Here is a 72,089-nt window from a genome sequence, read left to right as displayed (position 1 = left end):
AACAAAGTTTAGCTCAAAATTGGGGATGAAGAAGCATGATGTTGAGAGGGAGTTTGATGACTAAGCAACATCTAATTCCATCTTTACTACCACATGACCTGGACTGGTTCAATTCTTTGGCTCAAGCTTCCGTACTTTTAGTCTTTCTTTTGTAGGAGTAGTGGCCTTAGTGTCCGGTCCGTTATTTCCTATTATTATGCATTTAGTTGAGATAGTGGATAGGTTGTTATTTTCTTTCAGTCATGTGTTTAGCTTAAATAGTCTGTTCTATTCTTGTTTTTAAGAGTGTGAAATAAACAATCATTAAGCATCAATCCTTGTCTCTCTTTATTCTCAAATACATGCGATATTCTTGCTAAATCTCCACTTAAAAGTTAACAGTTATTATGAAAATGTTAAACAAGAGTTCATTTGCATCATTTAATTAAATTTTATGATGGTTAATTGATTTACTTTCACATTTTTTTGGTTATATAATTTATATCTTATCATTTTTTTCGTAAATATCAAGGTTGTAAAAATCGCTCGACATTAGCTAGTCGATGGACTGGGGTCGAGGGATTAATCGGCTAGGCGGATATTAATCGGAGGATTAATCGGGTACCATTAATTGCTAATTTGTTGTATTTTAAGAAATTAAATATGACTAATATCATATCAAAGTTCGTAAATACCACTAATATAATAACAAAATAGGTTAATATGATTAATACAACACTAATCATGTCTCAAATAGTTTCCATTGAGATAAAACTTCTTTAAAATGTTAAAATTCCATCGTTTTATAATGTTTCACTCATTATGTATGCAAGGATTAATCGCTAGGTCCTTTCTAATCGGTTGATATCTTCAATACAGTGGTAAATATGCCTATGACATATCTTAAATGTGTACTTGAAATTATTTTGTATATAATAATACATCTTGCCTACATCCTATGATCTTATTGTTATATACTTTTATAGTTTTATTTAAAGTAAAATGTAGATCATACTATTTGATAATTTATACAAAAAGCCTAACTTCTAGCTAGTTGAACTATTGCACCCTTAGTTCTCTTTTATAATATAAGCAAATACTTATGGATTTTGAGCAAACAAAATGGTAAAAAAAACATGTTTCATGGTATCATTGGGCCTTGATTTTTTTTTTTGAGCAAACATCGAGCATGGGCCTTATATTGTATGCTTGTAGGCCTATAGCCTGTTCGCCAATAGCAAAAACATTGGTGACTTTCTTACTGTCCAGCAACTGATCGTTTGCTGGTTTGGATCTGAAGATGAAAACTACACAGATGACAGAACAACTTTGAATTCAGCCGGCGATGGTGATGGTGAAGCAGTACTAGCAGCAGGCAAAATAGAAATCGGCAATAAAAATCCCCAATTCAAGCCCAGTATTGAAGATATCAACCTTTGTCTACTAGATCCGGTAACCACTTTCTCAAACTTACAATAATTTTTTTTCTTGTAAGCTTAATCCGTTTTCCGAAATTCTATGAAGTTTAACCTGTGTACATTGGTTAATTGATGCTAATTGCTATGTTAGACTCTCAGTTTGATTTTTCTGTTTATTTTTTAATTTCCGTAGTGTAATTTTAATAGGTCTCATCGTTTCCGTTAATATTCAGTTAGCTATAAATGAATGAATCAAAAGTAGTTGTTGTTTTGTCCTTATGTTTCTCTTAGATTTTTGATATCAGATCCAAAAATCAAGAAGGATGATTCTTATGATATAAAAAAAGAAGTTGCACTGTTGTCAAAATCGGTCTAGAGCATTTCTTACGGTATAAAAAAGAAAGAAGTCTCAGTCGCCCTTTAGTCGTTTAGGGCCACCATTGTCAATTAGGATTGTCCCTCTTTTTATCTTATTGACTCAACATTATATCTTTTTACATTATTGAGTCAATCAGTGCATTCTTTTTACATTATTGAGTCACATTGCATTCTTTTTACGTATTCTAAAATGATAATATTATAATAATTTTTTTGTTGTAATTTTACGAACTATCTAAATGTGAAACTAAAAAAAAAAACCTTGTACATATATTTTTATTAAATAATATAACTCTTCTTTTGGTTAATAAGTAAAAAATAATTATTGTAATTGTTGATTTGTGAAGTATTTTTTTCATGGATCTTGAGTTGGGGTGTGATGGTTGATGGAGGGACTTGGAGGGATGGAGACCCTTGTGTTCTTTATTATTATTGCATCAGTTACATGTCTGTGTGTGTGTTGATCGTAATCATAAACATTAATTTACATGACCTATAATTATACAAAAGATGTTTCGAAAAATAAATTTATTAGGTTTAGATGAAATATTTTCTTCTGAAATTTGTATTTTTTGCGATGGTTATTTTGATGGATTTGATTTTGTTATAATGAAAATGACTTAAAGAGGGAGTGGATGAGAAATTGGTGATAGTTGTAGAATGCTTTACATAGTCATTACATTCTTAGTCCCAAATTGTCATATCTGTATTTCATGGATGGTTACTCTATTTGATTCCATCATTTTGCTTTTTTAAAATTATACTGATGACCAAAAAATATCACAATATTGGAAAAGATATTAATATTAAATACAAATTTTCAAGACTTGCAAGTCTTTGAAGGACTACTTTGGGACAATTTAAATTTCATGGAAAGTAAGTGTTGTATGCCCCATGCAAATAGGCCACCAATTTGAGTACATACATACACTTTAATAATTCATTTTCACAGTTATCACTATATAAACCTTAATCTTCACAGGGACATCTTGATACATACATCAACACAAACAAAAATCTGTATTTACATGATGCATCCTTGTGTTTTTATAGTTTTCTCACTTGTCTTGCTACTCCTTCAGAATACAACTACCAACCAATTCGTAGCAGTGGAAGGAGGAGGAGGAGATGATAATGGTGTTATCAGAAAGAAGTGTTTGGTGTTGAACACGACTCTTTTATATGGGAAACAACAAAATTTTTATTAAGACACTTAAGGAGAACTTAAACTTTGTGAGACTACTACACACTTTGCTTTCTTTGAGGCTTTCTTGGATGGTTTGGAGCAAATGAGCTTCATACCTATTTATAAGCCTCTTAGGAAGGTTCTAGATACTAGCATACACTTACTACATACTAGATAACTCTAGAACTATCTAACATACTCTACATGCTTCCATATGTTTCTAGAACGTTCTACCATGTTCTGGAGAAGTCTAGGTTGCTCCAGTGTCTTCTAGAATGATCCATAACCTTCCAGGGTCTTCCATGTCGTTCTAGAGTATTCTAGACTCTTCCGGTATATTCCAGAGTCTTCCATAGTCTTCCATAACGTTCTAGAATCTTCTAGAGCATTATAGAACAAGCTAAAGTCTTCTAAATAATATTTGTTCTATTTGGCTAGTGATGATCTTTAACACTCCCCCTCAGCACTAGCCCTCATTCTTCGTACCATGTTAAGCTGACAGCGAAAACCTTCACATTTTCCAGTACTCAGCCCTTTGGTGAACAAGTCTGCTATTTGGTCATCGGTCTTGATCTGTCGCATCTCAATTTCTTCCATCAAGACTTTCTCTCTGATAAAGTGATAATGCACTTCCACATGCTTTGTTCTAGCATGAAATACTGGATTTTCTGCCAGCCGAATTGCAGATTGGTTGTCACAGTGAAGTGGTACTGCATAGTCAACTTTTTGATGTAAGTCCTTCATTAGGAGTACCAACCATGTACTTTCTTGAGCTGCTACGGCCGCTGCTTTGTACTCCGCTTCCGTGGTTGACAATGATACTGTTGGTTGTCTTTTACTACACCATGATATTGGTCCTGACCCAAGCTTGAACACATACCCAGTGGTTGATCTTCGGGTATCATGGTCTCCTACATAGTCAGCATCACAATATCCAACCAACTTGCAGTCTTCTCCTCTTTTATACAAGAGACCATAGTCAATTTTACCTTTGACATATCTCAAGATCCGTCGGGCAACATCCAAATGAGGTTTCTTCGGATTTTGCATGTATCGACTCATAACTCCAACACCATAAGCAATGTCAGGCCGAGATAAAGTTAGGTAGATAAGACTACCTACTAGTTGTCGATACATCATTCCATCGTCCAACTCTTTTCCTTCATGAGCACATATCTTGGCATTTTGCTCTATTGGTGTTGATACTGGCTTACACTCCAACATGCCAAACTTTTGAAGTATATCTCTTGTATACTTTTGTTGGCAGAGGAACAACCCTTCCTTTGTACGATCAACTTCTAGCCCCAAGAAGTGTTTAAGCTCCCCCAGCTCTTTCATTTGGAATCGCACCGATAGATTTTCTCTTGTTTGATGGATTTCTCTTTCGTCATCCCCGTTGATGATCAAGTCATCCACATAAACCAACACAATTGCCAACTTCCCTTCTTTTTCTTTGACGAACAGGCTTGAGTCTGCATGTGCAACCGAATAACCACTTCGGGTAAGAAATTCAGCAATCTTACCATACCAGGCTCTTGGTGCCTACTTCAATCCGTAAAGAGCTTTTCTCAGCTTGCACACATGATTGGGATTAACTTCATCCTCAAATCCCTTTGGTTGGTTCATGTAGATCTCTCGGTCTAATTCTCCATGCAAGAAAGCATTCTTCACATCCATCTGCCATAATTTCCAGTCTTTACTAGCTGCAAGAGCTAACAGCACCCATATAGTAGTTATCTTCGCCACTGGACTAAATGTTTCATCATAGTCCAATCCATATTGTTGTGAGAACCCTCGAGCCACCAGAAGAGCCTTGTATCTCTCAATTGATCCATCTGGGCGACGCTTTATTTTATAAACCCACTTGCAGGAAATGGGTTTTAAATCTCTTGGTCTTGGTACTAGTTCCCAAGTTTGATTCTGCTCTAAGGCTGTAACTTCTTCTTCCATTGCCTTCTGCCAAGCTTTATTCTTAATTGCTTCTTCACATGTCTCCGGCTCTTTAACACCATCTTCTAAAATGGCCGCATTAGCATACTTGGGATTAGAATTTCAAATTCTTTCCGTCCTTCGAAGTTGTGGAGGCGGCGTCTCCCTTTCACCGACATCACTTGTTTGAGTTACTTCTTGCTCAATGACATCAGTGTCACTCGGATCTTCAGGTGTGTCGACACTTGACCAAATATGTGCAGTTTGTTCCCCATCTTTTGTTTTAAAATTTCTTCAATATTTTCCGAGTCTGGTAATACTTTCTTCTTTGAGGACCACCATGAAGATGCTTCATCAAACACTACATCTCTTGAAGTGTAGCATCTTCCATTTGTTGGATCACAACATCTCCACCATTTTCTTTGATTGTCGTATCCAACAAATATACACCTGACTGCTTTCTTGTCAAACTTGCTACGTAAATGGCTAGGCACAAATATGTAGCAGACGCAGCCAAATACTCGAAAGTAGTTAACAGTAGGTTTCATGTTCCATAGTGTTTCAAATGGTGAGATGAAACCTAACCTTGGTTGGGGAAGTTTATTGATCACATGGGCAGCAGTTCGCATTGCTTCAGCCCAACATCTTCCTGGGACATTCTTCGCGTGTAGCATTCTTCGACAAATTTATGCAAGATGTCGATTTTTTCTCTCAGCTACACCATTTTGTTGAGGTGTGTTGGCACATGTGAATTGATGACGTATACCACATTCTTTCAGATAGCGATTGAATTCTTCCGAGGTGTATTCTCCTCCATTGTCTGAGCATAGACACTGAATCTTCTTTCTCACTTCTCCTTTGACCGTTGTCTTGAATTCTAGAAACTTTGAGAATGTTTCAGATTTTTCTTTCATGAAGAAAACCCACACATATCTCGAATAATCATCAATGAACGTCACCATGTACCGCATCCCGCTAACTGACTGGACCGAACACATCCGAGTGGATTAACTCCAGTGGCTTCTTTGCTCTAAAAATTGACTCCTTGTATGGTAATTGATGAGCTTTACCATACTGGCATCCAGCACAAACAATATCTGTTTTGACTTCAAGTTGAGGTAAGCCTTTAAGCATGAATTTCTCCATTATTACCTTTAACTTGTGATAGCCAACATGTCCCAATCGTGCATGCCATAGATCAGATGTCTCGTTCTTTCGAGTCTTGTCTACATATGTAGACTTCGCTGAGAGCACATAGACGGACTCCACTCTCCGTCCTTCCATTGTTGGCTTTTCTGATATTTTAAGATCTCGATAGACCTTCACATCTTGTGGGCCAAACAAGACGTAGTTGCCTGACAATGTTAGTTGCGATACCGACAACAAGTTCTTCTTCATACCTGGCATGTGATAGATATTATGTAGTGACACCATGTCAGATTTATTACCAGGCATGATCGTTGTTTTTCCAATCTGAGCAATTGGAAGTCGTGCATTGTTGGTTGTAAGTACCATGCGACTCCCTTTGTACTCCTTCACGTCTTGTAGTTTGTTCTGATCACCAGTCATGTGATTGGAGCATCCTGAATCAATGATCCAGTCATTCTCATAGTTGATACACTCTCCCATCATTGCCATGAGTGTCAACTCGTTTTCTTCTATGGCACATAATGCCTTAGCATCCCATTCATCCTCTATTTCCTTTTTGGAGGTTACGACATTACTTTCCACAAACTTTTTCTTTGACCAACAATCCTTGGACATGTGGCCCCACTTTCCATAGTTGTTGCAGTTGCCTTCGAACCTCCTCCCCCGAGAACTCTTATTGTCGGTCTTTTGAGATCTCCATGGTTGTGAGGTTCCTGACTGACTCTTCCCTTTGTCAGCATTTTTGTATCCTTCTTTAGAAGGTGGCTTGAAATTCCTCCGACTTTTACTTGTGTAGAGTGCTTCTTCTTCACTCTTCAGCGTGATGCCTCCCATTTGCTTAGCCATAGCTTCTTGGCTGGACAACAAATTCTCAAACTCTACAAGTGATGGTTGAGCGGGTCATCCTTGTACAGCAGTAACAAAGCTTCTATATTCCGGCCTCAGTCTGTGGATAATGATCCTCTTCATTCGAGGTTCTGCAATGACGGATTGCGGATCTAGTTCAGTAATCTCCCGACATATCAACTTGACCTTGTGGAAATATTAAGCAATCGTCATGTCACGTTTTGAGATTGATAATAGCTTGTTCTCCAAAAGTTGTAGTGTTGTATCATTCTTCTTTGAGAAAAGCATCACAAACATGTCCCAAGCTTCTTTCGGGGTGTTCTCGTCCCGAATATGCTCCAACATCTCTTCTTCGATTGTGGTCTTCAAGGCAAACATTGCTTTGCCTGCTTTGATTTTCCATTTGCACAAGGCGCCATTAACGTCTTCCTCTGGTGGCGTAGTTTCGCTTCCACCAACGATCTCCCATAGATCTTGTCCTTGTAAGTAGGACTTCATACATGTTTCCGACGTTTTGTAGTTGTTGTTGTTGAGTTTCTTGATTCCTCCGACGACTTGGAGATCACCCATCGTGTTGGCAGTACCTCGGTAATACCAAACAAGCTAGTTTTGATACTAAACTTGCAGAGTTACAAACTACTCACGATACAACGAGAATCACTCGTTCTCACTATCAAGAAACCTTGCTCTGATACCAGATTGTTGAACACGACTCTTTTATATGGGAAACAACAAGATTCTTATTAAGACACTTAAGGAGAACTTACACTTTGTGAGACTACTACACACTTTGCTTTCTTTGAGGCTTTCTTGGATGGTTTGGAGCAAATGAGCTCCATACCTATTTACAGGCCTCTTAGGAAGGTTCTAGATACTAGCATACACTTACTACATACTAGATAACTCTAGAACTATCTAACATACTCTACATGCTTCCATATGTTTCTAGAACGTTCTACCATGTTCTGGAGAAGTCTAGGTTGCTCCAGTGTCTTCTAGAATGATCCATAACCTTCCAGGGTCTTCCATGTCGTTCTAGAGTATTCTAGACTCTTCCGGTATATTCCAGAGTCTTCCATAGTCTTCCATAATGTTCTAGAATCTTCTAGAGCATTATAGAACAAGCTAAAGTCTTCTAAATAATATTTGTTCTATTAGGATAGTGATGATCTTTAACATTTGGATAAGGAGAGAGATGCTCTCCTTCAATTCAAAGCAAACCTTCAAGACCCTTATGGTAGTCTCTCTACATGGAGACCTGAAGATGATGACTGTTGTCAATGGATAGGAGTCACGTGCGACAACCAAACAGGTCATCATGTCACAGTTCTTAATTTGTACGACGCTGGTCTTGTAGGTGAGATTAGCCATTCATTGGCTAACTTAAGCTACTTGAGTTATCTTGATCTTTCCTCCAATTCTTTTCATGGAATCATTCCTACCTTCATTGGTTCCTTGACTGAATTAACCGACCTTCACCTTTCCCACAACTCTTTTCATGGAACCATTCCCACCTTCATTGGTTCCTTGACTGAATTAACCGACCTTCGCCTTTCCCACAACTCTTTTCATGGAACCATTCCCAGGTCCATTGGTTCCTTGACTGAACTAAGGTTCCTTGACCTTTCAAATAACTCTCTTTATGGAACCATTCCTCCAGAGTTTGGAAACCTCACCAACTTGCAATACCTTTCCCTTAGATACGTTGGAAGATGTAGTGTTGAACATATGGAGTGGTTGTCTCATCTTTCTCACTTGAAGGTGCTTAGAATGGATGGGATTTCCCTTGCCAAACAAAATCATTGGGTAGATGTAATTTTGAGTCTCCGGAACCTATCATATTTAAGTTTAGATGGATGTGAGCTGTCACAGGTCATATATCCATATTCTTCTTCATTTCTCAACTCTTCTTCTTCATCTATTGAATACCTTTCTCTCCAAAACAACAATCTGACCTCATCCATGTATGGTTGGTTGTACCCATTAACCGGCAATAAGCTTCGTCATCTTGATCTCTCTAGCAACATGTTAGATGGGATACCCAAATATCTTGGTAACCTCTCTAGTTTATATAATTTGTACTTCAATAACAACTCTGATGTTGTCAACTTTCCTTCTTTTCTGTACAACTTGTCGTTTGGATGCGCATCACTTACATTACGATCCTTGTATGCTGAAAGAAGCCAATTTACAGGGTCTTTGTCCGATGACATCCAAAAGTTTAGTTCCCTAATAAGATTGAACCTATCAGATAATCACATTAATGGAACCATAAGTGAGAAATTGTGGGAACTATCCAGCCTTAAACATATTGACCTTTCTCACAATCATCTTAGTGGTGCCATCTCTGAAAACATTGGAAATTCGAAGGCTTCTATTATAAATCTTTCAAAAAACCCACTGCAAGGAGTTCCTTCCACAGATCACATGTCAAACCAGTCTTCTGTAACGTATATTGATCTGAACTCTTGTAAGCTAGGGCCTCACTTCCCCAAATGGATTCAAATGCTGAAAAAACTTAACGAGCTTGATATTTCCAATACTAGTATTTCAGACACCGTTCCTCCAGAATTTTGGAACATACATTTAAGCTCTTTGAATCTCTCTTCCAACAACATCAGTGGGGAAGTACCAGATTTATCATCAAGAGATTTTTCCAAAACGATAGATTTGAGTTCCAACAGTTTTAGATGTCCAATACCGCATCTTCCTCCCCATTTGGCATCATTAAATCTTTCAAGAAACAAATTCTCTGGAGGAATCTCCTTCATATGCCAATTTGTTGATGGGTTTTTACAATTTCTTGACCTCTCCCATAACTTTCTAAGCGGACAGCTTCCTGACTGTTTGTGGCATTTCAAAGAACTGAAAGTTCTTAATCTAGGACACAACAGTCTATCTGGAAGACTTCCTCCCTCTATTGGATCTTTGATCAATCTTGAGGTGTTGTATTTATACAAGAACGACTTATCTGGACAACTGCCTTTGTCTCTAAAGAATTGCACGAGTTTGAGTTTTTTGAATTTGGGGGCCAACAGATTTTCTGGTAACATGCCTGCTTCGATTGGGGAAAACTTATCGGGGTTGTATGGTCTTATCCTAAGATCAAACAACTTCTTCGGAACCATCCCTTTACATTTATGTCAATTACCGAATCTTCAAATTTTAGACTTTTCAAGGAACAATTTCCATGGAAGCATCCCCTCATGTTTGAATAATCTTACAAGAATGGTTCAAGAAGGATTCTTACTGCCACCAAATGTGCATCCATTTACAACTCGATGGTCTTCTTGTGGGTGTCTAGATTATTTAGTTGGTTTATTTGGGAACCGAAATGAGGAGCGCGATGATCAGGAATATGTTGCCCATGCAATGATCGAGTGGCAAGGAAGTGAGTGTGAATTCACCAGTAATCTGGGATTGTTGAAGGCCATTGACCTGTCAAGCAACAATTTAACAGGACATATCCCACATGAACTCACCAACCTTCATGAACTGCTTGCCCTCAACTTGTCAAATAACGCTCTACTTGGAGAGATTCCACAGCAAGTTGGTGAGATGAAAAATCTTGTAGCTTTGGATTTATCTAGAAACAGTCTATCAGGAGGGATACCATCAAGCATGTCTCAGATGAATTTTTTGGGTTACCTAGACGTGTCGTGTAATAACTTGTCAGGGAGAATCCCATCCAGCACTCAACTCCAATCCTTTCAACCTTCAAGCTACAATGGAAATGCAGGACTGTGTGGACTTCTCCTTACCACAAAATGTCTTGGAGATGAAGATCCAAAAATACCACCTCCTGTTGGTGAGAGTGACACAGATGAAGATTGGGGATGGTTCTGTATTGGTGGGGGCACTGGTTTTGTGACAGGATTTTGGATAGCATGTGGCGCTCTACTTCTCAACCGTCGTGGGCGGCATGCATTTTTTCACCTTTATGATAACTTCAAAGATTGGGTTTATGTGAAGGTGGTGGTGTTCATTGCAAAATTACGGAGGATTGCACATAAGTAGCTGTCTGTATTTAATTATTTTTTTCTGTTTTGTATGTTGCTTCATAAACCTATTACTGTTCTTACTTTAGAACAAGAGGTATAGTAATGTCAGACCATGTTTCACTTGTATTTGGCAGGGTTTTTAAGTCCCCTAATCAATAAACATGCCATCAACACCATGGGTGGCCATTTTCCGGAGTTGCATGAGTAAGGCGCCCTAGAAACGTTTTTTTTCTTCTAAAATGTATTTAATATTCAAATTGTTACCAATTCATTAATGTAGATTATCTTAAAAATTAGTGCTGGAAGGATGATTCAACCTTATATACTCGTTACTTGTGGGTTACCTAGTCTATGCTAACATGAAACTGATGAATTCTAAATTTTGGGTTTACAATTGAGATCTTTTCTATAATAGCAAAATAATGGTGTTATACAAGAATAATGATTGTTGCGTTTATGTCTTTTGAATTGCGTTTAATTGATATGGAAGGTATCCGAACCTTTAACTTTTTAAGACTTGTGATGCCTTAGAAAGTTGTAAAGTTATATATTCCTCCTGGGACTCTAGGTCTCTTGAAGCACAATGGATTGATTGAAGAAAATGAAGGAGCTCATCGTGATCTTTATTGAACGAAAAAAGATACCTCTTATTGCTGTGTTTCTTTAAATAAACTCTAATTTGATCAATATATATCTTTATTAGTCTTCGGGGCATTTTTGTCTTCTTACAATGGACAGGCTTTGTACACTATTTTTCTAAATATATAGGTATCAACTGAATGTGGAAAAAGCTGAGTGGATAATATACATCATTGATATAGGCCAGCAAGATCACTTTGAAATGTTTTTCACAGTAAGTCACTTCTATACAGGGGTAAAAAGGTCCAAGAACATTGGTGAGTTATATATTGATTTTGTTGTTTCAGGCTGCTAAACATGCAGGGTGGTTACTAAGTAGCGAGAGTAAATGCCAAAAGCAAGTCATGTTGTGTTCAGTCTTGTTCTTGGTTAATTTGCTTGACTAATCTAAAACTCGGTGTAAAGAAGGTAATAAAGAACTAGAACAATCTTGCATTAAGAGAGGTATACCATACATTGTTTAAAATATAGTTATATTTTTCCTGTGTTTGTTACAATGGATGAGGAGGGCATTTAAGTCTTTTGCAAAGATGAGAGATTAAATACCTTATTTTCTGTTTTATCAGGCATGATTGTTGACTGGACTGATGAGGAGCATGATAATACTGCTGAAGAAGTTGGATATGGTGATGTTAAGCAAGATTGTGATAAATATTTTGATTACTGTATATACAATAAATGGGTGTTTCTTTTTAATTTAATGCAGAAAATTTGACTTAATACAAAAAGTCCGGTCAAACAGTCTTTCCATGTTAATATCTAACATTTTGTAAATTTGCCCTCATTTATTTTTTCAATTTGTCAAACATATTTATTTTTAAATATCATTTATCCATACAACATTTTTTTAGATAAAAAAGAGACTCGACGAAATTCATGTTGTTTTAAACAGTTATTTTTCATAATGATATGAGATTTCTTGTATCTTATTTTGAGACAACTAGCCTTATATTATATGTTTACAGTAAAATATTAATAATATTTTTGCCACTTTATATAAAACCCCTAATTTTCAATTACTTGAATTATTTGGTTCTGAATTTTTCAAATATAATAAACTTTTTTTTTATCAAATTTAGGAAAAACAAAATATGAAAAGAAAATGTCTTATTACTATTGTGTTTTGTGCTGTTTGTTCACTTGTTGAGCAAATATTCGGCCTAGTAACTTGGTTTGTTAATAGTATGGGCCACAAAAAAGTAGACAGTAAAACGTTACTGGAATGTGGCACTGTGTCTTATCGTTGAGTGACTTGAGTTGGAGATGAAAACTGCGGATTAATTCCTGCTACAGAGGCACCAGTGATGGTGAAGGTGAAACAGAAGCTGCAAGAGGCAAGAGGCAAAAGAGAACTCAGCACTAAAATCACCAATTCAAGCCTGATTATTGATGATAGCAAACCCCTTCTCCAAGATCCGTTATCCTCTTCCTCAAACTTTATTTTTTGTGAAATTAGAGTCTGTTTTCCAAAATATATGAAGAATAACGCGTGTACATTAGTTAATTGATGATACGTGAGTCGTGAGACACGTAGTTTAATTTTTCTCTTAATTTTTTATTTTCAGCTGTATAACTCTTATAAGTCTCATCGTTTCCCATTATGTCTAATCTAGTTGTGGTTTTTTCTTTGATGTTTCCTTTAGAATTTTTTTAAATCGAATCCAATAATTGAGGAGGATGATTTCTTGTTTCAAGATCGTTTCTTACAGTATGAAAAACAAAGACGTCTAACTCACGCTGTTATAATTAGAAGTCGCTCCTAATGCATTATTGGATCAATATTGTTTTTATGTTACATTATGATCAGTCTAACACTGCATTCCTTCTATGAAATACACCCTGTCACTTGTCAGGGGCTTTCCATATTCTATCAAGACAATGATATAACTAAATATTTTATATGGTTGTAATTGTATCAACTACTTATTTTTAGAAGGATAAAAATGTAAAATCATCCTGTAGTTTTCTTATTTAGCCTATGTGACAGGAAAGCGCCTCAGTCAGTTCTCACAATAATATTTTCTTGGGAAAATGACTTAAGAGCCCAACGAAGTTTTCAAACCGTTCAAAAAAGTCCAATCATGTTTTGTTTGTTCAAAAAAACCCAACAAACTTAACATTTTGTCTAAAAAGCCCAACTAAGTTACACTTTCCTGAAAGTCAAATAAGAGAAACAGATGACGTGGCTTATATACCGTATCGGGAAAATGACTTGTTAGACCAACGAAGTTTCCAAAACGTTTAAAAAACTCCAATCATGTTTTGACTGTTTAAAAAAAAACCTCAACAAACTTAAACAAAACAAAACTGGGATTTTTTGAACGGGGTGGAATTTTGTTGGACTTTTTAGACAAAATGTTAAATTTGTTGAGTTTTCTTGAACAGACAAAACATGATTGGGGTTTTTTGAATGGTTTGAAAACTTTGTTGGGCCTTTAAATCATTTTCCCTATTTTCTTTGAAAAAAAAAACATTTTGATATTGTTATCATCTCAATTACATAGCAATGTATTGCACTCATTGCTAATGGATGGGACTTCCCTAGCCAAAGCAAATCATTGCGTAGATGCAATTTTGAGTCTCCCAAAACTAACATTTTTAAATTTAGAGGGATGTGAGCTCTGTATCCATATTCTTCATATTTCAAATCTTCTTCATCTATTCAATTCCTTTCTCTTGGAAACAACAATCTCACCTCACCCATGTATCGTTGGTTGTTCCGAATCGGCAATAAGCTTTGTGATCTTGATCTCTCTAGCAACATTGTAAAAATTGGATGCTTCTTTTAACTTTGTCACTGTATAGAAACTCTGCTGCTGTCATGTTTCCTGATTTTTTGAAAAACTTGTCTGGATGCACATCACTTATTGTAAAAACTGGATGCTTCTTTTAACCAATTTACAGGGTTATTGTCCGATCATATCAAAAAGTTCTCATCCCTAGAATCTCTATACCTATCTGATAATTACTTAAATGGAATTATATGTGAGAAGTTGTGGGAAATACCAAGGCTTCAAAAGCTTGACATTTCTTTTAATTATCTTAGAGGTGCTGTCTCTGAAAACATTGGAAAGTCGAAGGCTATTGAAATAAATCTTTCAAAAAACTCACTTAAAGGTGCTCCATCCACAGATCACATGTCAAACCTATCTTATATAGTGTCTATTGATATGAGCTCTTGCAAGCTAGGGACTAACTTCCCCAAATGGAATTAAGCACTGAAAATCCAATTCCAAAATCCAGTAGCAGCAAAACAAGTCGTGGGGCTGCTCCCTTCCAACTCCTCTGAATATCCATTTCTTACAATCTGTTCCCCTGTTTTTGGGGTTCTGCTGTCTGTTTTTAATAAAAAAAAGAAGACACTTTAATATATGTTACAAAATTTAGCATATGTTTATTTCATACATTTTAGCATGGGAAGAGTTTTAATACTTTCAAGTTGAAGGACCTTCATGATTGATTGATTGATTGGTACAGTCGTGCAAAATCTCCATCATCCTAGACTCCAATTTTGATTGTCCTAAAATTTTGCTGTTTTCTATATCATAATTATCCAAATCATTTAAAATCAAAGATTTAAGGTAATCACACATTATCATTAATAATTTCAGTTATTTCGGCATAATTTGAAATTTTGCTTAAAACCTGCCAGAGGTAGCAAACTAATACGATCTATACCTAGAAACCAATTCAAAATATAATATTTTTTTTTCTCTGTAAAGTGTGTGTTACAAATAATGTGCTTCTGTACTGCATCAAAAAACCATAAAGGCGTGCATTTAGCATCTGAGTTCCTACAAGATAGGCACAAAGATTCGCATCAAAAGAATTGTGAACAAAAGTTTTATGATGTATCGCCTAAAACATATTTCAAAACTCCATTTTGTGCTGGCAACAAAGTTGCTCAGAACAGAGTTAATATACAGTAATTAAGGAGGAAAATCTCTAATTACAATGATGTCAAAATACACCTAACAAGGAGGATTAAAGCCCTCCCTAACAGATGGTGACCTTAAACTCATGCTGCCAGATCTGGTTGTAGACGGCAATGGTGGTTTCTGGAACATCTTTTAGTTCATGCATTTTCTCAAACTGCTAGTATGCATGCCAAGTTATCATATACAAATGTTCAATCACACACAATAAATAAACCTAGAGAAAAAAAATCGTTAAATGAAGATAATGACTAACTACCATAAACCCATCCCAATACAAGGAATCTGAAAAATAAATAAAGATATATGGAAGCACAATAAAAAAATACCTATAACTTTTAGATGTTGCATAGATATAATAGTTTCCAAATCAGCTAATCGCACTGATTTTCAGATGTTATATAGCTTCCTTTAAATCGTAGAAAATAAACAAAAGGAAAATATAGATGATGATTAACTCAACAATGTATGAAATATGCAGATTTATTAAAGACTATTCAGTACATAGTGATCGTGGGAGTGCGGAATCTTGAAACATAGAGCTTGTTGTATATTTTCGGATTAGTGGATGCAAAGTTGCAAACGATTAGACTTGGTGTGGAGAAGAAGATGGAATCAAAGTGGACTAATTAATTAAGAATAAATTACCGAAATCGTCCCTGTGGTTTGGTCAAAAAATTATACTTTCAGTCCCTAATGTTTTTTTTGCACTCGGATCGCCCTCATAGTTTGATTTTATTGCGTTCTTTGCCCCTCCCCAACATGAAAAGACTATATTGCCCTTTTTATTTTCTTTTTCAAATTTTTAATTATTTGTTTATCATTTATTATTTAAAGAAAATCAATTACATGATTTATAGACGTATGGGACCCACCCATACTTGCAATACAACCACCGCCAGACACCAACAACCACCACGGGCCACCGATAACCACTGATTTCAACATCAACACCATCATCTATTTCGGTTCCACTACATACCATATCATCGATTTCATCAGGTCACATCCTCCCAGAAATCAAACTTGAATACAGAAATCAAAACTATCCTAAGATCAAATTCTGAAATAAAAAACATAACCAAAGTCAAATCCCGAAATCATAACCTGTGACGACTGTAAAAATTCCGTCATCTTTGTATAACATCATTCGTTCTGAAAATGCATTTAAAAGATCTAATAATTATAATTCCCTCCGGTTCTCCGGTCGCATGCCCTCAACCTAGGCATCTTTGATCAATCCCACAAGCGGAGAATCGACAGATATCCTCATACATGTTGCTAGGGTGGAATGCCCAGCTGACTTGCGGCTCAAAGCATCTGCAACCACATTCGCTTTACCGAGGTGGTAAAGGATCTCGCAATCGTAGTCCTTAACTACATCTAGCCACATGCGCTGCCTCATATTCAGATTCGACTGGTCCATGATGTGTATCAAGCTCTTGTGGTCCGTATATATGGTACAGCGGACCCCATACAGGTAATGACTCCAAATTTTGAGAGCGAAAACCACCGCTCCCAACTCTAGAGCATGTGTATTGTATCTCGTCTCATGCGGCTTCAGCTGCCGCGATGCATAAGCTATCACTCATCCTCTCTGCATGAGTACCGCCCCCAACCCTGTGATGGATGCATCATAGAATACTACCAAATCCTCAACTCCCTTGGGAAGTGTCAAAACTAGAGCCTCGCACAAACATTGTCGAAGGGTCTCGAACGCCTTCTGCTGCTCAGGGCCCCACCGAAAATCCACTCCTTTCCTCATCTGACGAGTGAGGGGTACTGCAATCTTGGAGAAGTCTCGAATGAACCTCCGGTAGTACCATGCTAACCCCAGAAAAACTCCTGATATCCGAAAGGGACCTCGGAACCTCCCACTGCATAACTGCCTCAATTTTGGCCGAATCAACCCAAATCCCCTCCTGGTTAATAAGATGTCTGAGGAATTGGACCTATCGTAACCAAAACTCACACTTCGAGAACTTGGCATACAGTCGTTCTCGTCTCAGAACTTCCAACAACTCGCTGAGGTGCTCCTCGTGCTGCTCTCTGGTCTTGGAATACACCAAGATATCATCTATAAACACTATGATTGAGCGACCAAGCATCGGTCTGCAGACCCGATTCATCAGATCCATGAACACTGCTGGCGTGTTGGTGAGCCCAAACGGCATCACTACGAACTCGTAATGACCATAACAAGTTCGAAACACAGTCTTCTCCACGTCCTTGTCTCTAACACGGACCTGATGATACCCCAACCTCAAGTCAATCTTGGAGAACCAAGATGCACCCTGCAACTGATCAAAGAGATCGTCTAACCTCGGAAGTGGGTAACGGTTCTTTACCGTCAACTTGTTCAACTCCCTATAGTCAATGCACATTCGGTGCGATCTGTCCTTTTTCCTGACGAAGACAATCGGTGCTCCCCATGGAGAACTGCTAGGTCGAATGAACTGCTTGCCTAGCAGTTCCTGCAGCTATGACGACAACTCCTGCATCTCAGGCGGTGCCAACCAGTATGGCGCCTTGGCGATAGGGGCCGCACCAGGTACCAGGTCGATCCTAAACTCGACCTGCCTCTCCGGAGGTATTCCTGGCAACTCCTCTGGAAACACGTCTGCAAACTCCCTGACTATTGGAACCTCGGAAACTGAAACATGGTCCCTGGCTCGCGTATCAACCACACACGCCAGAAAGCCAGCACACCCGTGCTGAATATACTGTCGAGCCCTGGCAGCCGAACAGAATCCAGAACCCACTCTGGTGCCTTCCCTATATACAATCATTTCTCCCCCACTTGGGGTTCGAACTACCACCCTCTGGCCCTCGCAATCTATCATAGCACCAAAACGACTAAGACAGTCCATCGCCACAATCACACATACTTCCCTCATGGGAATCCGAATCAAATCTATCAGGAAGGACACTTCGAAGATCTCCATCTTACATCCTCGGAAAACTGAAGAAGCAAAAACCATGTGTTCGTTGGCAATAGAGACTCACAACGGACACTCCAGCTCACCTACTAGCGCACTAAACTCCCTACTAAAAGCCTGGGATACGAAAGACCTACTCGCTCCCGAGTCAAAAAAGAACCAAAGCGGGCAATGAATTCACTAAGAATGTACCTAACACAAGTACAACAGATAAGCGTAATACATGCATGATAAATAAGGCAAAGGATAGAAACATACCAACAACCACATATGGTGTTGCCTTGGCCTCCATGGACGTAAGATGAAATGCACGGCCCTGAGCCTTCTGAGGCTCCGCCTTCACTGGCCTCCCATCTGTGATCCTTAAAGTGGCCGGCGTCGGAGTCTGCGCTGGCTTGACGGCTAATAAAGGACACTGGGCCTTCATATGGCCCACCTGCTCACAATGGTAACAAAGCCTGACCCCGGAAGCTGGTGTCTACTGTCTGCAATCCCTAGCCAAATAGCCCTGCTTTCCACATTGGGGGCACCCACTCCCTAATCGACACACCCCTGAATGAACCTTTTCGCACTTTTCAAAAGTACGGCCTGGCTATCCTCCAAACCTAGTATTGAAGGTCTTGGACCGCTTTGGCGTCGGCTGCAATTGTGTCGGGGTCTGCCGCTGTTCCTTCAACTGCAGCTCGATCTCCAACTCACGCCGCCTCGCGACCTCCTGTAACTCAAAAGGATTACCACATCGCTGGTAGACACAAATTGTCGGATATCGGTCTTGAGCATGCTCAGATAACGAGTTATCTGAGCCTGCTTGGAAGCATACTCTGGGCAGAACATCACCCTCTCAGTAAACATGTGGGTGATCTCCATCACCGATTCTCCATCCTGCCTCAAACTCAAAAACTCCCGAGCTAATCGTTCCCTCTCGAACTGAGGAGCGTAATGAGCTCATAACATATCTCTGAACTGCTCCCAAGTAATAGCAGCTCTCTGGTTATCAGTGTACAACCTATTCGTCAATTTCCACCAATCCTTGGCCCCAGACCTCAGCATATTCAGGGCACACTTGACCTTCTGGTCAATAGGGCATGAACAAGCGAAAAAGCACCCCTTTACATCAGTGATCCACCTCATGGCCTTGATGGGGTCCTTAGTCCCATCAAAAGTAGGGGGCTTCGTGTTATCAAAGTCCCTGTACTGGAAGCCCCGACCCACTCCTACTCCTCCTCATGTCGCTGATGCAGCTGCCGCGACAGCCGTCTCAGCAAGGGCTACATATCTGTCGTCAAAGTACTCTATCATAGCGGATTTAATAGTCCCAAACAGTTACGGAATCTGGCTCCAGACAATCTCGACCACCTCATCTCGGATGATCTCTGTGACCCGATCCTCTATCATCACTGTCTGTCCCTGGACGATAACCTCGGGTGCCACTAGGGCATCCTGATCACTCTCGCTTGATCTTGATCCGGATCCAGTCACAAAGCGCCTAGTAACCACCATACTAAAAATACAACAGGAAAATATCAGAAAATCCGCAAAAATGACTGGGAACCAACTCCTTACAAAACCCTAGGGGTTGTGACTTCCTTGCTACATGTATGGGTCCTGTGCTTTCAGTAGTACGGGCCCATACTACCTTCCACACCTACCCATATTTGTCTCAAGTATTACCACAACGCCCTAACACTAGACATACACCTGGCGGTCGCTCAACCTCAACCTCACCCCTAGAGGAAGGCTAATTGTCTCATAACTGACCTACTGGTCTCACGCAATCACCCGACCATGAAACTTCCACCAACCCTGTAGCACTAATGTATGCTAGCCATACATAATGCTGGACCCTATAGACTTTCGAATATCCAATCCTACCCTAGTCCCTAATCACTAAGAAAAGAACATAAGGCCAGATCAAACATTCTCAGGCTATAAGATCTTAATTATATATGATTGTGATGCATACACAAGTAACTATAGTAATGATGTCAATCTTATATAAAGAAAGCGCTAGGCTAGCAGACATCATGATATCAGGCAATCCTATCATGCAATTCCTGAAGATCCCTAGCCTAGTACTAGCACACTGTGCCAACTTATCACATAATCAATTAACGGGTATGGTATTTTGGGGTTTACTTACTGGCTCTGGCTGATCGTACACTCCGCCTCCTCCTTAGATATTTTGAAAATCGTTCAGAATTTAATTTTGAAAATCTTTCCTTGATTTGAGACTGGAATCACATGAGTGTTCCTCCAATTCGCTCAAACCAAGGCTCAGATACCAACTTATAACACCTATAAAATTTAAGTCAAATTTTAAACTTTCCAAAAACATTTAAAAACTAATAGTTACTACAAGTTTGTTCCAAAATAGTCTTTATCAGAGTTTCCTAGAATACATTTCAAAATGTGAGGAGCGGTACGATCACGCCTTTTCCTTGCCTCGATCCCCTGATGTACCTGAAAAAATAAACTGAAACTATAAGCCCGAAAGCTTAGTGAGTTCCCCCAAAATACCCATACTCACAAATATACATATTATCATAAACACAGTATACAATGGGTCCAGTCAACCATCGGGTTGGAATACCCCAGGCCCTCAACCAGCAGGTTGGAATGCCAACACACTATGGGTCCAATCATCCTCGGGATGGAATGCCCCGGTCTATTAGTCTCCACACGAAGCATATAAACCTCAACCACCAAACAGACATGTGCACATATAACAGATAATCACATAAAAGTTGACAGACAAAATTGATATAGCAGATCAAACCACATAGCTCATCATATCATCCTATCTACCAGGATACTGATCTAACAATTCATACTACGTATCATATAACATTATCCTACCCTCTAGGATACCGATCTAACAGATCATACTAGCATAAAATAACCAGATACATTCCAAAGGGCCGACCTTGGTGCCTTAGACCCTTTAGTATACTAAGGATAACTCACCTTGCAATGCCGGCTTGCAGGAATAAGCTCCAACTCTCGGATCACTAACAGGAGCACCACCACCTATATTTATTACAAACCATACTTGTAAATATCCAATCTTTCCAAAACTGTCTTCAAAAGTCAACGGGTCAACTCATGGTCAAAGTCAAAGTCATCAGTCAAGGTCAACAGTCCATGTTCACCTTAACTCGTTGAGTACCCTAAGCTGCTCGACGAGTTTCTTAATACTCGCCCACTCACGCGAGTCACCAGAGTGACTTGTCAAGTTCCTAAGGCTCGCGATCGAAGCTCTGAGACCACTCATCGAGGTTTCCCGCGTGCAAATCCACAAGTTTATACACACCTGACGATTGGAAAAACCCTAACCGACTCGCCGAGCCACTCTACAGGCTCGCCGAGTCTAAGGCAATCTTCATCAGACATGCCGAGTTGTTCATCCAACCCGTCAAATCCATGACCATTTTCAAATGACTCGCCGAGTACCTTAAATCATTCATCCATACAGAAGCTTTTTAAGTCATGAAAAGGCTCCAAACTGCAGATCTAAGCTTCTAGGGCATGATTATCACGTAAAGTTTCAAACTTTATGTGCATGCAAGATGATATGACCCAAAACAAGCTCAAAGGAGTCGCTTGAGGCAATGGGATAGGTCATAAATTGGCAATTACTGAACTTTATGATAAAGGGAGGCTAAAGTGGCTAAGATCTAAGGTTACAACCCCAGATCTTGACCCAACACAGGGAATCATCACAAACCCTAAAAAGGGCTCTAAACCCAACCATGAGGGGTTCTAATCAAAGGAGAATCAAGGTAACAACTTGTTACCTTCAAAATGATGCCAAGGCAAAGAAGAATCCGGATCTACAACAGCCACTAGCTCTAACTTCTTGAACTCCAAGCTCTTAACTCCAAAGGATCTTCTTTCAAGGTAAAAAGCACACAAAAAAAGGGTAAACACGAATTAGGGTTTCTGGATACAAGAAAGGCGGTGAGAGAGGCTAAGGGGAATATGTGACCCTTAAATAGGGTGCCAAAACCCCAGGATTTAGGGTTTCATCTGCCAGCTCCTACTCGTCGAGTCCCTATTTGGACTCGTCGAGTAGATCACTAAACACGCGAGCCAATCCGCTACTACTCGAAGAGTAAGGCTACCAACTCATCGAGTAGACCTTGAAATCAAGAAAGTTCTTACGTAATTCGATTACCTGAAGATCGTGGCATTACACCAGTGGAAAGGTACACCCTTCTGGGTGAGAGTGGTGAGACGCTTGGTAATTTTGGAAAATTTTTGGATGAACCTTCGGGAATAACCTGCAAGGCCTAGAAATTGTCGAATTGTTGTTGGGGTTCTTGGGGTTGCCCATCCCTTAATAGCCTTGATATTGGTAGGGTCCACATGTATTCTCTCTTTACTGAATACATGACCCAAAAATTCCACTCTACGAATCCAAAATTCGCATTTTGAGAACTTTGCGTAAAGCTTCTCTGCTCTCAGTGTTCCCAAAATATGTCGTAAGTGTTGGTTGTGCTCCTCCTTACTCTTAGAGTAAATGATTATATCATCGATGAAAACAATTACGAAGTTGTCGAGAAACGCCCGACAGACTCTGTTCATCAGGTCAATGAAGGATGCGGGTGCATTTGTGAGACCTAAAGGCATGACTATGAATTCGAAATGCCCATAACAGGTTCGGAAAGCAGTCTTTGGAATATCCTCCTCTTGGACCCTTAGTTGGTGATATTCGGACCTCAGATCTATCTTGGAGAAGTAGCTGGCTCCTTGGAGCTGGTCGAATAGATCATCGATTCGAGGGAGTGGGTATTGATTCTTGACAGTGAGCTTGTTTAACTCCCGATAATCGATGCACATTCTAAAAGATTCGTCTTTCATTTTGACAAACAGAACCGGAGCTCCCCAAGCTGAAAAGCTCGGCCTGATGAATCCTTTTTGGAGTGGCTCCAGGTACAAGATCGATTCGGAACTCGAACTGGCGCTCGGGAGGGACTCCTGGCAAATCTTCGGGAAATATGTCAGGGAAGTCACGTACTTCGGGAATATCGTTAATGTTTTTCTCCTCCTTTGTTTTATCCATGGAATAAGCGAGAAAGGCGTGATTCTTTTTATGCAAGCACTTTTGTGCTTGGATGCAAGAAATGATTCGTAGGTTTGAGCTGGGTTTATCACCATAGACTATTAGGGTTTCGTCGTTGGGTAGGTGAAGGCAAACGACCTTCTCATGACATATAATTTCAGCATGGTGGGGGCTTAACCAATCCATGCCAACAATCACATCAAAGCTCCTCATATTAACAAACATAAAACTGATTGGGAAAGAGTGATTATTTAACATCAGTGTGCACCCTACGTAGATATCGTTGGTTGATTCTGATTTACTATTAGCCATTTCGACCGTATAAGTTTCGTTCAATTTGTGAGGATTTTGATTTAGTAGGTGTTTAAATCCGTGACTTACGAAGCTTCGCTCAGTACCACTATCAAATAAAAGGCACGCATAAGAGTTGTTGAGGGGAAACGTTACCAGTCACCACTGTTGGATCTTGCAACGCCTCTCCTTGCCCCATGGTTAAGCCCCTTCCTGCGTTCTAATTGTTGTTCATGGGGCAGTTTTGTTTAAAATGGATGGTTTCCCTGCATCCGTAACATGCACGACTGGCTCCGGCGTTGTTATCATTGGGCTGCTTGTTTTGTTGTGGGGGCATCTTGCAATGCCGGACTGTAACACCATAAAAATTCAAAAAAAATTTCACAAATTCATTCATAATCACTTTCAAGAAAACAATGTATCAACATTATCTCATTACAAATCCCCAAGATCATAACATATCAATAAAACTTCGTGCGTATGTGTACTGATCATGTCGGCGCCTTCCCGCGATCCTCACTAGAACTTGAAACACATAACACAAAACACTGTAAGCACGAAGCTTAGTGAGTTCCCCAATATACCGCACATAACACATACTAGCCACTAGAGGCTATAACTTTGCGGGCCCTTAGGCCCTAACTCTGTGGACCCTCTGGTCCTAGCTCTGTGAACCCTCCGGTTCTAACTCTGGTATACTCTTATATACACACGGCGTAAATCACATAGAAATAATGCAGTGCAACACATCATATAAATAGCATACAATAACTCTGTCACATAACTCTAATTACCACTCAAGGTAAAGTATAGTAAGAAGACTCACCTCGGATGTCTCGGTAATATCTCGCTTGCGTAACACTGATCTAGCCTCTGCCTAAACACATAAATGATCATTTTACCCTTCAAACAGTTCACAAGTCCAATTGTTGACCATACCCTAAAAGTCAACAAAAGTCAACAGTCAACTCTTTGACCAGACTCGCCGAGTGCACAATTGTGACTTGGCTAGTTCAGTCGTGAACTCACGTCCTCAAAATCCCCAATGACTCACTAAGTAACTTCCCCAACTCAGCGAGTTACCATCTGTGTGATTCATGGGGAAAAACTATCCTACTCGCCGAGTCTATTCTTTGACTCGGTGAGTTCATGCCATGCTCAAACTCAAATGACCTCCTGAGGTCAGATTCGTTCCTCTAACCCGTAGATATGGCCTCCTTAAGCAAGATAAACACGTAAAGTTTGGATCTTGATGCCCATGCAAAGACCTAATGGCTCTATTTGAAGAAATGGCCTCAATATGCCATCCTAAGCTCATATCTCCCAATGACACCCATAAAGATCGAGGAGTTAAGGTCTCTGGACCTCTTTGGATCCAGATCCAAAGTCTCAACACAAGAAGGGACCAATTGCACCACAAATCATAGTCTAAAGGGGCTAGAAACCCTAACTCTCAAAGATTAACACCAAACTGAAGAAGGATCGAAATATATACCTTAGTATGAAGTCCCTAGACTCTAAAATCCACTGAATAACACCCTCTTTAGTTCCCTCTTGCCTTGGCCACCTTCTTCTTGCAAAAACCCCCACACAACGATCAAAAATGACCTCTTCTTCCTCACAAACGCTCTAGATCTCTTAGGGTTCCTCTCAGACCCTGGTAGCCGCAAATGGTGGCTATAAGCCCCTTTAAATAGGTCCCAAACCTCGGGAATTAGGGTTTCATTAAACAGCATGGACTCGCCGAGTCCATGAATGGACTCGCCGAGTCCGTCATTAAATCAGTCCGACCATCCGCAATCCTACTCGGCGAGTCTGAGCGCCTACTCGTTGAGTCTCTCTCCAAAAACTCAATATAAATGCATAAAATAAGATACCTGGGAATCCGGATGTTACAATTCTCCCACACTAGAATCAGACTTCTTCCTCGAAGTCTCATTCCGCAAACAACTCTGGATGTTGCTCACGCATCTCTCGCTCCGGCTCCCAAGTCAGCTCGGACCATCTCCGATGTTGCCACTGGACTTGCACCTGGGGAACTTCTTTGTTCCTCAAAACCTTGATCTTCCGATCCATAATCGCAACCGGTTTCTCAACGTAGTTCAGGCTTGCATCCACCTGGATATCCTCTAATGGTACCACCGCCGACTCATCGACCACACACTTCCTCAACTGCGATACGTGGAAGGTGTCATGAATCTGACCTAACTCCGCAGGTAGCTCCAACCTGTAAGCTACTCTACCCACTCTTGCGATCACCCTGAATGGCTCAATCTATCGGGGCCATAACCTGCCCCTCCTCCTGAATCGGATCACTCCTTTCCAAGGAGATACCTTCAGGAGTACAAAGTCATCGACCTGGAACTCGAGCTCTAACCGTCGTCTATCCGCATAACTCTTATGTCGGCTCTGGGCCATCAGTAATTTCTACCTGACTTGCTGAATTTGCTCGGTCGTCTGAAGCACAATCTCTATGCTACCCATCACACGTTGCCCTACCTCTCCCCAACAAATGGGAGTCCGACACCTCTTCCCATACAACAGCTCAAAGGGTGGCATACCAATGCTCGAATGATGGCTGTTGTTATAGGAAAACTCTGCCAAGGGTAAGTACGTGTCCCAACTCCCTCCAAAGTCCAATACACATGCCCGAAGCATGTCCTCGAGCGTTTGAATCGTCCGCTCGCTCTGTCCGTCAGTTTGTGGGTGGTAGGCGGTACTAAAATGCAACCTCGTGCCCAACTCCTCATGGAATTTCTTCTAGAATCTGGAAGTGAAGCATACATCTCGATCTGAGATAATCGAGATCGGTACTCCGTGCCGCGATACCACCTCCCTTACATACAACTCTGCCAGCCTCTCCGCAGAAGAGCTCTCACTGATGGCAACGAAATGAGCGCCCTTAGTCAAACTGTCCACAATCACCCAAATTGCATCGACACCCCTAGCAGTCCTCGGAAATTTGGTGATAAAATCCATGGTAATCTGTTCCCACATCCACTCGGGAATCTCTAACGGCTGCAACTTACCATGCCGACACTGGTACTCGGCCTTAACCTTGCGACAGGTCAAGCACCTCTCTACGAACCATGCAACATCTCTCTTCATACAGGGCCACCAATACTCCTTCTTCAAGTCCAAATACATCTTAGTGCCCACGGGATGGATCGAGAACCTCGATCGATGTGCCTCCTCTATCAAAATGGTACACGTTCCTCCCACAAACGGTACCCAAATCCGACCCAAAAATGTCATAAGCCCTCGAATATCTGTAACGAACTCCAATACCTGCCCGATAACCCGCTCTCTCTTACGGTTTTCTGGTCTCACGGCCTCATCCTGGGACCCACGAATGGTGTCCAACACTGGTGTCATCACTGTCAATCTCAAGCAAACGTCTCGCATCGGGGCGCCCTCCGCCCTACGGCTCAGGGCATCGGCTACAAACTTAGCTTTGCCCGGGTGGTACAAAATCTCGCAGTCATAATCCTTTACCACATCCAACCATCTCCTATGGCGCATATTCAGGTTGGGCTGATCCATCAGGTACTTCAAGCTCTTATGGTCCGTGTATATGGTACACCGAACCCCATATCGATAGTGACGCCAGATCTTGAGGGCGAACACCACTGCCCCCAACTCCAGATCGTGGGTGGGATACCTCGACTAATGAGGTTTCAGCTGCCTCGATGCATATGCTATCACATGCCCCTGTGTATAAGAATCGCTCCTAACCCTGATATCGACGCGTCACATTACACTACGAAGTCCTCCATCCCCTCCGGAAGGGCTAACACCGGGGCTTCGCATAGACTTTGGCGAAGTGTCTCGAAGGAGGCCTATTGCTCTGGGCCCCATGAAAAAGCAACACCCTTCCGGGTCAACTTGGTGAGTGGCACAACGATCTTGGGGAAATCCCTGATAAATCTCCTATTATAGCCAGCCAACCCTAGGAAACTCCTGATCTCGGTGGGGGATCTCGGCACCTCCCAACTCATCACTGCCTCTATTTTGGCCGGATCGACCAATATCCCATTCTAGTTAACGAGGTGCCCTAGGAACTGGACCTCTCGTAACCAGAAGTCACACTTGGAGAATTTGGCATAAAGCCTCTCTGATCTCAAAACTCCGAGAATCTCTTTCAAATGCTCCTCATGCTACTTTCTGGATCTCGAATACACCAATATGTCGATGAACACGATCACCGAGCGATCCAACATCGACCTGTACACTCTGTTCATGAGATCCAAGAACACCGCTGGTGTATTGGTGAGCCCAAAAGGCATCACCACGAACTCGTAATGTCCGTAACGAGTCCTGGACGTTGTCTTCTGGATATCCTCATCTCGCACCCTCACCTGATGATATCCAGACCTCAAATCGGTCTTGGAGAACCAAGATGCTCCCTGTAACTGATCGAACAAATCGTCGATCCTCGATAACGGGTAACGGTTCTTGACCGTCAACTTGTTCAACTCCCGGTAATCAATGTACATCCGGTGCGAACCATCCTTTTTCTTGACAAAAAGGATAGGCGCTCCCCACGGCAAGCTTCTCGGCCGAATAACCCCTTCCCCAGCAGCTCCTGAAGCTATGAGGATAACTCCTGCAACTCTGGGAGAGCAAGACGATAGGGCGCCTTGGCGATAAGCGCAGCCCCCGGAGCCAAATCGATACGAAACTTGCCTCTCGGGAGGCACACCCGGCAACTCCTCCGGAAATACATCCGGGAACTAACGCACTATGTCACACCCCCGAACCAAGGATGGCGGAAACGTCCGGGGGTGGAGGACTTCATGTGTAGTATCATAACAACAATGGTGATAGTGATGAAAGTAAACACAACCAACATATATATAATTGAAAAAGTTACATCATTGTATGAATTACATGTTTCAAATTCAATTACAATATGTTGACAAAATATGATAAGTTTGACGCCTCAACGTCCCATCCTCAAAAGTACTTTGTTACTGTTTAGCGATTTCCTGAGAATACAAGCAGTTTGAAAAAGTGTCAACACAATGGTTGGTGAGTTCATAAGTTTTTGTATATAATTATGAAAAGCTTGACAATAAATTGTATAATTATTCCAGGAAATCCGATATTTTCTTACAAAGTTATGTAGTCCTAAATACTAGGACATAAGGTATACAATAAAGTATGTAATTGTTGATGTAAAAGGTGGTTTTTAGAATCGACATAAAACCATTTTTGATATGAAGGCGTATAAGTATTTTTCCATACTTAAAGTAATTTCAGTGAGTTAAATGAACATGACTCGTTAATTTAAAGTTAGAACCCGTAAATCTTATGATTGTTAATACCACATGTGAGCTATTATAACCATACTTGACTTGGGAGGCCTCGTAATGCGACGTTCTTCAGGCGTCGCCGTTAAATGACACTTGCCACCACAGACCTGCCGGTCTAGCTGTAGCGAGCAGCTCTGGTGTGGGTTTGTCAAACCCAATATAGATCTATACACAACTATCACGTTCTCCTTACAAGAGATTCTGGTTACAATTTACAGGACTTTTTGGCTTTGTTACTTTGGAAGTAACCCGAAGGGAATGACTCACAAATTTATTCATTAACAGATTTACGTGAACTAAACGGAAAACCTTCGATAAATAAGTTTGAGAAGTAATGATACATAAACTATACCTATTATAGTTTATCCAAAACGTTTGTAATGTGTGAGAATTTTTTTATAAATGCTTTAATGTGATAAATTCATAAACTATGCTCATTGTAGTTTAATATTCTTGTTCCAAATAAATGGATAATCTTATCACATATGCCTATACTCCAGTTATGATGATAACTAACAAGGTAACACATTCAATATGTAGAACTTGACATTATACACTTTGCTCAGCATAATACAAAGTGTTATAAAAATTATAAGTTGTTAACAAGTTTTCAGCCTTTCTACACTGTTTTTGAAAATTCATAGAAAAATCATACGAAGTCGAAAACTAAATCCGTAAATTCTGAGAGTTCCCAAAATGTGTCTAGTTTACTCATAATTTTTATCATGATTTTTAATGACCTGAAACTTAGGTGGAAAAGTCCATAATCACAGACTGGTCCGGATTGGTGTTTGAAATGATAGGCAGTTTTGTAAAAATCACCATAAATTGTAGAAAAATCGTATGGAGGTGTGAAAGTAATCATTTTAAAGATAAGAAGTGGAACTACATGCACCTAAAACAGTTTTGAAAACTAAAATGTTTAAGAGGTCCAAAACAGTCCGTGAATGGAGTCCAACTTTTCTGATGAAAGCTGTTAGAAGAATTTAGTTATGTTCTTGGTGTTTTAACTTGTATTCCCCCCCTAAAAACTTGAGAAAACATGAAAATGTAGGGGTATGAACTCACCTTATGTGTTTTCAGTAGATGATTGTTGAAGAATGGAGGTGCTTAACTCGAGGACACTTGGAAATGTCTTGAAGATTTTGAGAATCTAGCATGATAGTTATGGAGTTTGTATGAGCTATCAATGATTTGAGTAGGATGAAGTGTAAGAATCACAAGGAGGGTGGATTACACTTACCAAGAGTGGAAGAACACTTGATGATCAGCCTTGAGATCGTGAGTTAGAGAGAGAAGTTGGAGAGAAAAAGTTGGAGTTCAATCTTGGTGTAATTTGAGAGTGTTTGAAGAGAATGAGGAGAGAGGGTGTATGATCAGCCCTTAGATTGTGGGGTGACTTGTGAAAAGGAGTAAAAGGTACAAGGTATGGTGGGGAGGAGTGTGGGTTGTCATGGAGTGGGTGTGGGGGTTGCTTGCGTCATAAACTAAGGTAAGGTCAACACTCTTCTTTTGTACTTTACCAACTCCTTTTTAGATAAGGTTTTATCCTTAGAATGTGATTAAATCATTAATTTAGGGGTCTTATAATTAAAAATAAAGTTTTGGGTGAAAATCCTATGTTAAAATAATTAAAAATGGGTTTAAAACGCAAAAATACGCAAAAACGGGTGAAAAATGAACTTTCCCAGCGAGACTCCTCGGATCTCGGCCGAGGCTCGGTCTCTGGGCCGAAGTTCGGTCAGGTGATGCACGGTTCGGACGCGAGTGGCTGAATCCGGAGGCGGGACGCGAAGCGAAGGCTCGGTCCGATGAGAAGCAGTCCGGAGCGAAGGCGAGGGTTCGGTCCGAAGTGAGGCTAGAACCGAAGGGACTGTTGTGAACAGTAATGAACAGTACTTTCGGTTCGGATTTTCCCTTCTATGCTGAGTTCGGTTCGGACCTTCCTTCAATGCTGGGTTCGGTTCGGATGAACAGTGACCTCGGTTCGGTTCATGGGTCAGCAGCTTCGGTTCGGCTCATGAACAGTACCCTCGGTTCGGTTGGTGAATAGTACTTTCGGTTCGGAGGGTTCGTTTCCTTAAGTCCGTTTTTCGCGTAGACTTCCGTTTTTGGGCTATTTTTCGCCAAATTCGAGGGTCGGGATGCCCCGAGTAATTATAGAAAGTTGGGAGAGATTTCGAGAGAGATTTGAGAGAGATTCCTTGTTCTCAGAGAGATTTGGGAGAGATTTGACGCACTTGGAGAGATTTCACATACAGAGAGATATTTGGGAGAGATTTCACATACTTAGAGAGATTTGGGAGAGATTTGACATACTTGGGGAGATTTCACATACAAAGAGATATGTGGGAGAGATTTCACATACTTAGAGAGATTTGGGAGAGATTTCACATACAGGGAGATAGAGTGAAAACGATTGAGAGTGTTTTCGTGTGTGATGAATGAGAGTGTCCGGCTTCGCAATGCAAGGTCCTTAGACCCCGTTGTGCCATGTTTTAGGATCTTACACACTCCCTATGAGTATGCAACATTGTTTTATTGTTTTTGTTCGTTGTTTAGCACTAATGCTAAGGAAATTTAAACACATGAACTTTCCAAGTGGTGTTTTCTCATTAAAATAGTGGGTTATACAGTAATTACATAATATAAACCCTATCATACAAGGTTTTAATTGAGTTGACCGGTTTGACTCGTTGACCGTGTCCGGCTTAGACTTGACCCGAATTTGACTATTGTCACACACTATCGGAACCTAATCAATTGACCTTGGTCTCTCTGTATCAACCCTCGTATACATCACATACGCCACAAACCCTTTACAGCCCTGCCGTAAACTCTGTCTCGCTCTAGCGGCCAAACAAAATCCCGACCCAGAACGTGTACCCTCGTCGTACACCGTAAGAACTCCCCCACTAGGGTTTCATATGGTCACCAGCTATCGCTCGCAGTCAATAACTGCTCCGAATCTGCTCAACCAATCCATGCCCACGATAACACAGACGTCCCCCATCGCAATCGGAACCAAATCAATAGGAAACACAATGCCAAAGATCTCGAGTACACATCCTCGAATCACCTCAGTGGCATACACTGCCCTCTCATCAGCTATGGAAACTCTCAGAGGTCGACTCAACGCCTCTCGACTAATACTGATGTGTTGACTAAAGGCTAAAGATACAAAAGTTCGACTCGCACCCGAGTCAAATAACACCAAAGCAGGCACAGAACATACAAGAAATGTACCTACGCATATCATAATATAAGAATATCATCAAAAACTCAAAATAAACAAGAGAAAGAATTCATACCAGCCACAACATCGGGCGCAGCGCGGACCTCCTCCGCGGTCAACTGGAAGGCTCTCCCTCGTGCCTTCGGTGTCTCGGCTTTCACCAGCCAGCTCTCTATATCTATGCTAGCAGTAGGGGTAGATCCCTGAGATGCTCCCTGCGCCGACCCTCGCAACTGTGGGCACTCTGCCTTCCGGTATCCGGTCTGGTTGCAGTGGAAACAGACTGCAAACCCCTTGGGGCAATCCTTGGCCATATGCCCCTCCTTGCCACATTTGTAGCAAGACCCTGCTCTGCACACCCCGTCATGACTCTTGCCGCACTTGCCACAAGTGCGACCCTTCTGATTCCCTGTCCTTAAATTGGCAGGCTTGGCCCGCTTGGCTGCCGGCTGAGACTGTGTCGGTCGCTTGTCCCTCCCCTGAGACTCCGCCTCCTCCTTAGCCTGAGTCTCCAGCTCTATCTCCCTCTTCCGAGCATTTGCCTGAATCTCGAAAAATGTCTAGTACGTAGAGTTCGCCACGAACTCTCATATATCCCTCCTCAACACACTCAAATTTCGACTCATACATGTCTGCTCGGAGGACACGTGCTCTGGGCAAAACATCGCCCTCTCATGGAACATCCGAGTAATCACTGTAACAGACTCGGTACCCTGCTTGAGGGTCAGAAACTCCTATGCTAACCGCTCTTTCTCCACCTTGGGAACGTACTCATCTCGGAACATAGTAGTAAACCTCTCCCAGGACACTGCAGAAAGCTCAGCAGGCATGTAGTGTGCCGTCAAAAACTTCCACCAGTCCTTCACTCCCAAGCGAAGATGGTTCAACGCAAACCGGACTCTCAAATGCTCTGGAGATGAGCAAGTAAAGAAACACCCCTCTATGTCTGATATCCACCTCATCGCTGCAATCAGATCCTGGGTCCCATCAAACTCTGGTGGTTTTGTGTTGCTGAACTCTTGGAACAGCAACGCATCATCACCCTGCGGCCTAGTTGCAACTATAGCTGCAGTGGCCGCAGCAACCGCAGCCTCAGAAAGAGCAGCGTATTTCTCGTCAAATGTCTCTATCAGTGTGGTCTTGATAGACCCGAACATCTCTGGTATCTCTACCCGGATGGTCGCATCCACCTCCTCATGGATGATCCTACGGATCTCAGCATCACTCGTACTGCTGCTCTCTGGTGTGTGGCGTGTCCCAACCATGATCTCCTTCTGAAATACAACATAAGAATATTAGGGACTCGCTCGAGTATACCCATACTCGATAACTCCACCGTACTTGTTCCTTAGTACTCTAAGGATTCTTACTTGGACCGCGCACTGACCCAATGTCAACAATAGTACGGGCCCAATACTACCGTCCACACCGCATCAGCATTCATCCCAAGTCCTCCTCCCAGAGTCCCAAATCCCAAGTACTCTACTCTCTTTCATCATATGTTACTCGCTAGCAGATCTCTCATAGGCTCCTCACTGCTATCTAAACATTCTCAAACATCTCTAGCAACAAAACTCCTAGACTAAGGCATCATATATCAGGCCACTCTAGTCCTAATAAGAATACCTAGTATACTCTAGTCATAACATAATATATCTCATAACACTTATTACAGGGGTATTTTGGGAAATCACCGTTCGGGCGCTAGCTGATCGTACACACGGCTCTGCTCTGTTTGTCCCAAAACTCTTGTTACCTTTTTTTTTCAAAAAAAAAATTGTTTTGTTATCAAATTTTTTCTCAAATCCTCAGTTTGAGTTCAGATACGCCTGAATATGCATCCGAATCACTCAAACCAAGGCTCTGATACCAACTTGTAACACCGTAAAAATTCAAACAATTTTTCACTTTTTAAAACCATATAAATTCATTCATAATCACTTTCAAGAAAACAATGTATCAACATTATCTCATTACAAATCCCCAAGATCATAACATATCAATAAAACTCTGCGCGTATGTGTACTGATCATGCCGGCGCCTTCCTGCGATCCTCACTAGAACCTGAAACACATAACACAAAACACTCTAAGCACGAAGCTTAGTGAGTTCCCTAATATACCGCACATAACACATACTAGCCACTAGAGGCTATAACTTTGTGGGCCCTTGGGCCCTAACTCTGTAGACCCTCTGGTCCTAGCTCTGTGAACCCTCCCGTTCTAACTCTGGTATACTCTAATATACACACGGCGTAAATCATATAAAAATAATGCAGTGCAACACATCATATAAATAGCATACAATAACTCTATCACATAACTCTAATTACCACTCAAGGTAAAGTATAGTGAGAAGACTCACCTCGGATGTCTTGGTAATATCTCGCTTGCGTAACACTGATCTAGCCTCTGCCTAAACATATAAACGATCATTCCAATTAATAACGGCTCTCCAGGCTAGACTATATCCTCACACGTCTTCTAAGAAGGCTAAAAGACCATTTTACCCTTCAAACAGTTCACAAGTCCAATTGTTGACCATACCCTAAAAGTCAACAAAAGTCAACGGTCAACTCTTTGACCAGACTCGCCGAGTGCACAATTGTGACTCGGCGAGTTCAGTCATGAACTCACATCCTCAAAATCCCCAATCACTCACCGAGTAACTTCCCCAACTCAGCGAGTTACCATCTGTGTGATTCATGGGAAAAAACTATCCTACTCGCCGAGTCTGTTCTTGGACTCAGCGAGTTCATGCCATGCTCAAAATCAAATGACCTCCTGAGGTCAGATCCGTTCCTCTAACCCATAGATCTGGCCTCCTTAAGCAAGATAAACACGTAAAGTTTGGATCTTGATGCCCATGCAAAGACCTAATGGCTCTATTTGAAGAAATGGCCTCAATATGCCATTCTAAGCTCATATCTCCTAATGACACCCATAAAGATCGAGGAGTTAAGGTCTCTGGACCTCTTTGGATCCATATCCAAAGTCTCAACACAAGAAGGGACCACAATCCATATTCTAAAGGGGCTAGAAACCCTAACTCTCAAAGATTAACACCAAACTGAAGAAGGATCGAAATATATACCTTAGTATGAAGTCCCTAGACTCTGAAATCCACAGAATAGCACCCTATTTAGTTCCCTCTTGCCTTGGCCACCTTCTTCTTGCAAAAACCCCCACACAAGGATCAAAAATGACCTCTTCTTCCTCACAAACGCTCTAGATCTCATAGGGTTCCTCTCAAGGGTCTGGTAGCCGCAAATGGTGGCTATAAGCCCCTTTAAATAGGTCCCAAATCCCAGGAAGTAGGGTTTCATTAAACAGCGTGGACTCGCCGAGTCCATGAATGGACTCTCCGAGTCCGTCATTAAATCAGTCCGACCATCCACGATCCTACTCGGCGAGTCTGAGCGCCTACTCGCCGAGTCTCTCTCCAAAAACTCAATATAAATGCATAAAATAAGATACATGGGAATCCAGATGTTACACGGACAATGTGTCCTTTTCGATTGCAGTTGTTGCATTGGAAATCCTTGCATGCCTCGTAGTAGTGATAGTTACACTTGTCACACTTGGGATTGGATCCTACGTATGGTTTTGTTGGCGCGTTTATGGTTGAGGCTGGGGCGGTTAGGGCTGGTGTGGCTGGAGCGGTAGCAAAATCGACTGCTACTGTCTGTGGTTTCTTGGATGGCCCTGAATTTTGTCGTCCTTTTCGTTTGTTCTCCCAGTTCTTCTTGTTCTCCCTTTCTTGTTTACTCTCTCCCTCGGTTGTTTTGGTACTTTTCTTGTCACTGTGATCATAAAGTTTCTTGGCCAGGTGCTTTGCACTATCATAGCTCTCGGGTTTTGAGGCAATTACGTTACCCTGAATAGGAGACGTCAACCCCCAGATGAATCGCTCGACTTTTTTTCCTTCGGATGTAATCATACCAGGACACACAAGGGATAGTTCGTTAAACCTTGAGATGTACGTGTCAATGTCCGAGTTCTGCACCATAAGGTTCCACAGTTCTTGCTCGAGCTTTTGTACCTCCCCTCAAGGACAATACTCAGCGATTAACATTTCCTTGAGTTCTTCCCACGACATGGCGTTTGCAACGGGGAGTGTCATGGCCTTAATGTGACCGTTCCACCATGACAATGCTTGGTCAATGAAGGTGCAGGCCACGAACTTGACTTTACTCCCTTTCGGACATTCACATATCTCGAACACCAAATCTACATTCTCAATCCATCTTTTCAAAGCTATGACTCCTCCAGTCCCGCTGAAAGTGCGGGGTCTTGCATTGGAAAAGTCCTTATATGTACATGCCCTTGATTCATTCCTTGATGGAGCTTCCAGTGCCTTGGCCATTTCCACCACCATTATTTCCGTTTTTGAATGTGGGCTAACGTTGTTGTTACTGCTGGCGAAAACCGAATGAAAAACCTTGATATATGAAACAAAATTGTATAAAATAAATGCTAACCGTTTGAGTTTGTATAATTGTATAATTATAGCAAAATATACGAAATGAGTATTGAGAATATATACCAAAATCCAAGTTGTATGAAACGACAAATAATATATAAATAATAGTTGTTTGAAAATGAGTATAATTATAATATACACAATATAATTGTACGAATCAAAATACCGGTAATGTATAACCAAATTCGAGTTATATGAGACGACCAATAATTTAGTATGTAAATTATTATTAGTTGTATAAGTTGTATAATTATAATATACACAATATAATTGTACGAGTCAAATACCGGTAATGTATAACCATATCTGAGTTATATGAGACGACAAATAATTTAATATATAAATTATTATTAGTCGTATAAGTTGTATAATTATAACATACACAATATAATTGCACGACTCAAAATCTGGTAACGTATAACCAAATCCGAGTTATATGAGACGACGAATAATTTGATATATAAATTATTATTAGTCGTATAAGTTGAATAATTATAATGAATACAATATAATTATACCATGCGAATATATAGCGAGTACGACGAAATACAAGTCATATGTATATAGGAATAAGAGTATTATAAAATAATAATAATTTATTATAATAAATAAAGGTTTTTTTGCCACATGTCCTCTTCTCCTTCATTTGGACACATGTCATTTTCTAACATTTTTAAATTTTTTATTTTCCACTTGTCATTTTATTGTATTTTTTATTTTATTAAATTAAAATTCCACATTTAATATGTAAGGTAATATATATTTAAGATATTCATTAGAAATGGTTTATATATATAATGTATCTAATACATTAAAGCCTCTTTAATTTTAATAATTCAAAAGATTCCTCATTTTTCTTGTAAATTCAAATTTTTCAAATTGTTAATATTTCATATTTAATTTTTTTTAAATAAACTCAAAAGATTCCTCACGCCTAGTTTTTATAATAGTTTTGATCTATCAGTTAAATAGATTGCGTATAAACAATACTAACGATTTCGGTTTGTATAAATCATTAAAAGATATAGTTTATAGAATTTGACATAACAATTAAATAGTTTTCAGTTTATATAAATCTTTAAAATAATTTGATATAGCCTGACATGTAGTCCCTCTTGAAAACAATAAAAGAGTTAAAAGGGAGTCGTGTAACTCACTTGGTTTGCAGAAACAATAAACACAAACAATTGAACCGTGTATGCTTCTTGGCTTAATCATCAGACGACTTCTAGGGATTTAGCTTCTAGCTTATATGTTGCAACGAGAACTCAACCATAGGTTATACTACTAGAAATTTGTGAGTGTTGAGAGAGTTTTTGGTGTAGAAAATGAGTAACTTAAGCCTTGTATTTATATCAGTAAGAATTACTATTTATATATAATTTTTTAATAATAAGAACTAAATGTTGACATTCTCAATATAACAAGTTAGGTATATGAAATATTCATGTTGTAATGATGACGTATGTTTCAAAAATATAGTTAAGAGTAATTGGTAAAAAGTAAATAGTAAATAGTAAATATAAAAATCATTATTTTTATAAAATTATTTACTGAATATATATCAAAATAAATCATAGATCTCACTAACAAATTGTGTATAATTCAAAGAAAACTTTTATTTGATCATTGCTAGGGTCGGAAAGGTGGCTTATAAGTTAGAGCTACCGGAGGAGCTCAGTCGGGTACATAGCACTTTCCACATCTCGCAGCTGCGAATGTGCATCATGGATCAAGAGGCGGTGGTGTCATTGGATGATATCCAGGTTAATGAGCATTTAAATTATGTGGAGAGGCCGGTGGCCATTCTGGAAAGGAAGAAGAAAGTATTGCAGGACAAGGAGATACCATTGGTGAAGGTGCAATGGGAGCATCAAAGAGGATCCGAGTGGACGTGGGAGCCGGAGGTCGAGATGCGGGAGCATTACCCGACATTGTTTGCCTCAGCGGACTTTGAGGACGAAGTCTAGTTCAAGTGGGGGAGAATTGTAACGCCTCGATCTTCATGTAATTGAATTACATAAGAATTTTCTTGATTTCAAGATCTACTCGACGAGTTGGTAGCCCTACTCGTCGAGTAGCAGTGGATTGGCTCGCGTGTTTAGTGATCTACTCGACGAGTCCAAATAGGGAACCCTATTTAAGGGTCACATATTCCCCTTAGCCTCTCTCACTACCTCTCTTGGATCCAGAAACCCTAATTCGTGTTTACCCTTATTTGTGTGTGCTTTTTACCTTGAAAGAAGATCCTTTGGAGTTAAGAGCTTGGAGTTCATGAAGTTGGAGCTAGTTGTTGTTGTAGATCCGGATTCTTCTTTGCCTTGGAATCATTTTGAAGGTAACAAGTTGTTACCTTGATTCTCCTTTGATTAGAACCCCTCATGGTTGGGTTTAGAGCCCTTTTTAGGTTTTTGTGGTGATTCTCTGTGTTGGGTCATGATCTGGGGTTGCAACCTCAGATCTGAGCTCCTTTAGCCTCCTTTTATCATAAAGTTTAGTAATTTCCAACTGATGACCTATCCCAATGCCTTAAGCCACTCCTTTTAGCTTGTTTTGGGTCATATCATCTTGCATGCACGTAAAGTTTGCAATTGTACGTGATAATCATGCCCTAGAAGCTTAGATCTGCAGTTTGGAGCCTTTGTTTGACTTAAAAAGCTTCTGTATGGATGAAGGATTTAAGGTACTCGGCAAGTCGCATGGTCGACTCGGCGAGTCATTTGAAGATGGTCATGGACTCGATGAATTGGATCAACAACTCGGCGAGTCTGGTGAAGATTGCCTTAGACTCGGCGAGCCTGTAGAGTGGCTCGACGAGTCGGTTAAGGTTTTCCCAATCGTCAGGTGTGTATAAACTTGTCGAGTTGCACCCGAGAAACCTCGACGAATGGTCTCAGATCCTCGATCGCGAGCCTTAGGAACTCGACGAGTCACTCTGGTGACTCGGCGAGTGGGCGAGTATTAAGAAACTCGACGAGCAGCTGAGGATACTCGACGAGTTAAGGTCAACATGGACTGTTGACCTTAACTGATGACTTTGACTTTGACCATGAGTTGACCTGTTGACTTTTGAGGAAAGTTTTGGAAAGATTGGAGATTTACGAGTATGGTTTGTAATAAATATAGGTGGTGGTGTTCATGTTAGTGATCCGAGAGTTGGAGCTTATTCCTGCGAGCCGACATTGCAAGGTGAGTTATCCTTACTATACTCAAGGGTCTAAGGCACCAAGGCAGGCCCTTTGGAATGTATCTGGTTATGTTATGCTAGTATGATCTATTACATCGGTATCCTAGAGGGTAGGATAATGTTATATGATGCGTAGTATGAATTGTTAGATCGGTATCCTGGTAGATAAGATGATATGATGAGCTATGTGGTATGATCTGTTATTCTGGAATTTGTGAAGTGGCTCCGGAACTGCTTTTTGGCTCCTGATTTTAGACCATTTCGGACCTTTTCTTCATTTTAGGAGATTTTTACGTCGGGAATTCCTTCAAACTCATGATTTTCATAACTTAGACCCCTTAAACCCTATTTTATGCCAAATTTAATTATTTTAAACATAATTACATAAAATAAATCCAAAATCTATAAAGGAATCCTAAGGCAGGGAAGAGGGTTTGACTTTATGATGGGATGTAATTCCCATTTCCCATGCAATTCTCAATCACTCATGATTTACCCACCAAATATCAATGCTTTAACCTCCAGATTACCAAGGCAAGCACCAATTCATTTCACCCTTCCAACTTAGACACGTCCACTTTAAAACACCCCACCATCTCTTCATTTTATACATATAACTTGTAACATCCATAAATTTTACGCCACATTTAAACTTTTTCAATCATAAATAAAAACCAAATATCATTGTTTACAAAATATTTTCAAATCGTTTTCCATCAGAGTGTCCCAAAAATCATAACATAAACTGAAAATACCATCGGGCTGACTGGAAACAATAAACTGAAAACTATAAGCCCGAGGGCTTAGTGAGCTACCCCCAAAATACCAATACCACACTGACAATACCATATCAGTAATAATCCATCAATCATCATACATACTGGGCCATCGGGCTGACTGGACCGCCCTGCCGGGCCTACAGTCTGTCTGAATCTATCCCGGGCCTTCGGCATGACTGGTCTGCCATGTGGTGCCTACAGTCTCCTCGGACCGCTCATCAGGTATATTGGCCTTCAGCACAAAGCAGGACCGCCTCAACCCAACCACCAGCAAATAACCATGTGCGCATACTATCATATACATGCATATACAAACATCAAACATATTTGTCACACTGATCATCAATCATAGAATTCTCCTGTAACTAGAGTACCGACCTAGCAGGTCACTAACATACCAATCCCTACGGATCATAAGAGCATAACATACTGTCTACCCCGATTCCGATCTAACAAATCATAACCACATGTAGCATACCATAACAATAACAACTAAAGGGCCAGCCTTGGTGTCGTAGATCCTATCGATATAGTGGGGATAACTCACCTCGCAGATGTTGACACGAACGGTAGACTCCAACTCTCGGATCATTTGACGTAGATTCCACCACCTATCATCATAGTACATCATACTCATAAGTCCTTAACCTTATAAGGTACTCCATCACCCACTAGTCAACCCCTGGTCAAGGTCAACAATCCATGTTGACTTTAACTCGACGAGTACCCTTGGCTACTTGCCGAGTTCCCTGAAGTACATTTCAACTCGCCGAGTCATCGAAGTGACTCGTCGAGTTCCTTTGATTCTTGATCAACTTAAGGTCACCCGTTGAGTTCCCTCCTTGAAACTCGACGGATACACACTCGTACATAACCTAGAGGAAACTCATCCGACTCGTCGAGTCTTATGGCGATCTTCATCGGACTCGCCGAGTTGTTCATCCAACTCCTCGATTTCACGACCATCTTCATGTGACTCGCCGAGTCCATTGAGTCCTCTTCCTCCATACAGACATATTTTGAGCCATGCAACGGTTCCCACTCATAGATCCAAGCTTCTAGGGCATGCTTATCATGTAAAGTTGCAAACTTTACGTGCATGCATGACTCTAAAGGCTCTAAATGTCTATTCTAAGTTCTTAATGGAACTTCATGCTCAAGAGGGACCTTAATCACAACCAAGATTGTGACTTTATGCTTCTAGAATCCAAGGAAGGTCCAGATCTGAAGTTACAACTTCAGATCTAGCCATAGCTCATCATACCAACTTGAAAATCCATAAAAAGCCCTAAAAACTCAACAAAAGGGAAAAAGGGAAGTAATAATGGCACTTTGATACCTCCAAAGGATGCTAGCTAAGGAAATTCATGCTTCCCACTCCTTCCTTGCTTCAATTTCCATTGCACTCTTAGCTTCTTCCTCCAAGAACCTCTTTTCCAAGCTTCAAACACCACACCAAGGCACACACACACGAATTAGGGTTTTAAGAGGCTCTCAAAGACTGTAAAGACGCCAAAGGAGGCTAAGGGTCCTTTAAATAGAAGTGCAAACCCCAGGATTTAGGGTTTTGCTGCCAGCTCCTACTCGTCGAGTCCAACATGGACTCATCGAATAGGTCACTTAACACGCGATCCCACTTTGCTACTACTCGACGAGTAGGTCAACCAACTCGTCGAGTAGAGCTTAACTCAATGAATATTATTTAAGCAATACCTGAGAATCGGGGCGTTACAACTCTCCCCCACTTGAACTAGACTTCATCCTCGAAGTCCGCTGGAGTTAACAATGTCAGGTAATGCTCGCGCATCTCCGCCTCCGGCTCCCATGTCCACGCGGATCCCTTTCAGTGTTCCCACTGTACCCTTACTAAAGGTATTTCCTTATTTTGCAGAATCTTCTTCTTCCTTTCTAAAATAGCCACAGGCCTCTCCACATAGTTCAGGCGCTTATCGACCTGAATGTCATCCAACGATACCACTGCCTCCTAGTCCATAATACATTTTCGTAATTGCGAAAAATGAAATGTACTGTGGATCCGGCTAAGCTCCTCCAGAAGCTCTAGCCTATAAGCTACCCTGCCAACCTTGGCAATAATCCTGAACGACCCTATATAATGGGGACCCAATTTCCCCCTCTTCCTGAAGCGGATCACACCCTTCCAGAGTGAGACCTTCAGGAGGACCATGTCACCCACTTGAAATTCCAGCTCAGATCGGCGATGGTCTGCATAACTTTTCTGCCGACTCTAAGCGGTTTGCAGCCGCTGTCTAATTTGCTGTATCATCCCGGTAGTTTGAAGAACTACCTTTGTCCGACCCATCACTTTGTGCCAAACCTCGCCCCAGCAGACTGGGGTCCTACACTTCCGCCCGTACAACAGCTCGAAAGGCGGGACGCCAACATGTAGCATCCCGATTTTCAAGATAATTTGTTTTCATTTTTATTTATTCAAATATATGAGTATAATTACATTATGTGGAAAAGTACTTGAAAACATTTATAATCATCTGGGTAAGCATGAAGCTTAGTGAGTTCCCAAAATACCATATACTACAATACACATACATGCATATATCGAGTATCTAGGTTTATATTCACTTAATTAGGCTCACTATTGCTTAAATTGCTATGGTCATCACTCAACTTTTGAGTAACTAGTCTCACAATCACTTAATTTGTTATTTCCATTAAGCTCACAGTCGCTTAAGTTGTTATTGCCATTAACTCACCCTTGGCTTTCAGCATAAAGGTGATCCGCCCGTGTCTTGGCCTTCCACAGAAGGCGGGAATGCCTCAACCCCTAACATATCATATAACAGATATCATTAAAGGCATTGGCCTAACAAATCTACTAGAATTATAGCAATTCACGGCCTAATAGCATACTACATCCTAACCACATCCAAAAAGCTAGCTTAAGTAGCTTTTAAAAAAAAGCTAGCTTATAAGCTACTTTTTGTCTTACCAAACATGAAAACTTAAAAAGCTCGAAAAATAAGCTAACTATGGCTTGTCACACATAATCTAACATGTTCTATTTTATTTGGTTTCTCATGAGTTTTACCGAAAAAATGGTGATGGTGTCATCGATGCTAACAGTAGATCATGGTCATTAAGTAAGAAGAATGGCGATGGTGCAATTAATTAGATGAAGTCCATGGAAGACATGGAGAGGACAAAATACCCTAAATTTATCAAATTTGAAATTATTATATATAATTAGGTTTAAGACAAATATTGATGTCATCAAACTAATGCTCCATTTGCAAATAAATGAGGAAATATAGAAATTTGATGTAGATAAGAAGTAATGGGTACCATCGGGTGAAGAAGAAGAAGAAGCAGATGGCGGTGGTGGGATGTTAACTAGTGAAGTGAAAACAAAGGAAGAGTAAAGGTAAACGTGTTGTGTAAGTGGGACCAAAAAATACATTAGACATAATAAAAAACAAAAAAAAATGCATAAATAAGGGTGAAATAGTAATTTGCTAACGACTTAACAGATTTTAGTTAGATGTGTTAAGTTTTGGGACCAAATCCATTATGAAACCTCAAAGGATCATTTTTGCAAAAGATTCTTTTTTGGACCTTGGTTACAAAAAACTGCAAATTATAGGAACCATTTTTGTAGTTTTTTCAAATAAAAACCATGAATATATTGTATAATGATTGTGTATTTAATATTAGAAGTTGAAGAAAATGAAATGTTATTCAATATTTAATAAAATAGAGCAACTAGTGAAATAATAATAGATTAACTAGAACCCTAGCGTTAAAAGTTGTCACAACATCATCTAAATGCTACTACGACGCAATTATGATCTCAACTTCAACATTGAAAATAAACCCTATTTTACCTAAGCTAATGACATAACAAAGATATCAATTAAAATCTCTATCTTGAAATATGTAATCTATAAACAAAGACGAGCTTATAGCATGTCATCTTGTTACAATTTGCTAAAATTTCAAGTTGTTATTATGAAAATGTTATACAAGAGTTCATTATCTATCATTTAATTAAAGTTTTATGATGGTTAAATGAATTACGTTTACATTTTTTTGTTATATAATTTATATCTTATCATTTTTTTTCTTAAATATGCTTATGAAATATCTTAAATATGTACTTGAATTTATTTTGTATATAATAATACATCTTGCCCACGTCCTTTCATCATATTGTTATATATTTTTACAGTATTATTTAAAGTAAAATGTAGAATTATTGCACTCTTAGTTCTCTTTTATAATATAAACAAATACTTATGGATTTTAAGAAAATAAAATGGTAAAAAAAAAAAAAATACATGTTTCATGGTATCATTGGGCCTAGATTTTTTTTTTTTTTTTGAGCAAACATCGAGGATGGGCCTTTTATTGTATGGCTGAAGGCCTGTAGTCTGTTTACCAATAGACAATAGCAAAAACATTGGTGCCTTTCTTACTGTCCAGCAACTAATGGTTTGCTGGTTTGGAAGGATCGGAAGATGAAAACTACACAGATGACTGAACAACTATTAATTCAGCCGGTGATGGTGATGGTGAAGCAGTAGCAGGGCAAAACAGAAATCAGCAATAAAAATCCCCAATTCAAGCCGAGGATATCAAACTCCGTCTCCGAGATCCGGTAACCACTTTCTTAAACTTGCACTAATTTTTTTCTTGTAAGCTTAGTCCGTTTTCCGAAATTCTACGAAGTTTAACCTGTGTACATTGGTTGATTGATGCTAATTGCTATGTGAGACTCTTAGTTTGATTTTCTCTTTATATTTTATTTTCCACAGTATAGTTTTAATAGACCCCATCGTTTCCGATAATATTCAGTTAGCTATAAATGAATGAATCAAAACTAGTTGTTTTGTCTTTATGTTTCTCTTAGATTTTAAAATCAGATCCAATAATCGAGAAGGATGATTCTTACGATATTTTTTATTTTTTATTTTTTATTTTTTATTTATTTATTTATTTTTTTGTGTTGTCTCAATGTGTTTAGAGCATTTCTTACGGTATAGAAAAGAAAGACGTCTCACTCGTCCTTTAGTACTCCTTTAGGGCCACCATGGTCAATTAGAAGTCGTGTCCCTCTTTTTATCTTATTGGTTGCATCTTTTTACATTATTGAGTCATATTGTTTTCTTTTTACATTATTGTTTCAATCAGTGCATTATTTTCTACATAATACCTTTTTCATTTCCCATTGGATTTCAATATCCTAAAATGATAATATTATAATTAAATGTTTTTTTTTTTTTTTTTTTTTTTTTTGTTGTGATTTTACAAACTTTCTAAATGTGAAACTAAAAAAAACCGTTCTACAAATATTTTATTAAATAAAATAACTCCACTTTTGGTTAATAAGTAAAAAATAATTATTGTAACTTCTGAGTTGTGGAGTCTTTTTTTCTGGCTCTTGAGTTGGGGTGTGATGGTTGTTGGAGGGACATGGAGGGATGGAGAGCCTGGAATGTAAGATGACCTGATCGTATGAACCATGTAACACCTTTGTTCTTTATTTTTCTTGCATCAGATAAATGTATGTGTGTGTGTGTGTCGATCGTAATCATAAACATTGATGTATGTGTGTAAACTGATCGTATTCGTAAAAATTAATGTATGTAAACTATAAATATGCAAAGGAGGTTTTGAAAAATAAATCTACTAGGTTTAGATGAAATATTTTCTTCTCAATTAAATTTGTATTTTTTGCGATGGTTATTTTGATGGATTTGATTTTGTTATAATGAAAATGACTTAAAGAGGGTGTGGATGAGAAATTGGTGATGGTTGCAAAATGCTTTAATTACATTCTTAGACCCAAATCGTCATATATGTATTTCATGGATGGTTGCTCTATTTGATTCCATCATTTTGTTTTTTTTAGAATTATATCACATAATTTGATGACCAAAAAATATCACAATATTGGAAAAGATATCAATATTAAATACAAATTTTCAAGACTTGCAAGTCTTTGAAGGTCTACTTTGGGCCAATTTAAATTTCATGGAAAGTAAGTGTTGTATGCCCCATGCAAATAGGCCACCAATTTGAGTACATACATACACTTTAATAATTCATTTTCACAGTTATCACTATATAAACCTTAACCTTCACAGGGACATCTTGATACATACATCAACACAAACAAAAATCTGTATTTACATGATGCATCCTTGTGTTTTTATAGTTTTCTCACTTGTCTTGCTACTCCTTCAGAATACAACTGCCAACCAATTGGTAGCAGTGGAAGGAGGAGGAGGAGATGATAATGGTGTTATCAGAAACAAGTGTTTGGATAAGGAGAGAGATGCTCTCCTTCAATTCAAAGCAAACCTTCATGACCCTAATGGTAGTCTCTCTACATGGAGACCTGAAGATGATGACTGCTGTCAATGGAGAGGAGTCACGTGCGACAACAAAACAGGTTATCATGTCACACTTCTTATTTTGTTCAACGATGGTCTTGTAGGTGAGATTAGCTATTCATTAGTTAACTTAACCTACTTGAATCGTCTTGATCTTTCCGGAAATTCTTTTCATGGAACCATTCCCACCTTCATTGGTTCCTTGACTGAATTAACCGACCTTCGCCTTTCCCACAACTCTTTTCATGGAACCATTCCTCCAGAGTTTGGAAACCTCACCAACTTGGAAGTTCTTGACCTTTCCAATGCTGGAAGATGTAGAGTTGAAAACATAGAGTGGTTGTCCCATCTTTCTCATTTGGAGGAACTTGCTATGGGTGGGATTTCCCTTGCCAAAGCAAACCAATGGGTAAATGAGATTTCGAGTCTCCCAAAACTATCATTGTTAACTTTAGGGGGATGTGAGCTTTCACAGGTCATGTATCCATATTCTTCTTCATTTCTCAACTCTTCTTCTTCATCTATTCATACCCTTTCTCTCAGAAACAACAATCTCACCTCATCCATGTATCGCTGGTTGTTTCCCTTAACAAGTAATAAGCTTCGTTTTCTTTCTCTCTCTGGGAACATGTTAGATGGGTTACCCAAATATCTTGGTAACCTCTGTAGTTTGGAATGGTTGATCTTTGATAGCAACTCTGCTGCTGTCAACTTTCCTTTTTTTCTGTACAACTTGTCTGGATGCACATCACTTACATTACAAAGCTTGTATGCTGAAAGAAGCCAATTTACAGGGTCTTTCTCTGATGACATCCAAAAGTTTAGTTCCCTTATAAGATTGAACCTAGCAGATAATCACATAAATGGAACCATAAGCAAGAAATTTTGGGAACTATCCAGCCTTAAACATATTGACCTTTCTCAAAATCATCTTAGTGGTGCCATCTCTGAAAACATTGGAAATTCGATGGCTTCTATTATAAATCTTTCAAAAAACCCACTCCAAGGAGTTCCTTCCACAGATCATATGTCAAACCTTTCTTCTGTAGAGCAGCTTGATCTGAGCTCTTGCAACCTAGGGCCCCACTTCCCCAACTGGATTCAAAAACTGGAAAGACTTACCCTTCTTGACATTTCCAATTCAAGTATTTCAGACACAGCTCCTCCGTAATTTTGGAACATGCAGTTAATCTATTTGAATCTCTCTTCCAACAACATCAGTGGGGAAGTACCAGATTTATCATCAAGTTTTTCCGGCACTGAAATGATAGATTTGAGTTCTAACAGCTTTTACGGTCCAATACCGCATCTTCCTCCCGGTTTGGCATCATTAAATCTTTCAAGAAACAAATTCTCTGGAGGAATCTCCTTCATATGCCAATTTGTCGATGGGCTTTTACAATTTCTTGACCTCTCCCATAACTCTCTAACCGGACAAATTCCAGACTGTTTGTGGCATGTCAAAGAACTAAAAGTTCTCAATCTAGGTCACAACAGTCTATCCGGAAGGCTTCCTCCCTCTATTGGATCTTTGATAGAACTCGAGGTGTTGTATTTATACAAGAACAGCTTCTCTGGACAATTGCCTTTGTCTTTAAAGAATTGCACGCGTTTAAGTTTTTTGGATTTGGGGGTCAACAGATTCTCTGGCAACGTGCCTGCTTGGGTTGGGGAAAACTTATTGGGGTTGTATGCTCTTATCCTAAGATCAAACAACTTCTTTGGAACCATCCCTTTAGAATTATGTCAGTTAGCAAACCTTCAAATTTTAGACTTTTCAAGGAACAATCTCCATGGAAGCATCCCCTCGTGTTTGAGTAATCTTACAAGAATGGCTCAAGAAGGACTCTTACCACCAGCAAACGTGCATCCCTATACAGCTCCATCATTTTCACATCAATATCTTTCATATACACCTAAAAGTTATAGCAAACGTCAGACCATGTTTCACTTGTATTTGGCAGGGTTTTTAAGTCCCTTTTTTTCAATAAAAACACCACCAACACCATGGGTGGCAATTTCTGGTTGTGTGGAATGAGACATTTTGAAAAGTTCATTATTTCAGTATGTAGTTATTATTTTATTAATTTATTTTATCTTTTAACCAATTTTCAATGTAACTTATTTGCAAAATTAGCACTTGAAAGATGATCAGTCCATATATTCAGGCGTCTTTTTATAGGTTATTTACAACAAAATTGGAGAAGTTCCTTTGACACATTATGTAGCCTAATTAAGGATAAGATGCAATCTATGAGCTCTAAATTTGGGGGTTTCAACTAAGATTTCTTGTTGCGCAATTTGCAAACTACAATAACTGACTCTAAATTAGATTTATATAAACACAACTCAAAAGTTGAGTGATAACGTGTTTGTAGTGCCCTCTGTTTGTTCTATCTTACAAAAACCCTTTTATAATTATAGTAGGCTGTCTTAGACCTATTTATCGATTTGGATCAATTGCAATAGTCATTAGCGTAGATATTGTTTGTGACTTCTATTTTCTGATTATGAATAAATCAGAAAATCAACTCCTATCTTCTTTTTTCTTTTTTGCAGATTTTCAAATATATTGTATGCGATTCTTGAGCTTGTGGCCTTGGCTGCAACTTTCATTTCGAAAGGTAATAAATTTAAGTTGTACAAGCAATCTTATTTCTTTGAGTACAACCGATTGGTTGACAATTCATGCTTTGTATTATATCAGTCTGTTTAATACTATGCAATTCATAGACTAATGGAATTATGTTATTATTTCGTCGAAGCCCTTCTTTATTGAAAATGATGTTATCTCTTGTCTTTTAATCTCAGTTGATTAGTGATCAGGTGCTCTGCTAGGCAAATGTGAGGCATGTATACTTCAACATACCAATGGAATCAGGTTCCTTGGTTTCTCTTTAATTAAAAATTGCTTTATTTGCATTTATTTATAAAAAAATTAACATGGTCCCGTGGTGTGCATTTTTCCGGGTTTTCCTCCAAACCCGAAAAAAAAGGCCCTGTTAGAATTTGATATCGAATTATTATGATAGCCTAGAGCGTAGTTGTTGGTCCATTTTGCAATAGTATTTGTATTATAAATTAAGAACGCTCCACCTATCTTTTAAAATTATAATTTGTGACAAAACTGGAAAAATGATCCTGTGGTATGCATTTTTTTCCTGGTTTTCATCCAAACCTCGAATTTTTTGACTTCATAGTCCTCTTAGCCATGTTTTTATGTGGAAATGGTCCCTCCGAAAATTAAAATGACTATTATACCCTTCTATTCTTATTTTTACATTTTTTAATATCTATTTTAATATTTTAATAGTTAAAACAATAGAAGGGGCCCCACACACATCCTCTCTCTCCCTCTCTCTCTCTCTCTCTCTCTCTCTCTCCAAAATCAATCAATCAATCCACCCCCCAAAACAGAAATTTTGAATCTTCCCAACTATGGATTTGGTGTAAGGATCCAATTCATATGATCCTGGAGAACTTGCAGGTCCATTGTAGCGTGGTGGTGCATTTGAGCTACCCAAACCCAATGGCGTCGTGTTCTTGTCTACTAAAACAAGCTAGGGGGAGCCTCGAAGCACCCATCAGCTGGCTAACGACAGCGTACGAGGAGAACGGCGGCCATCAGAGTCAAACTCGTTTGGTGTGAGAGCTGTGAGGATATATTTGATGGAGGTGAAAGATAGTCAAGCCAAGGCTAGAGGTATTCCATATGATTTCTTATGCGCGTGAGAGTGTGTGTGCTCATCTGATTTCATGTGTGTGTGTGTGTGTGTGTTTGAATCTGAAACCCTAAACATGTATGGGTGTGTGAAGTCGATTATGGAAAACAAACATATAGGTTTGCATTTCAAGAACATGTTTATGCCAAGGTATTCTTGGGTGGATCTGAGATCTCTTTCTTCTCTTTCCTCTCTTTAGGAACAAAATCAAAATTAAACAAGTGAGTTTGTGAATGAAGGGGTTGTTTTGATTTCATGTGTGTGTGTGTTTGAGAGAGAGAGAGAGAGAGAGAGAGAGAGAGAGAGAGAGAGAGAGAGAGAGAGGTTTGAATATGTACAACTAGGTTATAACCCGTGTACTACACGGAACCAACGTAAAATCATTTTAGAAGTTAATAGACGTTATAATTAATAATACATTTGCAAACAAATATTTTTTAGAAGCTTAAAGGTTTTGTCCGTAACTATAAAATTGTTAGTTTAAACCCGTAGAAATTATGGCTGTGTAAGATTAAAACTATTAATTTACAAAGATTTATTAATTTATTAATTTACAAAGATTAAAGCTTTGTCAGTAATTTTATAATTTTATTTTTAAATTAATATATACAATGTTATAAATATCCAATTTACTTATAATTGTCTTTTAAAATAAATACATACACTATTATGAATATCTGATTTACTTTTTGTATATTTAGATATTTGATAAAATCGCAAAGTTGCATGATACAATATAAAATTTGAGTACAGTTAATGGTCAACTTACCAATTATACCCTCCTAGATTCAAAAAGAAAGAAAGAAAGTGGTTAATGATTCAAAAAGAAAGAAAGAAAGTGGTTATTAACGTACATATTAAATCAAAAGTAGTAATAAGTAATTTAAAGGTTGTTTAAATTTCTGTAATTTAAAGGTTGTTCAAGTTTATGCGGAAGCAAATGACATGCCAATTGACTAAATATGGATATCTTGCAAGTTTGGATGCGGAATTTACCAAGATGAGGCTTTTCATGAGACCATATTCCTAATTTTGCCAAAAATAAATTGTGTATTAGGTCCAGAAGGGTAATGATTGCTTGAAGTATTGAATGTATTTTTGACAATATTTTAAGCATTTATCTTAATGACATCTGAAAAATTATTAGACATTTATATTTGTACTTCAAAAAGGTCAACTAAATAAGTAAATACCAACTTTGAAAGAGAGTAATTCAACCTCTAAATTTCTGATCATTTACTACCCAAAAACATCACCAGGAAGAATCTGTTTTGTAGGAAAATAAAATGATAACATATAAAAACATATATATGAAAAATGTATGTACAATGCATAATTCTAAGTCTTATTCTTTACACCATTTTAATTGTAATTTAAGAATTTTTATATTCACATGTAAAAAAATTAAAAGACAACAGAGGCTCATTAAAACCCAATTAAGTGATAAAAAGATAATTTTGTGATGTTAAAATTCCACAAACAAAATTGGGTTAGAATGCAATTTTTCTGTTCCATTACATGATAAATGAAGAAAAAAAGGAACGGAAATTAACAAATGGAGTGAATCACCTTCCTTCGGCAGTAGTTTATTCCATTGCTTCCTTCTCTGATCCATTATACTAAACACTACCTTATTCTTTTCAGTAATGATGTGTTAGCACATACCCCAATATGAGCTCATTTAAGCTTTGTGCATACCTTAAATAAATAGGTAGAAGTTTGTAATTATCACTAATTATTTCTACTTTTTCTTCACAACTCCAAATCCAACTTAATGATTGACAGGAGAAAGCAAATTATATGAAATAGTAAATCACCTTTATATTTTTTTATCATCTTTAAACTTTATGCAGTAAGGAAAAACATTTGTAAATTGAAGAATTATCAAATGAGCGTTGCATTACCTCGACAAATCGAGGTTGATTCACCGATTGTTTTCCATGTTTCTTGAATAACAAGTCTTATCATACCCCCAAGAAACTATGATAGAAAAAGGTTGTAGGCTCCCAAGAGAGAATCTCGGTCTATTGATCTCCTCTTTTTCTATCTCATCACCATCACCACTGCATTCCACACAAATCAAGTTCAATTATCAAATTAAAAGGGATATAAATAACAATACCAATTACAAAACTATCTACTTTTAAAGTAAAGAAGCAAAATATACTTCTGTTGTACACTTTTATATATATATATATATATATATATATATATATATATATATATATATATATATATATATATATATATATATATATATAAACTGACTGAACTAAAAAATGAGTGATTACAAATTGGAATCCTAGCTTTCAAGAGGCTAGTTCTCTCCTTGAGCTTTAACTTTAACAAAAATAGATCCAAGAGGATGACCGACTGAATCTAAACTCCCACTTAAAGATAAACAACATCGACATATCCTAATTGACTAAAAGACCTTATTGCCCCCACCATCTTTACTTAAGCCACACTTAAAGAACCACAACCGAATGCGCATGGTTGTTTATAATATTATAGTCACATGAGAAGATAAGATGCAATTAAGAAACTGAATAAACCTAAGCACCATGGAAATAATGATGCATTTGGAGAATCTTTGTGTGTGTGTATATATATATATATATATATATATATATATATATATATATATAGGGTTAGGTTATTTTGTTTTCACTATCTATTGTGTGCATGTATGACTGATTCTGGACCAATCATTTTAGTTATTTTAAGAAAGTAATTAATGCATATTACATCTTGAAGATATAATAGGTATTAATTATATCTTCAGCATTTAATATGCATTAATTATTTTCTTAAAATAACTAAAATGATTGGTCCAGAATCAATCATACAGGCACACAATAGATAGTGAAAACATTTAAACCTAACTCTCTCTCTCTCTCTCTCTATATATATATATATATATATATATATCACATTAGTTGTTGTAATTCTCCTATAAGTGCTTCTGTGCTTGAATCATACCAATCATAGATTAAAAGATAACTTTCCTTGTGAACTCAAATACCATTTTTCCTTTTTTTTTTTTTTTTTTTTTTTTTGCAGTGCTTTTATATACTCGAAAGGGATATTGAAAGTGCACATCTCTAACTACCACAAATTTCCATATACAAATGCATAAAGTTCCCCTACTGTGGGCTATCAACCACACTTATGATCGACATCTTAGCTTTTCTCATTGCAATCTCAAAAAGCCACAAACTTTGTGTCTTAGTATAATGTTTACTATATACACTGGCAGTTGTATAGAAAATACGCACCTTGAATCTTGATGGCAGACCTTGTACATTTCAAAGTTCAAAGTAGAACTTTCCTAAGATAAGAGTAATATGAAGGTTTGGAATTCATAAAAAAATGAAAATGAGACTTCAAATTTGGGATGTTTTTGGTGTTCTTCATCAGATCCAATTTACTCAAGGATAAAAAAAAAAAGACAACGTACCTCCCTTTCCAGCAAACTACATCCAAATCTTTAACCCCATATCAATAATAATGATGTCGTCAATTTGATGTTATTCACGGTGAGGATTATGGTTCGATTAAAAACCCTAGAAAATTCAAAATACCAAAGAAAATTAAGAATCAAGAGTGATTTAGAAGAGAAGAAGGGTGGTTATAGGCATCCTTTCTCTTGTATGGAAGATTCATGATAATCAACTCTCAAAATCGATGGCAGAATTACAGTGAGGAAATGCGTTTCAATTATGTTTATTAGAGTTATTTTTGGTATCAGATAATATTTAAAACTGAATTGCTGATATTAAGGGATGTGATATATTACCCTAAATAACAATTGAGCGGGAATTTGAGTAAAAAGACATCCGGGTAAGGACACGTGGCAAGTGGGAGGTGCAAAAGAGGGACACGTGGCTTGCAAAGTACTCTTTTATTAAGAATAGATACACAAATGACAATTATTTAAAAAGTTATAATAATAATAAATAATAAAAATGAAAACTATAAAAAAAACAAATTATATAACTGATCAAATGCTTAACTTTAAAATATAATAAATGATCAAAATTGCAACTTATAAGGTACCAATACTTTAACTTTGGAATTATGAAGAATAAAAACGATTAAACCAAAATTGGTTTAGGGATAAAAATGTTTAAGAAGTGAAATTTAGGAGGTGCAAATGGAAAATGAAATGAAGAGTGCCCATGTGATTTTTAATTAATATATATATATATATATATATATATATATATATATATATATATATATATATACACGAAATCTACATAAATTTAAGCACGAAAATGTAAAAAAAAATACATCAAAACGTAGACAAATTCGAATTTAAACGACACGTAAATTAAAAAACAAGTAAATTTTTGAAAAAGAAATTAATGAAACGGAAGGTTTAAATTCCCATTGAAACATAGATCATCATGAATTTAAACTGAAACATATATAAAAATAAACATGTAAAAAATAGGTTTTTCAAGTTAATGAACCAAAATTATTAAAAAAATCAAATTATATAAAGTTTAAGGGTAAAAACGAAAGTTTAGAAAATAAATAAACCAAAATAACATTTTATAAAGATCAAAATGAAATCATCAAAGGGACATTTTAAAAAAAGTAAAGGGTGGAAAAGCCACAAAAAATTACATGTATCACAAACTCAATCACTGAATGACCAAATTACCCTCACTGATTAAAACTAATGGTATTAGTAAAAATGATCATTCATGCAAGTTTTGAAACACCAGAGGGACTATATTTTTCAAAAAAATCAAGAATGACTAAATTTGTCACTCTTGGTAAACTATATGGATCATTTATATAATTTTGTCTAAAAAAAACAGCTATTATTGGTATTCTGTAAACAGGTCGTTTGGTTCGTTATTTTTAATATTTCAATCGATCAGATTTAGGTGATCGCTGAATGAAACATTTGACGCCTGCTTCCTTCTTTTACCATCTGAGCGACACCCATCTCCTGGCGACTGTTCCTTCCATCGGAGCCCCTCCTCCTGCACCGACCTTCCCATCGGAGTTCCTCTCCGGCGGCACAACAATCGCTCCCCTTCCTCCTCGTATTTCTGAATAGCGCCTCTTCATTCGTTGCCATCTCGTCTCTGCATCTCTGTGGTACCAATTCGACTTCGACATCAATTTTTGATTTGTGTTATTTTGTGTTAAGCTTTAATTGTAGTGATATTGGGAGGCATTCGTGTTATCTTTGAATGATTTTATGATGTAATACTTGCAAAAAAACATGAAAGTGAACCAAAAGGTCAAGCATTCGTGATATTTTCGTTGGCTACTGCATCCTAATTCATCTTAAATTCCTTCCTTTTTTGTGTATTTCTTGATTGATGTTGAAAATTAACAAATTCTTCTATGATTTGAAATATGAGGATGTCAAGTTTCTGATGCTATCCATGTTATGTTTGGATTTAGGAAGTAAGAGGATGTTTCAAAATGATTAATTTTTTCAGTTATGTTTTGTACTTTTACATGCATATGAAGTGTTTGATATAATGCTTGAATGAAATCAATGTTTTTTTTTTTTTTTTTTAATCTCACAAGACGAGTAAGAAACAAACAAATTAGTCCCTGTGACATTTGAAAGACCAACTGCAGTTATGCAGACATATGACAATCACCTTTGTGTATTTGTGATTACAATCTATCATTTTGTAGCTATATTACACTTTTAGTTTGGAACCTCATGGTATTCATTGTTCCATTGTATTAGAAGCTTTTGCAGGATGATAGTTAATGGCTTGGTGTTGTTTCTAATTGTAATTGTTTTTGAATCCTCAATGATGTCTTGGTGTAGTTGGGATAGTCAAAATTACCTATATGTTGTAGTTTTAATGAAAAATATGAATAGAAAAAGGAAGAACATATTATTTGGCTTTCTAGAATACTTCTTTCTAATTCCCTTAATTTTGGTAAGTTGCTATCTAAATTTTTATGGAGATAATGAGTTATGTTTGGCTTAAGGTTCTTAGGCATTTTATTGGCCATTTCACGGATAAAATCTTGACATTCCACTCACATCTATAGTTTGCAAATGGGTTTCATAACATTATAGATGGATATAAGAATTAAAAAAAAAAAAAGTTAATCAATGATAAAAAAAAAGTTATTTTGTCACTTTGTTTAATTACCCCCAATGTTTCCTTCTTTTAATAGACACATACACCAACCAAGTTTATTCCCCCAAAATTTCATAAACGTTAAACCCATTTTCTATTTCTTTGTCTTCATCGTTGTTTAGCTAATGGATTTCATCTTCTTAATGTCTTGCTCAGAAAATAATAACGGCTGATATGTAATTACCTTTCTCTTGGTTTTATCTTGATTTAATTCTAATGATTATGTTTAAGTCGCTTTTTCATTACTGTTTCTGTTGTTAGAACTTGTGTAAACCAACAGTATAAATATGAATATATATTACAAAAATCAAATTGAAACACTATCAATAAACATAAACAAGAAACTTACAGATGAACATTACAGATTGAATGCAAGATAGAGGCTTGCAAAACAATGTCCTAAAACATAAATTCGTCCCTATTAGTATAATAGTATCCGGACGTCTGAATAGAGGATACAACTATCTTCAATCAAGTTCTTGCACTAGAACTTGATCTTTGACGAATTTACTGTATGCGTCCATGGAATTATTTAGAGAGGGAAACGTTTGATTTTTTTAGTCGTTCATCCGCAAATCAGATTTGACGCCTTATAATAGGATCGACATGAAACTATCAAAATTCAGTTTTGATAACTTCTCAAAACTAATTTTATCCCAATAAAACCGAAATTAAACAAATAATAATAAATAAAAATAATTTCGGATTTATCTCATAAGACCTCAAGGCTCAAGGTCATCTTTTGACCATTTAATATATAATTATATTACTAGTAATTCCAAGCCCACAACCTTACACTAACCCATCTTAAGCTCTTAGTCCATTGTAGTAATATTAAGAGAACAAACCTTTTAAACATCCAAAAGTTTGATGTTCCTTCCTATGTGGGATAAGAAACTTTGACAAAATTATATAAACACCAACATATGTTACTTCGTTTGAATGGATAAAAATATTTCTTAATTAAAATGAAAAGTGAAAATAGATATACAAGATTTTCTTGTCCACAAATAAATGTTTTCTAAATGGACCTATACTATTACAGGAGACTAGTATATTTACGGCTTGCTTTACATGGGCCAGGACGCTTGCCTAAATAGCCCATGTTATGCTGTTTGTGGGCCGGGCGTCTAGCTGAGCTCTGCCTCGAAATTTACTCCAAAAACGCTGAGTTCCGACTACAGTACAGAGGTTTCGGTAACTGTGAAACATTCACAGAAGCAGAAGCAGTCAAAGAGGAATCAACACTAAAAGCCCCAAATTTAAGCATATTGATAGCAAGTTTCTCGTCGAAAATCCGGTATTATCTTTCTCAAATTTTATGTTTTTTTTTAAAATTCGGTAACTGTGAGACTCTTAGTTTGATTTATTGTTGAATATTCCACTCTACAGCGCTTATGGATCTCATGATCATGTTCATTTAGCTATAAGAGAATGTATCTAATCTAGCTGTTTTTTCTGAACGCCTCTCTTAGATTTTAAGATCAGATCAGGTTAATTTGTCTACAGCATTTCTTCTTACTCTAGAATTGGCAACCAGCTACACAATTCATTAAAAGTCTTGTTCTTCTCATCATATTGTCGAATCAACATTTTGTTCTTTTTACATATTTAGTCAAACACTTCATTTTTTTTTATACCAAGTACGTTACATTATATTGTGCAAGGACAATGATATGACCAAACATCTTTTATGGTTCCATGTTTCTTAACTATTCATTCATTTATATATATAACGATTAAAGGTGTACTAGTTCTGTTTCCTCTTTTATATTGGTTTATGTGTGAAAAGAAAAAATTAATTTGTTTAACATAGTACCAATGCTAGGGAGGTCTAGAAAGTGTGGTTGTCCATTCTTTAATTTTTTAAATGTAAAACATTTTAGTATAGACTGATTATTAAAAAGAATTGCGTTCGATTGCTTTTCAAAATATATAAATTGCAAGTTTGTTAGTGCTACCCTCTTGTTTTAGAGTCAATACCAGTGTAGCACTTTTTACAAAAAAAAAAAAAAAAAAAAAAAAAAAAAAAAAAAAAAGATGTTATTTTTAACAATGTAGGAGACCATGGATCAAAGAAGAAACGCACCAACTTGGATTGTTTGTAACTAGTTTACGACATAATTAATTGAAGTGAGATAAGTTCATTTCATAGTCATTAAATTCTTGGACCCAAATGATACCTATCACTGTACTCATTGATATCTACTATATTTGATTTCATCAGTTTGATTTTAGGGACTCATTTCATATAACTAGAGGATCAAAAACTATCACAAGATGGGAAAAGATATAAATCATAAATACAAATTCCCAAGACTTGTAAGTCTTTAAATGTCTAATTTGGGGGAAGCTGTTTCAATTCATCTTTAATCTGTCTTACATTTTCATTGATGTTTCATAGAAATTACGTATGGTAGGCCCCACACAAATAGACCACCAGTTTGAGGTTGTTCATTTGAATTTTTCAACTTCACAATTGAGACTATATAAAACCCTCATGAGGGGCAGCTTGTGTATGCATCACTACTGAAAAAAAAATCATCAAGATTTTATTAACATTAATACATAATGAATCCTTGTGTTTTTATAATTTTCCCACTTCTCTTACTACGCCTTGAGACTACAACTTCCAACCAAGTGGGTGGAGGAGATGACAATGTTGTTATGAAAAAGTGTTCCGATAAGGAGAGACGTGCACTTCTTGATTTCAAAGCTCGCCTCCAAGACCCTGATGAAACTCTCTCTACATGGAGATCTGAAGAAGAAGAAGATTGTTGTAAATGGAGAGGAGTCACATGCAACAACCAAACAGATCGTGTCATCAAGCTAAGTATTATCTCTGGTGGCCTTGAAGGTGAGGTTAGCAATTCTTTGCTTAACTTAAGCTACCTGACTCATCTTGATCTTGTCGATAATTCTTTTCATGGAATTATTCCCACGTTCATTGGTTCCATGACTCGTTTAAGGCACCTTGACCTTGGTTTGAATCATTTTAATGGAACCATTCCCAGGTTCATTTGCTCCTTGACCAAATTAAGGTATCTCAACCTTCGCAATAATGATCTTAACGGAACCATTCCCAGATGCATTGGTTCCTTGACAGAATTAAGGCACCTTGACCTTTCTGGTAATTCTTTTTATGGAACCATTCCTCCGGAGATTGGAAATCTCACCAACTTGCAAGAGCTTTCTCTTGGTTCTGTTGGAAGATGTAGAGTTGAGAACCTACACTGGTTATCTCATCTCTCTCATTTGGAGGTACTTGACATGGATGGGATTTCCCTAGCCAAACAAAATCATTGGGTAGATGTAATTTTGAGTCTCAGAAAACTATTATTTTTAAGTTTAGATGGATGTGAGCTGTCACAGGTCATGTATCCATATTCTTCTTCATTTCTCAACTCTTCTTCATCTTTATATTTCCTAAATCTCAGAAACAACAATCTCACCTCGTCCATGTATCATTGGTTGTTCCCATTAACCAGCAATAGCCTTCATATTCTTTCTCTCTCTGGGAACATGTTAGATGGGATACCCAAATATCTTGGTAACCTCTGTAGTTTGGAAACTTTGTACTTCGATAACAACTCTGCTGTTGTCAATCTTCCTGATTTTCTCAACAACTTGTCGTCTGGATGCACATCGCTTACATTACAAGAGTTGTTTGCTCCACGTAACCGATTTATAGGGACACTCTCCAATGAGACCCTATCATTGAAAAATCTTGCCAGTCTTGATATGAACTCTTGCAATCTAGGGCCTCACTTCCCCAGATGGATTCAAACTCTGAAAAATCTTTCGTATCTTGATATTGCCAATAATGAAATTTCAGACACAATTCCTCTAGGGTTTTGGGACATGTGGCCTTCTAAATTAACATATCTCAATCTCTCTTCCAACAACATCAGCGGGAAAACACCAGATTTATCATCAAATTTTGGCAACAATTCTATCATAGATTTGAGTTCCAACAGATTTTATGGTCCAATAACAAACGTCTCTTCCACTGTGGCATTACTAGATCTTTCTAGAAACAAATTCTATGGTGGAATCTCCTTCTTATGCCAAATTGTCCATGGGTTTTTACTTGTTCTTGACCTCTCCCATAATCTTCTAAGCGGACAACTTCCAGACTGTTTGTGGCATTTCAAAGAACTAAAAATTCTTAATCTAGAACACAACAAACTATCTGGAACGCTTCCTACCTCTGTTGGATCTTTGATAAAATTAGAGGTATTGTATTTGTACAAGAACAACTTATCTGGAGAATTGCCTTTGTCTTTAAAGAATTGCAAAAGGTTAAGTTTTTTGAATTTGGAGGCCAACAAGTTTTCTGGTAACGTGCCTGTTTGGATTGGGGAAAACTTATCTAGGTTGTATGTCCTTAACCTAAGGTCAAACTCGTTCTTTGGAACCATCCCTTTACAGTTATGTCAGTTAGCTAATCTTCAAATTCTGCATTTGTCACTGAACAATCTCCATGGACCCATCCCCTCGTGTTTGGATAATCTTACAAACATGGTTCAAGAAGGTTCATTAGCAACACATAATGTGCATTCCTATTCAATCGAATGGTTTTACTCAGTAGCTGGTATGTATTTTGTACTTCCTAATAAGTATGTTGACCATGCAATGATGGAGTGGAAAGGATATGAACGCGAACTCACCAGTACTCTGAGATTGTTAAAGAGCATTGACTTGTCAAGCAACAACCTAACAGGACAAATTCCATCTGAAGTTACCAATCTCTATGGACTGCATACACTCAACTTGTCAAAGAATGGTCTGCTTGGAGAGATTCCTGAAACAATTGGTCAAATGAAACAACTTGAAACTTTGGATTTATCTAGAAACAATTTGTCTGGAGAGATGCCATTAAGCATGTCTAGTTTGAATTTTTTAGATCTTCTTGACGTGTCATATAATAGCTTGTCAGGGAGAATTCCATCCAGCACTCAGCTGCAGTCTATTGATCCTTCAAGATACTATGGAAACCCGGGACTATATGGACCTGTCATTGGTGAGAGTGATGAAGTTTGGGGATGGTTTTATATTGGTGGGGGAACTGGTTTTGCTACTGGATTTTGGATATCAATTGGGGCTTTACTTCTCAATCGTCGAGGGAGACATGCTTTTTTTCATTTTTATGATAGATGCAAAGATTTGGTTTATGTGAAGGTGATGGTGTTCTTTGCACATCTGCAAAGGGTTGAACATAGATAGTCTTGTAAAATCATGCTTCACTTCTATTTGACAGGGTTTTAACTTTTAAGTCCCTAATATCAATAAAATTACCACCAACACCATGGGTGGCCTTTCTCCATTTGTGTCAACTAAGGCAACCTGAAAACTTTATATTTTAAATCTATTTAATTAATTTTGTATATTTTTAATGAACAATTTTATAGGACAAATCTCAATGTAGGTTATCTGTGGAAGCGATACTAAAATATGGTCCATCCATATACACTTGTTACTCACATGTTTTAATTTGTGGGTAATTTACAAAAGATTGGCTAAAGTGGACTAACTGATCGATAAACAAAGGACATGAACTCTAAATTTGGGATTTTCAGTTTAGACTTTATATGAAAGCAGGATTTCATTATATACTAGAATAATTATGTCTTTTTTATTGAATTTAATTGGCATGCATTAGGTTTAATACGGAACTCCTCAAATTAGACTATATTTCATACTGATTATGAGGTTAAGATGTCTTTCTATGTATATTCTCAAATTACACTTTGTGTTGTAAGGTTAGAATGTTTATTAGAAAAATATATCCAAATTCCAAGTAACAATTAGATATCTTATTGGATAGCCATCATTCTAGTTATAATACCTCCCAAAAAGTTTTTTTTCTTTTTTTTTTTTTTTTTTTTTTTTTTTTTTTTCTTGGCATTTTTATATGATACTAGTATTTAATTTACAAAATAATCACAAAAACAATAATTTTAAAATGTTTGAATTACTATTTAATCCATCATAGCCAATATTTTAAAAACTGGATTGGTCATCTTAGTGGTTCGATGGTCAAACAGTCGGACCGGTCCAAAAACCCGGATGACATCATTATCATTTATAATTAAATATAAAATTATAAAAAAATACAAAATATAAAAATAACCTCCTTGCAGCGGGTGAATGAAAGTTTCAATATATATATATATATATATATATATATATATATATATATATATAAAAGAAGAGTCATCTTTACTTATTTCTAAATAATTAGATTAATATAATTATAAAAAAACATGTGAAGAGAGATCAAAGGGCATGTGTAGCATTTTGGTGGATAGTTGTGTGTCCCACATTGACTCAACAAAGAAAGAAGTACACAAACGTCATTAGAAACGACTGAACATTTTCTAGACCGGTCTTGGTCGTTGTGATTGTAAAACGACTTCTCTCCCTCAAAAGGAAAATCAATCCAAATGATGTGGTTAAACCCATAGAAGAAAAACAGCAAACAAAAAAAAATACAATGGTATGGGTAAGCCTAGGCCCACCTCAAATTTTTAATTTTTTATTATTTTTCTATTTTATTTGCTTTTAAAAATAAAAACCATTTGCAAGTTATTTAAAAAGAAACATTTGTAGTTTAGTTTGGAAAGCGCCTTATCCCTTTCGCAAACAATGGCAGTTTGATTCAATAGTGTTACATTTGGCATGCTTAAAGTTACATTTAAGTCCGTCATATTTAGAAGTTCAGTTCTTTTAGTAAGTTAGTTTTCAAAATTTATATATTTCACGCCTCAAATTTTATAAATTTGCATAATTCCATTTTTAACTAATTTAATTTAGTTTTTAGTTTTTCGTTTTAAGATTTATTTTTCTTATATATAAAAAACTTGTATTTAGGGGGCTCATTCTCACTTTTCGCATAAGACCTTCAAAATCAATAAACCGGCTATATATATATATATATATATATATATATATATATATATATATATATATATATATATATATATATATATATATATATATATATATATATATATATATATATATATATTTCAAGGAACACCCTAAAAGATTTTTTTTTGCCTTCACGCCTACACTAACATACATACAAAAAAACTTACTACTTCAAGAAATATTAAATACATATAAATCCAAGATAATCAAACAATCATAGCCCAATCCTCAATAGATAAAATTAAAGCAATAACAAAAAAAATTTTAAATTGTCATCTTAGAAATTAAGTGGTTTGAACTATAAAAATATATTTAGAAAGTGGAAGTAGACTTGGTTGACAAAATCATTGCCCATAATCAATATAAAAAGATTTTAACCTTTTTTTTTTGAATGAGCCAGTATAATTATCTGATTTTTCTTTATAGGTGGTGGTAGTTTTTTTCTTTCTATATGGCCCCATATATTTTTGTTGCTATGTAATTGTAATCATTCAGTAAGTAAGTAGGGGGCTTGAATTTCATGGCCCCTGACGCATTTTCCTAGCAAAAACAGGTTAGACTGTTTGTGGGCCACTTCGTCTTATTGTTTTTTGGTTCGATGAATTTCCGCTACCAAGGCATCGGTGAGGGTGAACTTATGAAGGTGAAACAGAAGTACCAGGCAAAAGAGAAATCAGCACTAAAAAATCCCTAATTCAAGCCTAATATTGATCATAGCTCATATCTTCTCTAAGATCTGGTACCATGTCTCAAAAATTCATGAATAGGTAAGTAGCCAGAGTCGGCCCAGACGGTGGGCAACCCGGGCGACCGCCCAGGGCCTACGTCTCTAGGGGGCCCAAAATTTATGGGTTGTGTGTGTGTGTGTGTGTGTATATATATATATATATATATATATATATATATATATATATATATATATATATATAATGATTACCTAAATGATTTTTAGGTCGTAAAGCTGGTTCAAACTCAAATTAGCTCAAAAGATAAACAATTTGGCTTGCTTACTAATGCTAATTATACACGTCTATAGTGAAAAAGGATTGATATATATATTTTGAATCTTTATTATATTTGTCTTTAAGGGGCCATTTTTTTTTCGCCCCGGGCCCCATATATGTTTGGATCGACCCTGTAAGTAGCATCTAATGTGGTCGGAAAAAAAGAAGTTGATCGGGTCCTTTTGAAACAAAATCTCCTTTGTGTGAGATTTTGGTATTTTCCCATAAAAATTAATTGTTTGGAGTTAAAATGAATATATATATATATATATATATATATATATATATATATATATATATATATATATATATTTATATTTGGCCATACAGTCATTTCATGCAGCTTCACCCTCTCTTCCCCCACTCCCAGCCACATGGCATGGCAAGCTACCATTGGCTGGTGATTTTTTTTCTACACACTTTATTTTTCATCCATAATTTTTTTCCTTTATTAAAAAAAATCTAAAAATCAAAGTTTTTATAATTTAATTCTCTACAACATGAGCACAATCATGAAAATTTGAAAATAAAAATTTATCTTTGTAAATACTTGCTTTCGTAAAATGAAAGAGCGAAGATGCGAACTTTAAAATGTAACTTTGTTATGGAATATATATATATATATATATATATATATATATATATATATATATATATATTTGGCCATACAGTCATTTCATGCAGCTTCACCCTCTCTTCCCCCACTCCCAGCCACATGGCATGGCAAGTTACCATTGGCTGGTGATTTTTTTTCTACACACTTTATTTTTCATCCATAATTTTTTTCCTTTATTAAAAAAAATCTAAAAATCAAAGTTTTTATAATTTAATTCTCTACAACATGAGCACAATCATGAAAATTTGAAAATAAAAATTTATCTTTGTAAATACTTGCTTTCGTAAAATGAAAGAGCGAAGATGCGAACTTTAAAATGTAACTTTGTTATGGAAGTTGAACTTTATGTCTAATGAAATTGTGGTTTTTGTTTTTATCTTATTTTATATTACGCCATTTTTTTTGGGATACCCATTTATTTTGACCCTAGCTCTAGTCTACCCTCATTCATTTTTGAAGATTGCTTTGAGGATGTTTTGTTCCTCGTATCCAACACTTTTAAACAAGTCAAGTGTCACTTGACAACAATTCGTTTAAATGAGTATTCCAGATTCACAAAACACTAACTTTGTCCATTTTCTATGTTAATTGTTCTCAAAGATTGTAATACCAATTTATAGCTTGGCGTATTTGGACTATACCAGTTTATGCTAATTGTATATTTAAGAAAAAATTGTAAAATCGTGTAGTAAAATCTTTAGCAATTACCAATGCATTCAATAGAATCCATCACGTGTATTGCGGAGGATACTATATTTAAAAAATAATAACCGCAATACACAAAATTATTCAATATGTGTCAACTTTAATAAATTTAGCAAATTGAGCTACTTAACCCTGAGATCTTGGCTTGTGTATTCTTTTTCCCGAGAAATTATTGGATTTTATTATTGTTTTCTAAGTAATTTGCATAAACGGTCCACGTGGTTGACCAAAAAATGTTGTTTTTTTCCATGTTTTTGTTCAGACCTAAGTATGTGATTTTTTTTTTAAATTGGGATACCAACATAAAAGGTCTTAAGTTTTGTAGAAATTGACGGTTTTACCCTAAATTGAAATTTATGTTCATTAATGGCTTAAGTCTACAATTGTTTTCTTCATTTTGAGATTTTAGCAGGTAAAATCGGTAACCTATATAAGCAGGTGTGACATGTAGACGTTGAGCTTTTCACTTGCTTAAAAATCGAGGTATCGAGGGATAAAAGGGACTGGTGGTGGGATTGGAACCACCAACCACCCATATAGAAACTAAGAACTTTAGCACTAAGCTCAAAGTAATTTTTATGTCTTGTTACCTGTAATATATATTTTAAAATACTGGAAGACTTAAAATTCAAATTTTAATGTAATTAAAATAATAATAATAATAATAATAATAATAATAATATTATTATTATTATTATTATTATTATTATTATTATTGTGAATGTATTTTTTAAATAGGACTATAAACATATAAATATATTTTTAAATATATAAATACATTTTACAGGTATTTATAAAAGGAAATGTATTTATACAAATTAAACACACACACACACACACACATATATATATATATATATATATATATATATATATATATATATATATAGAGAGAGAGAGAGAGAGAGAGAGAGATCCGGTAAGAAATTTTTTTGGTAGGAAGGTAAGAAATTTTTTTGACGAACAAAATAAATGAATCACTAGATGATTCATTTGTAAGATGATTCACGAGAAAAAATTTTCAAAAAAACATCTTTATGATTTATTTTTAAGTAAATTAAGAAAAATTACTTTTATGACAATTTTAGTGAATAACAACAAAATCATTGTATAAATAAATCATCAAGATGTTTTTCTAAGAATTTTTTCTTGTGAATCATCTTACAATTGAATCATCTAATGATTCATTTTGTTTGTTCGTGAAAAAAATATCTAGAAAAAAAACTTCTTACCTTCCTACCAAAAATTTCCTTCTTATTTGATCTACTCTCTCTCTCTCTCTCTCTATATATATATATATATATATATATATATATATATACACACACACACACACAAAGAGAGAGAGAGAGAGAGAAAAAAAGATGTAGGTTCAAATGTTTCTCATATTTATTGTGTGCTAGAATGCACCAATAATAATTTAATAAAAATTATATGTATATTAAATGATATCAATACTTATAATTCATTTGTATGGAAACTAATTAAATTCGTTATTAATGTCAACCATAATATTCTTTCAAAATGAATTCGTATCTACAAGAATGACTCTCGTTCTTCATATTCCATGCAACTTTATTGTATTTTAAGTGAGTGAGTACTGAAACAAACAACGAACTCATACATAAAAACCTAGGTATGAATTTATTCTAACAGAATGTTACTGCTGACATTAATGACAAATTTAATTAGTTTCCATAATAATAGAATTATAATTATGGATATCATTTAATATACATACAATTATGGAAATCAGTTAATATATATCTTTATTTAATTAAAGAATTATTTAATTTTACTAAATTACTATTGGTGCATTCTAGCACACAATAAATATAAGAAACATTTTTAACCTAGCCCTGTATATATATATATATATATATATATATATATATATATATAGAGAGAGAGAGAGAGATAGGTTCAGGTGTTAAGTAATTATTGTGTTATTGTATGCATAAATGTGAACCAATCATTTTAAAAACCTAGATAAGGGTAAAATTGTAATCTTAGCTTTTAATTATTTTTTATAATTAATTTTTCAAATCATAAACGCTTTAACAATCAAGCAACTCTCGGTTGCTTCTCTCCCGGTTTCGACATAGTGTGTGAAGGGAAGAGAGGTGGGTGGTTCAATCGACGGGATGAAGAGGCGGCAGTTGGTTTGAAGGAAGCAGTTATCGATCGGTGCCCTACCCCTCTAATCAGTCGAAGATGCTGACGGTAAGGGAAACGAAGGAACAGGGCATGTCGACGGAGCTTCTGTGATAGTTGGGAAATCACGAGGAGGTGCGGAGGGAAGAAGCATCGAGACAACACCGATCCAGGGGCGTTCGATTGTTGTGTTTTACAGGAAGAAGAAAAGACGAGAAAGAGAGGGGCATACACCCTTCTCCGGTGGCTCTCTTATTGATCATTGCCCTACACCATTGTGTATTCCATTATAACAAAATCGATTAGGCGGGGACAAGCAAAATCAGCGGCGACAATAAGCGACTCTGCCACTTCTTCCTTTTTTTTCTAGTGAGGTGAGAATGAGAGACAAGGAGGTCAATGGGTACAAGTTTCTTTCTTCTTCTTCTTATTTTGACTGATTTACTGTAAACCAATGAAGTTTAATCTTCAAATGGGTTTTATAATTTGATTTGATTTTAATATATAAAATGGATGTTTGGGTTGATTGTTTGACAGAAATCAAAGAAATTTTGGATGTGTTTAGGTTTATTGTCTAATTCTTTCAAGGTGTAATATTTTTGGTGAATTGGGAATTTGTTATGATTGTTTAATTTTTACAGGAAATTGAAAGTTGTTTTGATGCACACCAAACGCTCGCTAAAATGCTTCAATTGAATGATATTTCTTCGTTTATAGTATTCTATCAGAAAAGAATGTTTTTTATGATAATCATGAACATATTCTGTTAGAATGCCTATAATTAATATAATTATTGATAAATGAATTCCAATTCTATCATAATGGATTTCCAATTCTATCAGAATTCCAATTATGTTGGAATGGAATATGGATATTTTCTCACTAATTTATTCATTGGATTTGCTTACACAGAAGCTGATGTTTGAAGAACGGACCATGAAATTTGAACGACGCCTCTTGGCAACATTATTCTTTTACAATGTATTAGTGTCTATGTTATATTTTGATGTATTTTTCCCAATTTGAAAGTTTTTAGTTTTATTCTTTAACAATAAATGTAATTCCTAGCAATTGTTACATGTATTCTATAAGAAATAATATAATTTTTTGTTTTAATTCTTCAATTGCTGGTTCGAAAATTTGTTATTCTACAAGAAATTTTTAAAGTCATGATCAAGAAATATGTTCAATAATATTTTTATTATTTTATGGTTCTAGAATATTTTTATTTTTGAACATACTCAAACATATTCTGTCAGAATGTCCGAATTAAAAACATTATAATTCGTAAAATCGGATTTTTAAAATTAATATAATCTATGATCCCTTAAAATATGCAAATTTCCTTTATTAAATCTATATTAATTGACTAAAATACCATTCTAGTTAAATTTGATGGTATTTATCAATTATATTTAATTCAATAGTATGTATTAATCACTTTCTTAAAATAAGTAGAATGATTGCCCCACATTTATGCATACAATAACACAATAATTACTTTGACTAGAATAACCTAAGCATATATATATATATATATATATATATATATATATATATATATATATATATATATACACACACACATTTGAAAGCATATGTATACCCATAAAACGTATTTATGCATTAAAAAATGTATATATTTATATTTCATAGGTATAAATATTTATTTTATATAAAATTCATATTAAAATCAAAATAGTTATTCGTATGGTTTATATTGTTTAAAATACATATTTATGTATTTGTATATATTAATAAGTAACGATGTGTATTTATTATTTAAAATAGTTTTGTCGGCGTCCATTCAGTCGAAATGCCAAGTCGCTGATGTGACACGCCTACCTGTACTTTTCTAAAAACTCAAAAATGGAAAAAAAAAGTGTGCAAAATTAAGACATTGAACATAAATTTCAAGTTAAGGTAAAACCGTCCATATCTCGTCCATATTTGCAAATATTAAAAGCTGTATAGTAACTTCAATAAAGAAAATCCTAAACGTTTGGTATTTACTCAATTACAAAAACAATAAAAAAAAGTTACTTTAAGAAATGTCGTAGACATATAAACCACTAAATCAGATAATCAAAAAACAAACCCCCAATCAATATTCTAATAAATGAATAGTTTTAATCTTTATTTACGAAATGTCATTCTAATATAACTCGTCATTAATATTATGTCATGTATCATGTAGATATATTAGGCAACTCATTTTAAAATTTAAATTTACATTTTCAAATTATATGTTAAATTTGAATTTATAACAACTATAAAAATTTGATATATCTCATAATTAATAATTTATTTAAAATAATTGAATAATAATTATAAATTTTTATTATGAAAGTTTAATTAATTTTGTAACCGTGGTTCCCACGGATTATAAACTAGTATTTAAGTACAATACCAAAAAAAACCCGGATAGACATCTTAGCAATTAATTAATTAATTCGTTTGAATGGATACAAATATTTTTTAATCAAAATGAAAATAGAAAATAAATATACACAGATTTTGTTCCATGAATAAGTGTTTTATACTAGTATATGTACGACTTGCTTTCCATGGGCCAAGACGCTTGCTTAATCAACGCGGGTTATACAGTTTGTTGGCCGGGCGGATGTGACACGAAAATCGCTGAACTCCTATTGCAGTATAGAGGCGCCGGAGACTATGAAACACAAGCAGAAGCAGTCAAAGGGGAATGAACACTAAGACTAAGGGGAGTGGTGACACTCTTAGCACCTTGCCACATCAGCATTTTAAATGCCACATCATTTTTCTCATTTTAACACCTAAACATGACATTTGGTAAGGAGTGGTAACACTCCTAGCACTCAATTTTTTTTATTTTCTTTTTTCTAATTTAATTTAATTACTATATTTTGTGTGTGTAAATTGTTACGAATGTGGTTTAATTTATATTAGTTGAATATATATATATATATATATATATATATATATATATATATATATATATATATTAAAAATGATTTTTTTTTAAAATGTAAGTTGGTAAGAAATTTATTACATCTTAATTAAAAGTTGGTAGTTACTATCTCGGTTCAAAAGCTAGTGTCGTTCAAAAAAGAAATCAAAAGCTGATATTTATTAATTGAGTTAAAGAAAGCAATCCGATCAAACATGGTGAGCCACCTTCATCCAATCACAAGCCATGCAAACATTATCTCTCATCTCGTCAAGTCTTCAACGAGGCAAACATGGCGAGCCGCCTAGCGACCACTAGGGGGCGGTGTTCCAAATGGGTAGCGACCGATGGCGAGGTGTTAAAATGTGTGTAATTGTACAAACTTTACATTCTTGTTTTGCATGGTTAAAATGGTAAGTAATTTAAGTTAGTTAAGGTTATGGGTGTTTTGTGTTAATTATGTATTTCTTGTGGACCGCGGTGTATTTTGTGCATTGTTCTTTGGGTTTATGCACGGGTTAGATGGATCCATGTACCCGGATACTTAAGGCGTGCTGAAGGGTTGCAGATCATATTCACAAACACAAAATATCTCCGTCTGTTAAAAGCTCTCTCTCAAGACTTAGATTAGGGTTTCATATTTTCGTTGTTGTGTTCTTAATCTCTTTGTTAGATTAGGGTTGAGTGAAGTTGTGAGAGTAGATTAGGAATATTTATAGTGAGGTTTCTTTGTAAGTATCTTAAAAACCATTTGTTCATTTGTCTTCAAGT

The 72,089-nt window shown here is 36.9% G+C and overlaps 2 protein-coding genes, 1 long non-coding RNA gene and 1 pseudogene across 3 annotated transcripts; all 4 read left to right on the top strand.

Moving 5' to 3' along the window:
- Positions 1–7,713: 7,713 nt before the first annotated feature.
- LOC145059902 (receptor-like protein EIX2) lies at positions 7,714–11,883 on the top strand. Its single transcript, XM_079007665.1, has 2 exons — positions 7,714–7,749; positions 8,074–11,883. Exons 1-2 carry the CDS (start codon positions 7,714–7,716, stop codon positions 10,900–10,902), a joined length of 2,865 nt encoding a protein of 954 aa, XP_078863791.1. The 3' UTR covers positions 10,903–11,883.
- A 33,319-nt stretch (positions 11,884–45,202) lies between these two features.
- LOC145059115 (uncharacterized) lies at positions 45,203–51,074 on the top strand. The gene is made up of 4 exons (XR_013686640.1): positions 45,203–45,380; positions 49,678–49,742; positions 49,930–49,999; positions 50,606–51,074. It is a non-coding gene; the product is annotated as an uncharacterized LOC145059115 (long non-coding RNA).
- Positions 46,810–49,286, top strand: LOC145059114 (receptor-like protein EIX2; annotated as a pseudogene).
- An 8,471-nt stretch (positions 51,075–59,545) lies between the features above and the next one.
- LOC145059901 (receptor-like protein EIX2) lies at positions 59,546–62,200 on the top strand. The gene has a single exon (XM_079007664.1). It carries the CDS (start codon positions 59,546–59,548, stop codon positions 62,198–62,200), a length of 2,655 nt encoding a protein of 884 aa, XP_078863790.1.
- Positions 62,201–72,089: the final 9,889 nt, after the last annotated feature.

The sequence above is a fragment of the Lactuca serriola genome, chromosome 6 (genome assembly GCF_051521515.1).
Source record: "Lactuca serriola cultivar US96UC23 chromosome 6, Lser_US96UC23_V15, whole genome shotgun sequence".
NCBI lineage: Eukaryota > Viridiplantae > Streptophyta > Magnoliopsida > Asterales > Asteraceae > Lactuca > Lactuca serriola.
The sequence above is the reverse complement of the archived record's forward strand: the minus strand, read 5'-3'. Positions and strand labels throughout refer to the sequence as shown.

Bases quoted from the DNA above. Each gene is read 5' to 3' on its own strand.
- LOC145059902 (XM_079007665.1), top strand. From the start codon at position 7,714: ATGAGCTCCATACCTATTTACAGGCCTCTTAGGAAG. The intron at 7,750-8,073 runs GTTCTAGATACT...CATTTGGATAAG, and splicing joins TTTACAGGCCTCTTAGGAAG to GAGAGAGATGCTCTCCTTCA.
- LOC145059901 (XM_079007664.1), top strand. From the start codon at position 59,546: ATGAATCCTTGTGTTTTTATAATTTTCCCACTTCTCTTACTACGCCTT.